Consider the following 68399-nt stretch of genomic DNA (forward strand, 5'->3'; position numbering starts at 1 on the left):
GATATCCTGGCTAGGTATATGCAAAACCCCGTTCTTTCCAGTCAACCAGTGTCGCAGCTATTTTCGTTACTACAAAAGAAAAGATATGTCTTGTCTGGCACTATCCAAGTCAATAAATCTTCTTTGATAACTGGGTTTCCATTTCAGAGATTTTCAAGGAATCTGTTGTGTTGAAAGTTGTTTTTGATTGTTTATTTATTTTGTTTTGTTTTTCCCCTTGAAATTCATGAAGATTTAATTTGTCTCGAGAACTAACCAAATGTCAAAAGATATGCTGGAATCCAAAATAAATGTCAGAGCAGTTCAATTAACAAAGCCACTGATTTATTTGTTTGTTTTTTTAAACATCTTCTCTCTGGTCTTGTAAACCAAGAACATAAAGTATGTACTTAGACTTTTGTTCTCAGAATCTCTCTGTACGTACTAATCTCAATTCTGTACTATCTGCAGCTTTTCATATGGTCTTTTACTTGACGGAAGCTTACACAGCTTACAATTTTGTGATGCAGAATGTTTTTTTTTTCCTGAATGTAGGTGTTTCAGTCACATCTTAACTGTGCATATCTGAAACTAGCATGCGATGTACATTTGTTCTTGTACTAAGTGTTCTGAATTGCATGCTCAGCAAAGAAATTTAGAGAGATTTATTTACTAAGATTCTGCAGGATGATTATTTTATCAAAGTTGCAAGTTATTCACATGATTGTAAGATTATATCTTGCATTTTTTTTTCTGAAAATTTATCCAATTGATTATACTATTTCCTCATGGAAATGTTAAAACACGATAGTTTAGTGTGTGGAGGGTGGACTTTTTTTTCCGGTTATGTCCTTGATTTGTGTCTCTGTGTTAAAATTTTCTTTATTTTCTCAGCTTAACATCCTGTCATTGTTCAGAGTGGAGTGCAGAGGAGAAAAGGAACTGTCATTTTGTAAATTTTTACTCCAATCTAAATTTCAAAATTATCACAGGGCATCATGAAAAGGTTGCTTTGCCCTACCATACTTTTGGACTTTAAGAAATACCTTCTTCATATTTTGTGCTTAATCATTGCAGCAGTCACAGCTAAACCTTCTGTATGGCTGAGCATTCCAAAGGTCTTACCATTAAGCCAGCCACACGTGTCTCCATTTCATTTGCAGATATTTAATGATCTGTATCAGGACAACAACATTGCTACCTAAAGTACAGTGGCTACACTGGAAAATTACCACAGTCAGATACAACATCAGAATATGAAAAACTGCTTTGGGAAATCTTGCATAAGAAGAACCAGTGATGAGAAAACTGCTTTGTTATCAGTGCCAAGCATTACTGAGATTATGTTTTTAAACAAAATGTGAAGCAATAGAAAATTCTGTGCAACCATCTCAGATCACATCTTTAATGTCAGTAGCCAGAAGTTTGAACCTGCAGTAAAAAGACAGAAAAAAATCTGCTTGAAATAGAAATTGATTAACCTGCTTTAATCAAAGGCTTTTCTTAAAATGTGGAATACAAGGGAAAAACAACAAAAATGGATCCCTGTGCTTTGAGATTTGTCTTCTTTTATCCTAGTCCCCTTTCAGGCCAGGCAATTTTCACAAAGCATGCAAATCTCACTTTAAAAATGTCTGTTTCTTACTGCTTCCTCATTCCAATCTTGATGAAGAGTATGCTAGTTCTTTATAGCCTAATACCATTTGCTTTCTAGATTATATTTATTTATAGCTCCACTTGTTCTGTTCCTAAATTTTAGCTGAAATGGTCTTTTTCTTTTCTAGCATTTACCCTATGGTATATTTGTAGAGAGCAATTTTATCCATGCTCAGCTGTGTTTTCCTAGGCTAACCAAGGCAAGCCCCTTTAATAACTCTCCATAATATGGGTTTTCTTTTTCTCTGGTTGTCTTGATATGCTCTCTGCACATATCACATGCTAAGTTCCTAGGGTTTGGAGGGCAGGTAGAGTTTTTCAAGGCTTTACCAGTGCTTTGATTGCCCAGTTAATCCTGTATCACATGAGGGGTCCCCTCCATCCTGACAATGCCTTACACCCAGTACCAACCATACATAGCCACAAGTTACATCATCTTTAAATAAAGCTAGGTTGCTTCTTTAAGTCATCTGTTAGCTCCCTGTACCAAAGCTCCTATTTTCAGCACAACTGAACTTTTTAAAAGTTCTTGCCTTTTTATACTAGTCTCTGCTTTCTCTATCCTAAGCAATAATTTCCCTGGTTGGATCATAATTAAAGTTTTATTGCTTTACAGGACACCAACTAGAGGAATCGTATCAATTTGTTATAAAAATATAGAATTAGTCAGGTTTTCCTTATTTATGGCAAAGCTTTTCTCTTCTGCTGGTACTAACTCAAACAGTCCAGGTTCCCTGCCATATTTCTGTAAGACTTGCAGTTCAGAGATTTAGTTTTCAAACGGTTGTCTTTTCTTCTTATTTCCAGTAAATTATTTTTCTATTTTTTTCAAGTATTGTTGTTAACTTAATTAGTTCAAAATGCAGAACTTCATTTAATGTTCGTCTATCTCTGCAATTGATAGACAAAGAATCCTGGAGCTTTTAACACAGTCTTATTTTGGGCATCTTTCTTACATTTGACTGACAAAGGATATCTGTGCAAGTCTCTCATCATATCTGTAAATTGGCAAAGAATATATATATATATTTATAAATAATTCAATGTCGTTCATTTATCTTACTCAAAACAAAATTAACCCTGCTTTCAGACCATGATGTGAATTCATGGTATTCCTACTAATTTTTATCATCTTCTAAGCACCCTCTGCCCTCTTGTTCCTAAAAAGATTATGTATAATACTGAGGAATCATCATTTAGCAGTAAAGTTTGGAAGTGTTTTGTTTAGAAAAATTGTCCGAGAAAAATCCACAATCTTAGAAATGTTCATTATTTGTTTCCCGCAGAATTTAATTGACAAGAAGTTGGGTAAACAATCCTATGACTCACGTATTTTTCCAGTGTTTTTAAATCTTAATATATTGTGAAGCTTGATAGCATGTAAGAAAACATCTGCACGTATGTGTGCATGTGTACATGCATTCACTTCTCACATGTCAGCATATGTGAGAGGGTAGTGCTTGTTCTTGGCAGAGAAGACATCTCCTTTTTTGCTAGAAACTGATGTTTCTTTCATTGTAGTAACGTGTGAGCTCCTTTTAATGCAGAGTATATTTACTTTGGCATGACCTGCTGAATGACAGAAAACAGCATCACCCCGTGCCACAGCCAGTGACCAAGTGGTGACAAAGTGACCTCTCCCCACCACCTCTAATCTCCCTGAGGTCCTGCAGCGAGGCCAGAGAAGGGAGAGCTGAACCCACGGCCCCCAAAGACTGAACTAATGCCCTAACCTCTAGATTCTCTTCCTCTTTAGAATAACTGGTCTCAGTTTGTTTTGCTGTTGATTACTGATTAATTCAATTTACAAAAATGTTGAAAGAATCGTGCTTTTACAAGTGATCCACATATGGCTTTGATCTGGCTCTACCACAGCTAATTCCCAGATTGAATATCCAAAAGAAACTTATGTATCATTGCAAGAGGCAGCTGTTTCACAAAAACATTGCTGTGGTAAAATTAAATTGTTTACCATCTTAAAAGCAGTGATTCGGTGGAGACTTCCTATAACAATATGCAACAACAACTTAAAAAATACACAGTATTACTGTTACTATTTACCAAGGAAATGGGGTTTCTTATTAAAGTAATTCTCAATGACATTGAGACAGGTCAATTGCTGGACCATGAAGAAGAGGATTGACAGGATTTAGTTCTCATTGTTGGCTGCACAAGAGGGCCTGTTTTATGCTTTGCACCAGGATCCATGCCAAAAATGGTAGGCTGCTAGTAATTCCTCAGGAGGAGCTTGAGTCGGGCTCCCCGTCCAGCAAGTCTGGCAGTGGATCTGTTCCCTCACACAGGGAAAACCTTCAAGGACGTGCAGGCACTGTGTTTTTATTTTCTTTCATTTTGCTTTGTTTTTTGCAGGTATAGTCAGCTTAGATTGGGACAAGCAATGAGAGCTATATCCTGTGACAGTCAGGATTGAAAATTAGTAGCTTCCTCAGTTAAAACAGTCAGGATCTGGTCTGTTTGCATAATTCTAGTGCATGGAACATTTCCTGACTTTCCCATTCCATTAACTTTCACAATATTTCCTACGCAAAAAGTTAAAGCCTAAGTTTTAAGATATAATCAGATCATTTGCCTGCAGTGATTTATCAAAAGCTTTGAAAGAATCCAGAAAGTTTCTATTAGGAATGACACAAATCTTCTCTTGAATCCATTCATTTTTACCATATTTACTAAAAGGAATGTTTCTGCTTTTCTGCCTCTTTCTTTTTTTGTTTTTCTTTTTCTTTTTTTTCCCCCTCCCCTCATTTCAAAGAGTGGTCTCTGATTTGGATTTTGGAAATCTTCCATTTCCAGTGTGAACAATTAGCTACAAACACAAGTATACTCTGTGGAAACTAAACAAGACCTAGCTCTTGTAAATCTTTTAAGCCTACGTCAGAGCATCAACAGTTTTAAGTAATTGAGAAGAGACAACTCTTTCAGACAACTCTGAAAACATTTTCTACTGGCTTGATCTCTATAGAGAGCATAGAGTTTAGGACAGATGAGCTGCCATTCACAAAAAAAAAAATAGGAAATGAGACCAGTTGTTCAGAAAAAAAAAAAAAAAAAGGTTCCTGTGATCCTGAGTCGTTCACCTGGCAAAGTTTGGCTGCTAGGAAGGTAATACTACTCCTTTGAAACTCAGTAACTTGAAGGTGACCAGAGGGAACTAACAGTCTCAGAGACTGTGACCTTTTCACAATGTGCAAAAAAAAAATCTTTCGTTATGTACTGCCTGTCAAAATCCACCAGACCACTTAGAAATGACTCATGGATTGTACTTAATACTTTTAAGCATGGAATGTAGAATAACAGGACAAAGTAATACAAATTCCAAAAGAAAACTATAGTAATTATTGACAGTGTAATAATATCATAAGCAAGAAAAAAAAAGTTTGTAAGAGCTTGTATAATTATATACCATATATAGGATTATTTTTAATGATCCAAAGAAGATAGGCATCTAGCTTTCATTAACATTTAGGGAAAAGGCCCTGTAGTAACTTAAATCATTATTCATTTATGTCGTGAAAAATCGAGCATTCAAAAGAGAATTGGCAGTTACCTGTAATTGTTTTGTGCAGGGCAGGGGGAAGGGGTGTATCTGCTGCTGGACACAGGAGACCCAAAGCTGATTGAATCTGTTCATCTGGACCTGGAAACTACCTGTTCTTAGGTAAGAGGCTAGAAGAGGCCTTTGGGCCTCACATTAAAAAGATGGCAGAAGACAAGCATTGCCTAGCTGGAGAGGAACCTCTTGAATTGGATTGCAGAAATTGTTTGAAAAGTACAGGTTTGAAGATTGGAATAGCAGCTGTAACTAAGGGAGGAACTGCAGACTCATGAATCCACTTTAGGTAGTAAAATGCAGCACTCATGGCATCATGCTTTGTGTTATCAAAGATCACATAATGAACCTGCTCCTGTTATATACCAGGTGATGGTGCTTTATTTAAGCAAAAATGTCCAGATTAGTCATCTAAAGGCATATGTATGTAATCCCATTTAAAGAATAAAAATCCTGCTCAAAGCACTGAGTAATTAGTATTCGATCCTTTATGGGGTTTAACTGCAGCATGTTTTTTATCCATGTTTGCACTAAGCCTGTAGCACCAGATTTTTTAACTTCTAGTCATAAAGCTAGACCATGTGACCTTGGCTATACTCTATGAATAATGCCCTGTGTGTCTGGAATAAATTTCATTTCTAACACAAGGCAGATACTTCAGATATTTTTAAGATTTTTTTTTTCTCCCTGTAAGCAATTTATCAGCATTCTTCCCAGGGAATTAATAGACTCAAGGGAATTCCAGATGTCTTGGAATAGTCATGCTGTTTTTCCACTGAACTATTCTGCCCATGGTTAGAGAACTACCATGACAACCTGGTATCCAGACATTGACCGTCTGGCACTTTAGATGGCTCCTGGACTTATATGGTCCTCACAATTTTTCATATTAAGTATCATGGGAGGAGGTGTTCGAAAATTTGCTCTAAGTCATCTTAATTGAGTATATGATCACTTACATTCCTACGTCATCAGTTTTTGTTTCCCTGTGTCATGGCATCAGCAAAGTTTCCTTTGGAAGGACAGTTTAACATGGGGAGCAATCATTTGAATCTGTCTGATCTTAACTCCACTAGCCTGTTTTTTTTTTTTTTTTTTTTTTTTTGCTTTTGCTTTTGTTTTTCACCTGGAATAATTTTTCTTCTCAGCAAAATAAGTGAAGTGTAAAATCTAGACTAAGATCTAGTGCAAGAACATATCAGAATAGAAAGAAGAAGAATATCAGAATGGAAAGAAGAATACAATATTTTTATCTGATTTTGCTAATGGAGGTCTAAAGTCTGTAGTTGGAACTGAGGAGTGGTGATGAGTGAGTTCTAGTCTGTAGCTGGAAGTGAACCATTACTTTTGGAGGATAGAAAGACCTTTGAAAATGACTGTGAGTATTTACTCTTTTAAGAAGCGTAAGTGTCCTTCAAGAGCAAGGCAGGCTTTCATATTACCTAATTTAGATGACTACTTTTGTCATCAAAACATCTAAAATGAGTGTGTCAGTGTTACCAGGATGAGTCAGAATACTTGCATTCCCTGTGCAGTCAATAGAGAGATGAACAGTTGTTTCTTAAGTATTGCCTGCACGTGATGAGTGGGAAGCTGAATCAAGACAGCCTTAAGAAACGTTAATTGCAAGCAGGACACTGAATTCCGTCTTGTAAGCAGTCCAGATCTGAATAGTCCACAGTGCTGTGAGGGTGACAGAGCACTGGAACAAATTGCCCAGAGGGGCTGGGGCATCTCCTTTCTTGCAGATATTTGAGAGCTGTCTGGACAGGACCCTGGGCAATGTGCTAGAATTGGACTAGAATATCTCCAATGGTTCCTTCTAACCTCAGCCATTCTGTGATTCGGTGAACAGAAGGAATATTTCCATAAAAGTGGATGGGTCTTTGTGTGAGTTAGGCAAGAGCTTATGGACTATTCCAGCACCATATCAGAGTGACAGTGACTGTAACTGGATCATACAAGACTATTGTTGCATGAGCACTGCACCATCTCGAGCCATCTCGAGCACTGCAATCTCAGGTTTCTATAGGTGCTTCCAAATTCAAGAAGCAAAGATTCAATACAGGATATCACCGTTTTTATGATAAAAAATAATTCCTGTAAACATCAGAATTCCCCAGATTTTTGACAATTATCAGAGAGAAGTATTGAGCTACATGATCTTTGACATCACACAGTGTGGCTGCTTTTCAGTTCTGTAGGTAGAAGGTAGCTAGAATAAAAAAAAAGCGTTGTTGTAGCAAAACAAGGATGGATATGTAATCTAATTTGCATTTTCAGTACTTCAGCATTCTTCCTAGAATTTTTTCTTACATATGTAGTTGAATTAACTGAAGGTATTTTGTTAGTTCTTGGAATACTATATTAAAATACAAATAGCAGTGTTTTATAGTTTTAGATTTGCCAAAAGTAAATCAGTTATGGTTCTGTATAGCATATGATGATTAATATCAGAATTTCAAATTGCATCTAAGAATGAACAGTTTTAGAGGACTTAACGCACAACCTCCATGATCTCTTCCCTGAGTTTAAGATCTCTTTAAAATTAATATTCAGCTTCTCTATATCCCTGTCTAGGGAGACAGCAGATTGTATAAATTGCAGTAATTGAAACCAGTGCAGATTTCTTGAGTTTGATAACCATTACCTTTTTTTTCCCTAAAAATTCACTGACTTACAGCCAAAATTTTATTAGTTTTAATATGAAAACATCCACACCTATCATTTCTCCCCTGAGGTCTTCCTAGGCTGCTGCAGAAATGGAATCTGACTTCTTTTTCTTTGGCTGGAATTGAGGATGTAAATTCCTCTGTCTAATTGATTTTTGGATAACCTACAAAATAGCAAGGGTCAGATTCTTGGCCTTGTAAAGTTGCTTTACACTGGCTTTGGCTTTGTGTCTCAGCTCCCATCCTGGGGAATTCGCGGAGGAGACTGGTGCAAGGTCAGGATAGTCCTGACTTTGGAGAACCTCATTTTCTCCACTGCCACTGCAGGTAGCAAAGAAATGGAGCAGCCTTAAAACTGCTCAGACTTGGGTCAGGGGTAGAACTATCCCTCAACAGCACAGTTTTGCCCAGCTAAAACCTTGTTCTCAGTTGATTAACCACAAGTATAAGATACTTGGTACATTTTCTATGAGGCAGGCTGGTTATTTTCTCCCCTGTGAAACAGCTTTGAAATTCTTGCTAATTTTGTGCAATCTGAGGCATTTTAAAGACAAAAACAACCCTTAGCAGCTAAGGGAAACCAAATGGCCCAGCCACAGTCACCTTGTCTAACACAAAAGCTAAAGTACCACAATGTCTGGTATTTCCCTCCAAAAACCTTGACATTCTACAGATCAAAACTCTAAGGTTTATCTTGGATAATCTTTGTGATGTATGAGATAGGAATTCATTCAGCTGTATCGAGGAGGTTGGAGAGGAACAGATTTAACTGAGTCTCATGTGAGTTAGTAATTCATCTGCCTTCCTTGTATGATGCTCTTACTTCAGCACAGAGGAACATTTGCCTCCATCTGCAAAGTAAACAGACTATCTCTAAAACATGCATACTGCCCCTTCAGTTCAACAGGCTAATCCTGAAACTGCTTGTTCTGATAATCATTGGGCCAGGGAACCTCTTGGTAAGTGGAAAGCTTTTCTTCATTACATGAAGGTGACCTTGACAAAGAAGGTGGGCAGGCATGGAGATCTCCATTTGTGCAACCAGAAAATAAATCTCTTTTGTTCTGTGCTGGGTTCCCAGGCCCTGCACACACACAGGAGGAGACACCATGCACAGAAGAAGGACATGGTGTCCCCAGAAAGAGGAGTACTACTGTCAGCTGGTTTGGGTGATCTTCTGACTAGCACCATCAAAAACAACAGGCTTATGGGAGAAGGGTAGAACCAAAGTGTTAAGGAGCCATTAAGGCACCCTCAGCACCTCGTCCACACTATCCTTTCCTAGCTCATGTCAACTCAGCACAACCTGGTTCACTGTGGATTCCCAGCAGCCTCACAGTGTTCAGGACCTTTTGGAGCCAGCAGGGCTCAAAGCTGGAGACTGGAATGAAAACAGAAGGACTTTCATGTAAACATTGCATGATCTGCTTCAAAACCAAATCTGCTTTGTGAACCAAGGTATTTTTAAATGGGTAACATGGTGTCTCACCCATTAAAAGAAAAAAAAAAAACAATTTTAGTCCATAGGCGAGAGAAAGAAAGAGAGGAAGAGAGGAAGGAAGGAAGAGAGGAAGGGAGGAAGGAAGGAAGGGAGGAAGAGAGGAAGGAAGGGAGGAAGAGAGGAAGAGAGGGAGGATGGGAGAAGAGAGGAAGAGAGGAAGAGAGGAGGGAAGGAAGAGAGGAGGGAAGGAAGAGAGGAGGGAAGGAAAGAAGGAAAGAAGGAAAGAAGGAAGGAAGGAAGGAAGGAAGGAAGGAAGAAAGGAAGGAAGGAAGGAAGGAAGGAAGGAAGGAAGGAAGGAAGGAAGGAAGGAAGGAAGGAAGGAAGGAAGGAAGGAAGGAAGGAAGGAAAAGAGGAAGAGAGAGAAAGAGAGAGAAAGAGAAAGAAAGAGAAAGAAAGAGAAAGAAAGAGAGAAAGAGAGAGAAAGAAAGAGAGAAAGAGAGAAAGAGAGAAAGAAGAGAAAGAAGGAAAGAAGGAAGGAAAGAAGGAAAGAAGGAAAGAAGGAAGGAAGGAAGGAAGGAAGGAAGGAAGGAAGGAAGGAAGGAAGGAAGGAAAGAAGAAAGAAAGAAAGAAAGAAAGAAAAGGAAAGAAAGGAAAGAGAAAGAAAGAAAAGAAAGAAAGAGAAAGAAAGAAAGAAAGAAGAAAGAAGAAGAAAGAAAGAAAGAAAGAAAGAAAGAGAAAGAAAGAAAGAAAGAAAGAAAGAAAGAAAGAAAGAAAGAAAGAAAGAAAAGAAAGAAAAAGGAAGGAAGGAAGGAAGGAAGGAAGGAAGGAAGGAAGGAAGGAAGGAAGGAAGGAAGGAAGGAAGGAAGGAAGGAAGGAAGGAAGGAAGGAAGGAAGGAAGGAAGGAAGGAAGGAAGGAAGGAAGGAAGGAGAAAGAAGAAAGAAAGAAAAGAAAACGAAAGAGAGAAAGAAAAGAAAGCGAAAGAGAGAAAGAAGGGAGCCTTTTCCCCACCTGATATAAAATGTATCATTTGCCTAGCGTGGGATGAGCGCCACACATCAGCACTCTGCTTTGTCCAGTCCAGCAAGGAAAAAGGAACATCTTGCTGCACTTGAGTGTCCTCTCCAGTCCCTGCAGACTTAGGCTGATGTGCTCTAGGGGGAGCCACATCTGTCCTTGTTTGATGAAATGGAGGTCATCAGGCTGCCAAGATTTTCAGGAAAGAGGGAGTGGCTGGAGAGCCTTGGGTTCCCGAGTGTGGACCACCTGCAAAATAGCATGCAGCCATCACCTATCCTACCTCTAGATTCTCCACAATAAGGGATGCTGAAGTGACTTTGGACTCTCATCTAAGCTCTTTTGAAGAAATGGAAGAGCAGGCAAGTAACATGCATGCTCTGCTATGCAATAAAAATAAAAAAGAAAAAGAAAAAAAGAAAAAAAAAAGAAAAAGGAAAAAAGAAAAAGTCTATAGCACTTGTGCCTTGTAGCCCATAATAGGCACGGATTCAGATTACAATATATTACAATATATGGATCTTGATTTGAAACACCTTGATTTGAAAGGTTTGAATATATTTGGGGATAGATGTTTGCAAGGCCCAGATCCTGATGCAGATTCTGACCAAGAGTATTTTGCAATTTTGATGGATCTAGCTATAATCTTCTCTGTGCATTAGAAAGAAAGCATACTAACAATTCTGGCATTGTATGAAGATTGGAGGGGAAAAAAAAAGTCTGTTGAAAGGCAAAGTTGGGAAATAACTGCCATTTATAAAAGTGATTGCTATAAAGCACACGTATCAGACTGAGAGCTCTTGTATTTTATGCCTTCTTATCTATTTCCAGTCTACATTTGCTTAATTGCTACTCAGAGGCTGGCAGAGATTTTCCCTGCAGCGCTCAGCTCTGCTGACTGCAGAGACCCTACCTGGCACGCTAAGTTAGTGCGTCAGCATTCTATGTAGAAATGAATGAAAAATCAGTCAGGGCAGCTGCAGTGGTAGCAGATACAACCATAACCTACTTTGTGCATGGTTTCCAACATTTAACTGTATACTCAGGCATCCTTTAAAATGGTAAGTGGATCTGAAATAAAATAGACCTTTCTGATCAGCCTGAGAAATGTTTTGTCATCTTTACTGCTTAGATCAAGCAAACTTACCACTCTGACTGCTAGGTTAACTTTTAGTCTTTATTAAAATGTCAAGATTGTTTTAATCTTAGAAATCTGTCTTAATCACACTGCATCATACAGTAAATATATTCATAGATATAGCTTTAGATCATTTTAACTGTCTTAACAAACAGAGCTGATTTACAGTACCCTTGGAAAAGCAAAAGTACAACTGAACAGTCTCCTGAAACATCAGAATTACTTACATACGGTCTTGCAAGGCATTTGGTTTGTGCATACTTGTGTCTGCTTTTATTCTTTCATGTTGTATTTCTGCATAGACAGAGTTAAATATTGATTCCCATTTTTCTTTAATGAAAGTCCATGGTAAAAAGGTCCAGTCTAACAAATATAACTTTTGCAGCTGAGGGGGTTAAACAAGCTGTAGATTCCTTAAAGATCACTAGTTGTAACAAGTGGTGCAGTACAACATTGTTAAGGTTTCCAAAATTTCACAAGGCTCTTCATATCTGATGCCTTCACAGTGAAGAAGATCCCTTTGACTGTAAAGATGAGGAGTCTACTCTTTCTGGTGCTGATTTCTATCTGCTGGGCTGAACCTCACCCTGACAACTCAAGCCTGGAGCATGAAAGAATTATTCACGTTCAAGGTAAGGAAATACAGCAATATCCATAAGAAAACAGCAGTATAATCAGACTGCTGAGGGAGACAAAAGTATGTGCTTAATGATCCTTAACTTTTTATTCTGCTGCACTATATTTTTAATGCTATCATTGGTGACTGAACATTTTGTTTTCTGGTTGCATTGCTGTTAATTGTAAGAAATGCAAAAACGTGCAAGTTACATTGTCTAACAGCACTTAGCACAACCTTGCTGAGCTTAGTGAGTAAAAGACAGCATGTCTTAAGGTAAAGGAAAATGCATGCATCCTAAAGTAATAATCAACTACAATGCATTGAAATACCTTTAGTTCTGTGTAGAATACATTTGTTTTAAGACAGTTGCATATAAATCTTCATATCACAGATAAAAAACTGCTGCTTATTATTTAGCTCCAGGACATCTGAGATCTGTTTAAACTGGGCAATTAAACATGAGGGCGGAAAAAAAGTAGCTTACCCTGAAGAAATGTGTCTGCCCTCATATCTTTTTTCATGCTAAGTATTATAGTGCCCTTCTGCATAATCCTGTTTGATTCATTTGAATCCTACAGCTTATAGCTGTAGCAGGGTTGGAGTCTGCAGTACAATGCAGCTGTTTTTTCAGTCCCAGCTCCAGTCATTGAGGGTCATTCCGTATAAGAAAAAAACAGAGGATTTATGCAGTAAGGCACGGCAGAACAAACAGAGATTTTCTCCCTTCAGTTATACATTTACCGAGTCTGATTAAAATTAATACTGCAGAATTATGCAGCACAGCATTATTTTCCCCCTCTCTCTGTCTCTCTCTAAAGTTTCACTCCTTTCTCTTAACAGCTACCAAACCATGTTATTTGAGCTTCCTTATAAAAAGGAATTATAGAGGTTAGTCTACAGGATACTAAGACTGCCTGAGCACTTAACAGTCCCAGGAAAGGCACAGAAGTTAAAGGTGCTCTGCACCTATTCAAACAGACACACCAGCTTTCAAGGTCAGATAAAAAAATAAGAGATAGTTAGTTTCATTCTAAGGAAACTCACAGTATGAAGGTCAAACAAATGTGTAAATCAAAATGAAGATATGTCACTTCTGTGAGATAAAGAATGTTCATTTCCCAGAGTAAATTGCAAAACTAACACCTGCATCTAATGAGTGTATAGTTTGGCTTTTTCAGTATAAGGCTGTTTCTTAACTCCAAATTTTTGTTTATATTTTGGAAGAGGAACTTAATTAAACCAAATAAATAATAATTAATAAATAATGATAATAATAATAATTAAACCAAAACAATTATTTTCTTTAACCTGTATGTCTCAGATTTGCCTAAGCAGCACTTTCTTTTCAAGTTATGCAGTTCACTTATCATTATTCGTTCAGCATATGTGCAGCACAGTCTTCAAGTAACTATACTGCTATATAGTTCAAACTGATAAAAGTTTCAAGGTGGGTCATTCTTTCTATCCATAAAACCTCAACCCTGAATCTCAGGAGTTTATCCCTTGAAGGAAAGCTGGATAGTGCTTAATATTGAGCTCTAACATGAGCTTTGAAGATAGCTGATTCAGGCTCTGAGACACACAGCCCATAAATCAAAAGAATAAAATGGTTCAGAAATTGGCACTTTTTATTATTAATTTTGTACTCTTTGCTCTATTGAATCACACCCGGTTTGGGACTGCATTCTTCTCAATGCTGCATAAACACATAAATTTGTTACACCTGGAAAAGAGCTGGAAAACAGGAAAGTCTGTGAAGCACATGTGTTACACAGACCCATACAAAAGTATTTTACATTACATTAAGAAAGGTAGTACCCTCCCCATGTGCTGTAAGCTTGGGAAAGCATCGAATGCTTTCTTGTTTTTATGTATATGCAATCTGGTTTCAAATCCCATTACTGAAAGGCAATTCTAGCTGCTGTTCTTCTGATTTAAGGAACAACTCTAGTTTTACATATATATATGTGGCTGATGTATGGCCTAGTGCTTGTTCTATTATTGTCTGGCTTCAGATAGATCCTTTTCCTTTTAGATATTTACTTTAAAACACCATGTCTCCGCACAGCACTCATTTCAAAATCTTCTTTAACAGCATAACCTCCAGCTGCCTCATGATTTTAGCAGTTCATCTATACACTTGTTCTTGTGTGAGTTTGCACTTCTTGAACATGAACAGTCAAAATCGCAGTTGAGATAAGCTCTTAGCCTGGTATTAAAATTTCTGCCTTTCAAAGACATGTATTAAGCAATACTTTTCAATGTATTAAGCAATACTTTGCTTAATAGACCTTGGGATCAGATCTACCCTTTTCCTGGCTCCCTGGCCACTCTGCAGTGGTGATGGATAATCTACAGTGACAGACAACATTTAGAAGTCATTCTTCTCTGCTATCACTTGCATTTAAGAAGTACAAGATTTAGAGCTAGATCTTGCATTCTCTGTTAGGTGATATTATACTTTTTCATTCAACTTCTGTCTCCAAATATGCTAAATATATATTCTCCTCTCATCAATGATGCTTAATGATGATGGTGATGACATGCAAAAATTTAATAATTCAGTATTCCCGTTTTTTTTAAGGTTAAGTTAATGGAAATATTAAAGCATATCAGTCTCAATACTGATATCAAAGAGAGTCTGCTGGCCTTTTTCTAGGCCAATCACTCTGGCCTTTTGCTGGCCTTTTTCAGCCCAAGCAATTGCAGTCTCACCTATATCTAGTCCTTACCCACTTAAACAAACAACTTCCTATCAAATTTCCCATGTTGCCCATATCAGTAGCTTCCCTGAGCTCCAAGAATATCAAGTACCTCACATTTTCCTGTCCTATTATCTTTTTTTCCCCATATAGATGATATCCATTAGTCTGACATACTTTTGTAAATGTGTATGGTATTTATCCCACTTTCTAGTGACCTACTCTAATTATTTCTCTCCTTCAAAAATTTTTCTTCAAAAGTCTTTCTGAAGCCTTGTATGCTCTTGAGGTTAGACTAATCAGTTTGTTAATGGCTAAATTACTTTCCTTATATATACATGATTTTACTTTTGTCAAGAAACTTATGGTAACATTCTCAATGTGGTATATCAGTTAATATCTCTGCTGTCAGGTTTAGCAGATAGTAATGTCAGTATTTAAGATTGTATTTTTCACCCTTTTCCATCCATCAAACAGACTTTATTTCCAAAATTATGTCTTTACTCCCTATCAGTGCTATCCAACACCACACCATCAGACCCAATCTTATTAAAACCGAATGTGCAATTTCTGTATTGTGCTTCACCTTAATCTGTATAGTGATTGCACACATGGAAATGAACCTGTGCCTACTGAAAAGACTTGTCTAACCTCTGCAGATCTTTTACAGTCCTTCCTGACATTCTTTTGATCTTTTGATCCTTATCCTATTTTATCCTTACCTTCTTCACAACAACTGATGAACAGTGGTAGCTCTTACTTTTTTTTTTTTTTTTTTTTTTTTTTTTACCTAATTCAGCTTTCCTGAAGAGCAGACACCTATTAATACTATATTCCATCCATGACTGCTATTTTAGCATGTCTCTGTTGGCAGTTCTGTGTCAGGAGCCAGAAGATCTGATTCCCCAGGTTTGCTGCCCTTCCATTAGTATACAAATTTCTGCAGTCTCTCCCAGACTCAACACTTGCTAACTAGAATGAACAGCATTTCATAGATTAAATCATTTTCTGGCTATATTGCCAAATCATTCCTTCTATTAAAAGAGAACTCTATATCTTTCAGCTGTCCACTCCCTATCGGTTTTATTCACTGTTAGGTCTCCATAGGAAAAAAAAAAAAAAAAAAAAAGCCTTTGATTAATAATACCCCTTTAGCAATTTCCCCAGTGTACTACTCAACATAAGTAGTTGGACTCAGGGAAGAGTGTTTACCTCAGTCTTGTCATCTCTGTGTTTGAGAAAGAGAGAAAGCTTTCTCCTATGCCACTGGTAAAGCAGCTATTTTTAGCGGTACTAGACAGTTTGGAACTGTTTATTTGAATTCTTAATTAAGATTTATCAGTATCTCTATTGCCAATACATCAAAACTCAAAAATAATGCACAGATTTTTTTTTCCTGACAAATTGGAGGTGGGAACACAGAACTTTGATGTTTATATTTTCTTTCTCATGACATAAACAAAATGAAATTCATGCTTGGGCCAAATAAGAACAGACAGCTTTCCTTAGCCATGTAACCAATGCTTGTTTTTAGACCAAGCACAGGTTTTTAGAATTTTTCCAAGAGCAAATTAGAAATATAGTTAGTTATAAAGTAGTTAGAAAACAAGTATTGGAGAAGTAGGTGGAAAAAAAAGTGTTTTCATGTGTAATTCTACCTGATGCTCATCCTTTCAGATTCTGACATTAATACACATGCCTATACATGCATATCAATATGTTACACTTGCATACATATTATAGCTAGTGGAAGCTATTGTTATCAGATAATAATTATCACTGTTACCAGATTTTTTAATTCTTAAATAAATACAGCAGGGTAAGAAAACACACCACTTTTACAGATACACTGAGAGTATTTTAGAATGAAGATTACATCCAGATCCCAGATAACACCGGCAAGAAGCAACTCTGTTTATTTAAAGTAGGGTGGTAGACAGTGCTACTCAACTAATCTTTTGCTAACTGTGCAGAACATCTACAGCAATATATGAATTTTATCTTATAAAAAGAGATCTATAAAGACTTTCAAAGAGAAAAAAGAAATCCGTGGATTTGATTTTTTTTCCCTAAAATGTACATTTTTTCTATATGCTATAATTCTCTCTAGAGCTTTTCCTCTGTAGTTAAGATATGGAAATAATCAAGTTACATGGCAGGGTCAATATGTACTCTGGGTAGTTCCCATGAATTAAGTCACTAAATCTGTTTGCCAAAGGGACAAAGTCGACTACCTGCCCCTGCTCCTCAATTCCACACCTTTGGAAGGTGTTCCTAGCCTTCCAAAATGGACTTGCTATTACTCTTGAGCACTGAAGTCAGCTAAAAACAAAACATAAATAAATAAATAAAAATCATATTGAATGTGTCCAGGAGCAGAATTTGGAACAACATCAATAACACAGCAGGTGAAACTAAACTGATAGCTCGAAGAGTATGAGAAAAATTCCATCACTGTCCTTCCTGAAGTGGGAATCACACTAGAGCCAATGCAAGGTGTGTACAGAGTAATGGTAACAAGACCAGTGCTAATTTCCTAGCAGCCAGCCAAGGCAGAAAGGGAGGGCAGGTGGAAAGTAAACCAAGCCTGTGATGTGCTACTTTATGTGCCTTCCTATTTATGGCAGCAAGATACCCTCTGCTTAACGGCAAAACAAACTACAAAGCCAAACATTTCCACCCAGTTCTGACTTCAGATAGAGCTAGTAACCAGGGCGTTACCATCTTAATTCTACATCAGAAGAAACAGCTGCAGGTTGCCTGGCATATTCTTTGCCATCCTCCATATCTGGGACTCTTTTGTGGCCATGTTCATGGGTTTTTTCATCTACAAAAGACTTGTGAACAGTCTTGTTGCAGTCAGTTGTTTAGCGAGGGATTATCTGATGTTTGCAGAGTTTATAGCTGCTCAGCAGCCAGTTACCTTACAAATTCTTTGATGGTGCTTTTGAAGAAAGCAGTTTTTGGAAAAAATAAGTGTTCTCTTCTTTGAGTGATATGCAATAACACATACCTTTTTTATCTTGGATTCATCGTTTAGATAATCCTGCCCTGTAAACACAAAGATTTTATTCAGAAGAAGCAGCCTACCAGAAACACGATGAGGGAAACAACCAGAAAGCCTTTATAAACACTGTTTACCTGGGATCAAAGCACTGCTTTACAACATATCATTTCTTTTTGTATGAAACAAAGGGAGATTCATTTCCTCATATATGCATTTTACTGCAGTGAGCTCAAATGCTGGTTCCAAGAGCTAAAGTTGTTGGCAGAATGGGCTTCTGAGAGGGGTGGCTGCACTCTCACTCCTCCCAGAGTGCCAAATGAGCAGCCTGGGTGGCAGGCAGAAGTGCTCGCACCTGGGACATCCCAGGGGTGATTCCAACTGTCAAGGTGCCAAACTTGAACTGTCCACCTGTTTCATAATTGCTAACAGGACAAGGAAGAAAATATCATTTGATTTATCTCAGCACTTGACACATTGGCACAGGAGCAGACTTTGGTGATAAGGAATATGGTTTGCAATTCATTCAATGTTTCTCATGCAGAACCTGGCCAGCATACTAGAAGCTCTACAAGTAAACTAAGGAGAATAAACATCATAAACATATATGTAGTTGCTGTCACCTTGGGGAAAGAATGGAGTTTGTTAAAGGACTACTAGGGCTAAAAATATAAATATATATATATTTTAAAAAGAGCTAGGAATACAGATCAGAAAGAAAAAAATGAACTTAAAAGTAGTTGCATGCACATGTTTCCCAGTATTTTACATAGTATATTCAAACCTCCCATGTAAAAACAAACAAACAGATGAACAAACCCAGTTTAGAATCAGTCCCCCAGTTCTGACGTCTTTATTAATGAATAACACTGTGTTTCATTTTGTTTTGTTCTTAGCTCTCTGTTCACTTCTGAAAGTCGAAGACCATTCATTTTACCATGCTTCCAAAAATATGCAAGTAGATAAATTTGGCCCTGGCTCTCACTGGCTGATGGATAATAGAGACATTATTCCTTCTTGCCAAACTCCTGGGTTCTCATTTTTAATCCCAAATTCTTCCTGTCTGCATGTCTCCTAGCATAACAGCAAACCATGCAGCATACCTCAGTCTGACATCTGCTTTTCTCCATCCTTTTCTGCCAGGCCTGAGAGCATCGGCAGTGTTATTTGTGGTTCCACTGCCTCACTAGAGAGGGGCACATTATCTCTCACCTGTTTAAAAAAAAAAATCTGGTTGTTTTTTAAAAGAAAGTGGAGTTGGGGAGGAAGGTGTTATTTCCCACTGAATCTCCTGCAATATAAAGTGATGTCCCAGGGCAATGCAGAACTGTGCTGTTTCCACCGCAGCTGTCCCTTCCCAGCCTCCCATCCCCTCTGTTTCTCACATTTAAGGAGATATAACCACAAGTAATGGCAGCTGCAGCAGGGCAGAGTGGGTGAGAAGAGCCGCAGGAGAGGCCAACGGCAGCACCAGGATGCTCGAGCTAGCCTCAGTGGTGACAGCACTCTGGGCAATGCTCCAGACCTCGCTGGCACCAACTAGTTGTTAGAAAGAGCTAGTGCTAGCAGCCTGAGTCACACTCTCCCTCCTCCTTCTCTTATGTTTTCCCTTAGTATTTATTAGCGTGCCTCTTTCAGTATTAAAGACACAACATAGTTAAGCTCTGATTCAGATTTCTTGGTAATAACCACCCAAAAGCATAATATTTCCCCTCCCAAGACAGACAGAAGTCTCTGAAACCTCTTTGTCCCCACAGGAGACAGGAAAAGCTGCATACAAGACACCCTGGCTGCTCTTTCCTCCTTCTCTGCTTTGCATGAAACAGCTGCCCTTCCCCAGAGCATCTCCTTCCCGAGATACTTCCCTGTGGGGATGAAAAGCTGTGCTGCTCTTGGAGAACCCCAGCCCCTGCCCAAGGAGGGCTGATGAAGAAGAAAAACAGTTTTCTGGCATTACATATGGTCTATTCGGCAGTGACAGTTTTTCTCTAAGTAGGGAGGTTTCTCTCCCACTAAAATAACTTCTAGTGCTTAGAGTTCTTCATTTTCAAGGAAAATGGCTTTCTGGCTATCTATCCCATGCAGATAATAGCAACGTTTTTCACTTTTCCTGAGAAAGCACTGCACAGTTTGGAGTACCTTTTATTCTTAAGCCAAAACGTATTTGAATTCAGTGAACTTGTCTTTGAAATTTTGACTCCTGAAAGTTTTTGCAGGGGACACAATCATAAAACACTATATAGTCTGAGGTTTCTTCTGCTGCTTTGTGTAACCAGCATCAACAGAGAATCAAGACAGGCATGAACTACCCACTACAGGGAAATATTTTTGTTTAACCAATAGATCAGTCAACAATCAGAAGCCTAGGACTTTCTGGAGATGTATACAAACTACACTACAAATATTAACATCTCCCTCCACTCCCCATGGCTGCAGATACACTGTACCTTTTTGCCATGCTATCAGTCAACAGCTGGCTGGGCCAAATAGTGTGTGATGGGATCATCATGGAAAGATTGTCTGTCTGCTTATCTCTCTCTTCACTGCTTCTGTAACTCAGTCCTTATCCATCATTCAAGCCTCTCTGGATGGTGAAATTTTTGTACGCATTTCTAGATTTTTACCCTTTAAATGCAGATTCAAATCTACTGCAGCAGCCAGAAAAATGCCATTAGCCTTGGAGATATCAAACTGGCTTCTATAGCAGCCCCCCTCCACATACCGCTCTCTGTTCAGGAAGTTTTCTTTGGCTTTTGCTGAAGTCAGTGGGAGCCAGCTGAGCCTCAAACTTGAGAATCATATATCCAGGCAATTATTGCCATATAGAACACATGTACTTACATCCTTTCTTGGTCATCTGTTACCTACAGTGAGGTCAGTAGTTCTTCTCTAGTAAGTAAAGCACTAATGAGTCATTGCCAGTTTTAGGCAGTATCCTGAATGATAAAAGACAGCAAAATCTATCTTAGTGCTGAGCTTGCTAAATCAATTTTGCAAACCATGCATAACAGGAGAGGCAAGAGATGCTAAAAGAAAGAAGTACTCCAGGTTTTGGATCCATCAACTCAGTGCCATCATCAAACCTGTGCTTTGAAAGGTTTTCCTAAGACAGCACAGCATAGCAAAGAAACTCCAAAGAACTGAACACCTATGCTATTTGACTATCAATCACAGACACAATGATTTGGTAGAGTAACATCAGTGACACAGACCTGCTAGAGAGAAAAACAAGCAGAGAAGCTGGAGTAAGGGTAAGGGAAAAAGGAGTAGATCATTTAAATATGTATTCATGTGAAAAGTCAGAGAAAAATCTCAAAGACAAAATAATGAGAGACTTAAGACCTGGGGGGAAAAGGGTGGGGAGGAAAATGAGGAGGAGGACAGGATTTTACTGATTTGAAGATGTTGTGGTGAACATGACATGAAAGACAATTTGGGGAAACTGGCCTCCCTTTCTTTGGTATATTTATGTCAGAACTCAAAGTCAAAGTTGAGAATAAAATGCAAGTAGAAAATGAGACATTGTAAAACTATGCTGTCACTTTTGATGTCAGTATAAATAACACTATTTGTACAGTTACATTTTTCCTACCTTGTGAGAATGATCCACTGTCTCCTGCATCATAGTGAAGTTTGTATGCTGCAGTACAAGCTCAGTCCATATCCAAATGTTGAATTATGAAAACCAGCAGCAGAGGTAGGTAGCCCTCTAAGAGTCTACAGGAAAATACAGAATATTTGTGTGGAGACTTTTTTTGGATGACCATATTCACCTGGATGGTAGAGAAAATTGAGGCAGGGAAGCTGATGTAACATGCAAGGGAAGTTCCCAGTGTACAGTTAATATCATACCTGCATGTGAAGTCCTGCTATCAGAGTAAGTAGTCAGGAGGGAAAGAAGGGGACAGAAGGGATCAACCCTTAACATCATGACTAATCCAGTCATTACAACCATGACCATGGATGATGTAGAATGGCCTCTACCTACTCAGTGGGCAATGCTGGGAACCACTTGCCCATTTTCTCTCCCTGGAAATCTACACACAGCACTTTCCTACATAGAGAGCATAAGAAATAAAACTGCATCATGTTATTTAATCTCACTCCAGTGTGTGTTACCAGTCTCTATGTGTACAATCAAGAAAATAGTTATGTACTGCTAGCTTACATACCCTACTGCTGCATAGGTACAAAATGATTACAAGGAACTAATCTTGCAGACTTATGATACAATATAGCTAATGCGCTGGTCATACATCCTTGCTGTAAAAGACTAAGCCTTGTTTTTATTTTTTTCCTCAAATCCTAGAAGAAAATGGACCCCGTCTACTTGTGGTAGCAGAACAAGTTAAAGTCTTCACACACAGGGGTGGCAATGTCACACTGCCATGTAAATTCTACCATGAACACACATCAACAGCTGGCTCAGGAACCCACAAAATTCGGGTGAAGTGGACCAAACTCACCTCAGATTACCTCAAAGAAGTGGACGTCTTCGTTGCAATGGGACATCACAAAAAGAGCTATGGAAACTACCACGGCAGAGTGTTTCTGAAGGAAAGCAGCGAGAACGACGCCTCTCTTGTAATCACAGATATAATGCTGGAGGATTATGGACGATATAAGTGCGAGGTGATTGAAGGTTTAGAGGATGATACAGCAGTGGTGACTCTGGACTTAGAAGGTAGGCGGCACCTCAATTCTCTTACATTTAGACATGTGCAGTGCTAACAGATGCCTACATTTCATAATACCACCAGCACTCTATTATAAGTGACAGCAACAAGGTGAGAAGTGGGATGCATTGTGCTCTGGGGATCTTGGCCTGGCAGTCTGTAGCCAACATAAATTAGAAAAACATTAGGACTTTTGTAACTTCTTATTCTAGCCTATGGCATTTTCAGGCCCCCAATGAGTCTCTGTGTGAGGGAATCCATAAATAAATAAATAAATAAAGACCAAGTGTAGCATGAAGAACTACATATGTTTTTAATTTCGTCTTAGGACTTTACAGAAAGCGCTATATGTTTTATAGTAGATCTAGATAAAATTATATTAAATACTCCCATAATAGCTATTTCACAGAACTTTGGGATATGCTCTATTATCAAGCAGATATAAATCTTCCCACAAAAAAGAACAATTTTAAAGCAATTTTCCAAAGACAATGTTCTTTTTTTTACAGCCTTATAATTTTATACAAATAAATACTTATTGCCTGCCATATGTAGGATAATTCCTACCTCCAGTTTGTAGTCATCTTCCTCAGCAAAGTTATTGTAAGCAGTATAGTAAACAAACATCAGAAAAATGAGTGAAATGGCCTTAGAGAGGACCAAAATTCAGCCTTTCTTTACTATTGCATAGTTCAGACAAACTTCATGAGATTCAATGCATCTCAATAATTATTTGGCCTTTTTCCCCAGAGCACCGTATTCAGCAATAAACTAAGCTGCACGAGAATGATTTGCTTACATTTATACTTACCAGGAAGTATATGTCTATGAAAAAAATAAAAGAAACCTAGACTGTTGCATACACTGGCAAGAGGGCAAGGTATATGATTCTTCAGCTTTCACTGACACATTACCTACTTCACATTACAGTGTTTACTTAGTTTGCATAATGAATAAGACTAGCCCACTGCTTCCTGAAGCCAAATAGATGACTTCTTTACAATCATTTGTTTCCTTTCCTGGTAAGAGGTTGCTAATGTATTATATTTCTGAGGGCAGAGAAGTCCCTCACAGTTTCCTTGGTGGTGGAACAGTTGATTTAGACACTTTCACAACCCTCACATAATAAACGTAGGCTGTTATTCAAAATTGAAGAGATAAGTTAACTTGTATACATGTCCAATTTTCTTTATTTAAAACTCATTTCCAAGTGAATAGAAAGATGAGTAGCAGGAAAAGGCAAATTACTTCATTCTCCTCCATTAGTCAATGGCAGTTATGTGCTACAGTCCTTATTCACTGTGGTTGCTCTCTATGGGTCAAGCCATCAGCACAAGAGCAATTTCCATTTATCATGCTCTGGTTTATGCAAGTAAAAGTAAGGCTTTGGAGGTCTACCCAGGCTGCAGTCCTGGGACCCACATTGGGGTGATGCATTACAAGGTCAAGAGCCCCAGGGGAGTCACCTCATAGGCTGGTTTTAAGATCAAATCTTTGCTCTTTCTGAACTATTTTCTAGGCACTGCTGGAGTCCATTCCCGTGATGCTGGGGGGAATATGTCTGTGCTTAGTAATTTGGCACAACAGCATGCTATAATACTCTCCTGTCAGTCTACTTGCACCCTAAACACATATATCCGTTAGGCTTCAAAAATATTTTAGAGAAATAGTCGTATTGTTCCCAGTTGCCTGCTGGGATTTTTGAGTGTTTTATGACATTATGATGTTTCTGCCAATATGAAAGGCTCAGAGCCTGCATAAAGTCTTTGAAGGATTCATCATACCTCAAGGTGAAGCACAGGTACTCAGCTGGTGCCACTTAGCATTGTGCCCTGGGAGTAAAGTGCATTAGCTCTTTAGGCCTCCACTATTGGAAATGAGCAGAATACAGCACAGATGCAGACTAATTTCCTGGAAGTCTTTGGGAAAGAGGAGAAAAACTGACAGCTACAGTGACAGAATGTGAAATTCACCTTGAAACTTTGTATAAATAATTTTGTACATGGCAGCGTAGTTATATCAATACTTGAAAGACCCTATGGTAGAAAAATATAATGAGAAATACATATATATTTTATTGAGTGTAGTTACCAGTTACATGTTTTTTGACACTGTCCAGAATTAAGTGTGAAGCTCACCACTGGATTTTAACATGATAGTGTGCTCATATAGGCACCTGTATTTCTTAAGTAGCACATGAACAGAGCAAGGTAGCTGGATCCTAACATTCCCCAGAGCAATTAGACTGGGGCAAACCACCTAAGTTAGTGAGCATAAGAAGAAATTGTGTCTTAAATTTAAGGCTGCAGTGGAAAGACAGAGGAGTAGAAAAAAATTTATTCTTCTTCAGAAAGATTGGATCAGTCCAGAGCCTGAGGCCTCTGGGATGTCTTCCACACAGACAGAAACATGTCAGCTGATACTTTGCAACTCCTAAACCATTTTTTCTCTTGCTGGGAAACCTAAAGGCTCTAGCTGGGAGCAAGGACTCACCTCAGCTTCCAGGTGGAGTAATTTCCTACAAGAAGGTGAGGGGATCTCCAATAAAAAATAATTAAAAAGAAAAGAGATAAAAGATATTACACTGTTTAAATCCTATCTCTCTTCTTCAAGCAAATATGTTCCAATCTCTAGTCAAAGGAAAGTTTATACTTTCTAATTTGGATCTGTTAAACATATGGAACAATGTCACCTTTCCTTTGATGATTGTGGTTGGAAATGGCAGGGGAGGTCAAAATGTTTGTTTCTGACATTATAGTCATGTTTCATAAGTACTATCAGGGAAACATCATGGTAAAACTTAACCTTTCCAGAACTCATATGAGACTATTGAGTGCAACAGTTTGGAATAAGACAGTTTAGTCTGGCTTAAGGTAAGTATGATTCTGGGTTTAAGTTTCATTTCACTTGTCTTATAAAATGATAATGATTAAAATACCCTTACCTTTACAATAGATATACATTATTCAGGGGATGCATTCCTCTCTTCTCATGCCTCTGCACTCATTTATTTTCATCTCATCTGCAGCTTCATGCAGTGCTGCCTTTCATTGCTGTTTCATGCATTTGGCAAGGCAGTATAGATTAAGGGGCAAAAAAATACTGTCTTCGGGCAAAATAAACTACATTAGCCCATCCTAACACTCTACGTCTGTTATAAATAACAAGGTTAATCTCACAGTAGGAAGGATTTGCGTGAATAGCCTGATGTACTGAGCTTCTGTCCCTAAGGATGTTAATTGGCAGCGAGAAAAACTATTTATACCCAGGAATGCCCCACAGCAGTACAAAACAGCTGATCACTCCAATGCAAGTTCACTGTACAAATTATAAAGCATATTAATATATCAGTGAGAATACCTGACCCCTACCTCAAAAGGTCTTTTTTTCCTTTCTGAACACAGTAGACATCTGTTCATATTAGACAGACAGACTTCTTGGAATCTTTAAATAAACTAATCCGTGAATTACAATCACTAAATTGGGTAATTTTAGCTTTGAAAAAAGCAGTAAAATTAGCTTCATCACATAACTGTTACATATACTATACATCTTTTTATGTCCTTTTCTGGTACTATTTAAGAGAAGTAGATCCATGCCATTTTCCCCCTCCATTAGCAAGGCAGTGCTGGCTGGGAGCTAAATCTCAGGACTAGGTTTTGGTACTACGTTTAACAAACTGCCAGCTTTACCAGTGAAGCCAGGTGAAAGCCAACAGGCCTCTGCACCCCTTGTTTTCTGTTTCTACCCCACCTACTCTGCCCTCTTCAGTGAGCCAAGACAACTGTTCATGAGGTTATACTCTAAATAGATAATGAAAATGATGCAACTTAGAAATTGCCTTCAAAAAAAGAAAAAAAAAAAGCTCCTTCTTTTATCATTTGTTCATTATCATCATCTTGTTTAGTCATGTAGCTCACCCTTACAAGTACTGATCTGAGGGCAGTAATATTAAGCTGGGAATGGTGGTTGGAAAAATGGCTAAAATAATGACCAGAATGACGCAGTTTTTCTGTTGGCCTTATTGCCAAAGCCATTTTCCCACTACACTGGAAATGCAATGCTCCTTCCATGTAAAATAAGCATAATAACTTTTACATTCTTTGTTAAATGTCTTGGGAGTTAAAACCTTAAACAAATTAAAAGGTTTCCCGTATCAGGCAGATATGGTTACATTAGTCATAAGCAAAGAAAGAGTTCTCAGTTTATGTTAAAGCTTCTTTCTTTTTGTGTTTTATTCTTGTTTTTGTGAATACTTTTATCAATGTTCTTATGAATACTTTTGAATAAGTTTTGAATAAGTTCAGATACTTTTGAATCTCACCCTCTTAGATTTGTACGCTGAACTTCTCAGGTACATGAAGGTTCCAGCACTGGCTTTCTGTCCTACTTACCAAGAAAAAATTTTGTTCACAACGCCTTTAGGGAACTAAGACTCACAGCCCAGGTTACCAAGAATGTGGAAAAATGCTGAACTCTCAGCAGAGCTTTAATCTATTTGGAAATCTTTTCTATAATTTCTACATATATAGAAGGTAGCTCTGAAATAATTTCTTTGTACGTTCAACAGTATCAGAAATATGCAGATCTAAAAAAAAAAACTATTAAAAATCTCTATGAACTGCTTCTTCTAGATGGAAAATAACTCTTTGGGCTTGGGTTTGAATAGAAAATCATCAGGTTTTATGATCCTTGTTGGAGGGTACATTAGCCTTTATGTCCAAGACAGAATTAGAAAAAGATCAGCCATCTCTTTCAGAAAAACACTTTATAGTTCAAAACTGATCAAACAAATTCATGTACTTAATATAAACAAATACATCCAAATTGTTACTGTACACATTTCCTAATATAATCATTTTCTTTTAAGAAGCAACAAGGAATTCATAATTGAAACCAATATATGGACTCTAAAGCTTATCAATCACATGCACTTAGCATCTGAGGATAACAGGTTTTGCCTAATGTGTGTCATATTTGTAAATTTTGTAAAAACTACAGGAGTTTGCCAAGAGCAAATCATATCAGATTAATCTTGGTCCTTATGCAACAGCATAACAGCAGACATGGCTCTACTGTGTCTAGTGTGAGCAATGGTACTGTAAAAAGACAGATACATAGAAAGTGGAAAGTCCGAGAGCAACATAAAATTATATAGAAAACATAACCTGCAAGTAAAAACTAAAAGCTCTGAGTCTGATTAGCCTGAGGAGAGCAAGGAGACTGGATAAGTCTAGCATCTATTTATCATCAGTGCATTAACATCCCGACGGGTTTGGTGCAGGGACGTGGTCAGATAGTCACCGCCACAAGCTTCAAGCTACAGGCGACAGAGCAGTCATCGCTGCCAGCAGCCAGTGGCCACCCATGAAGTCTGTGCTACATAATCATGTCCCTAACTAGATCATTTTGACAGGCAGAGAAATGGAGATAAATTCTCAAGGAAAGCGAAGGACCTCCCTTTCTTTTTGAGGAATTACAGAAACCAATATGGAAAATTTTGCTTTCAAGGCTATGAACCTGCCAGTATAAAACTGTACCCCTACAGTATAGCATATAGCAAGCTTTACTGTACTCCATGTTTATACTGGCTACAAAAAAAAAAAAAAAAAAAAAACTTTTTGTTTAGACTAGAGCTGAAGGAAGCGATTTCTTTACTCTGGCTGTGAAGAGGCTTTTTTTTTTTTCATATGAGTTAACAGAAATTTGCTTTATTTTGTTCTATCTGTAAACAGTCTTAAAACTGCCAATTGCATGCAGTGCTGTCTTAATAGGCAACCATAAATTCTTACAGGAGCTGTGCTTGCTAAAACTGTTACAGGAGCCGAGCTCTCTAAGGTCCCTTCCTCATCTTTTCACCTTGGGGAACCAATACACTTCCTGGCACTGAGAATGTGTCTATAACAACCAAGCAATTGCCAGGGACTCTAGTCTCAGTGACTACTTACATATAAGTGCAGCACAAATAGCATACAAAGGACATGCCAATATCATGTCTTTTCCATTCCTTAAGTGAGCAAGGTTGAACTCTATTTTAAATGATATACTTGGGCATTTAATTCTCATTGACTTGTTCCAAATTCTCCCTCTCGAGACAAATAGAGAAAAAAAAAATCCCAGACAGAATAAAAAAGCAGCATTCAATCCTTCTGCCAGCTTACTTGTCCCCTCTCTATCTCCTCCTGGGTTCCCCTAAAAAATGCAATTGAAAACCACCTCAACAGAAGCAGAATTGTACATTAGTGGGTTTGAAAGTAAGGCATACACAGAAATAGGGGAGGACTGAGAGTAAGGGTTTGAAAGTAAGGCATTGAAAACAAGGCATCCATAGAAATATAGGCACACATATAGGGTGTGTGTTATACTTTCAGTACTTATGTTCTAATTTCCAGTACAGCAACATTTTGCAGGACAGTGACTGCAGTGTCATAGGCACATAGAGTAAGCCTCATCAGACTCTCTTCTTTCACTAACAGATTATTTCACCACCAGATTAATATATTTCAGTTTCTTTCCTCCTTTGGAGGAAGGCAGAAGAGGAGTTATTAACAGGAGTAGTTCAGCGAACTGATTGTCTGTGAGAGAAGCTACCGTCTAAACCTAAGTTCTAATTAACCTTCCTTACTCAAGCTCTGATTGCTTAAAGCAAGGAACTGAATCCCTGAGGTCAAGCTGAGGCTCTTCAGGCCCAGGGTCCCACAAGATAACAGGGTGAGAAGCACCATTCCCTCGTTTAAAACAGGGGTCTACCAACTCACCCTCTGCAAAGAACCGCATCCCAGTAGGTCAGTGGATGCACTTGACTGCCTTCAGCTAATACCGTTGCCGACAGGTCACTCCTGGAAGGGTAACACAGAAAATAGGGAGGAAGAATTTAGAATTTTTGTTAAGCTTGAACCAGAGAGCAGGCCATAACTAAACAGCTAAAAACAGTTAATGTAAGAAAAATACCATCCTTTTCCAACAGAAGAGTTTCAGGAGACTTTCTCATTAAGAATAAAATATGTATTCAAATGTAATTGAAAAATGCAACAATAGCAGCCCTTCAAGGCTGGAAGATTTTCCTCTTCCTTCATTTCCCAAGTCGAATTTGTTAGCATTTGGAAGTGGGTGTTTTGTCTTGGAGTAAAACAGAAGATGGGAGTCAGGTGTTTAAATTCTGTTTTGAGAAGAGAACAAGCCCCTAGACAGCTTTGTCCACTCAGGTCCAGATGGTGTGTATTATCTTTTGATGGATTGTAGGAGCCAAGAATGAAGATGTTGATGCTCAATTAACTAAGGTTTAAAACTGCTAAACTGTAGCCAAAAGAAGATGCGTAGCATATGCATTGCATACGATAGATCTAGATTGATCTATCTATCAATTCAGTGCTGGGCTTGATAGGGAAATGAGAAAGAAACAACCAGTAACGAGAGAAGATGCGAGATAACACAAAGCCACAAAAAAACTGCATGAGGTCAATTTGGCTGTATAAAATCACCAATGGCTACTCTGTCTGTATCTGCAGGGTGAAATTAATGCTAATCAGTTGCAGATTGTACTGCAGATGAACTCAAAAAAAAAAAGAAAAAAAAAAAGGCTTCTAGCCTGTCTCTCCAAATATAGCCCAAAGCTAATATTACAGTTCTGTGCATATTTATGTTATTAAAATGCTATGACCCAAACTGTTAAAACTAAGTAGATTTGAAACAAATTTACATTCATATTTAACCATCAAAAAAAAAAAGTGACCGGGAAACCATAAGAAATCAAATCTGTTTGAACAGCTTCTGATGAATTCTCGATCTTTAGAAGTATATGAATTTAGACCATTATTATTAAGTATCTTTCTCAAGATTTTAGGGTTTTTTGACTTGTATATGCAGATCAAACACATATATTGGACCAGGAGTCTACGGAGGTATAGTTCTGGAAAATAATAAAGCATTAGATTTCTAATAAAGCCTCTGGCGTTTGCTACATTTTTACTGTAGCAATTGATGTTTCTAACCATTAACACTGGGGGAGAACAAGTGATTTATATATATATATATATATGTATATATAGGAGATCCAGAATGAACATGAAACTTTTATGGCTGCTTGTTTATGAAGCTGTAGTTAACAGCACACAATGTGTTGCATATCATTCATCTTTTACAGCGCAGAACAGCTAATAACTGAAAAGCCTTTTAACAAAAGATTTACAAGAGGAAAGAAAGTCAGATTTTCTAGTTAATTACTGAAGGAGAACAAAATTGTGTTTATTATTATCCTGCCAAGTTTATGCTTGCATGATTTATTTTCTTGGCCCAAGTCACTTGGGTTTAGTAATAGCAAAGTTATTATTTAACAAAAATAACACTACCAGAACAATAGATGGGTGAGGAAGAGAAGGGAAAGCAAGGAGACATTAAGATACCAGTGGAATAGACAACAAAGTGGATTTGAATGTTCAAAAAGAAGAAAGACTTCATGGCATCGTGACAGTCAAGCATGACCATAATGTAATTTCTCTATCCTATGGTACATTGCCTTGGAGACAAGGAACTTTCACCAAAAGGGAAACAGTAAAAAGAAAGATAGATATGTCTACCAATTTAAAGTTCTTGGCTCATGTCCTAATACATTGTCTTTTCTTCTCTCTTTCTCTGTCCTGCACCTCTTAGTTTTACAGAGATGTTTGAGAATAAACATTCTGAGGTGGATCTGCCCTGATGCCATATTGTTTATTACAAAGCTTATTATAGAGATTGGGCTAAAGTCAACAGTAAAATTTAGAGTCTGGTTGAGGTTCTAAACCTTGCCAAAGATTAGGGCGGTCTGATCCAAACTTTTGTTTCAAATCTCTCTTTTCTCTGAACTGCCTTTTGTCAGAGCCACATGGGGAGATGGTTCTTCAACATTTTCTGAAGCATCTTTCCAGCTTCAAGAATTCATTTTAAGTACAGATTTTTTTTTTGTATAAAACAAACAGAAAATATATAGTTGTCAAATCTAGAAGAAATCCATAAGAACAAAAAAGTTAATTAAATGTCAGTATTGAAACAACTCTGGGGGCATCCTCATGTTTCCCATACCCGTTTGGGTGCTCTCCAACACAGGAAGGTCTCTGCCATGCCTTCCACAACAGTTCACAGCTGACAGTGAACATCATATCCACCTGTGGGTGATGCAATGCTGGCCCATATCCCACATGGGGAATAAAGAAGCATCAGCAGATCTGTGACAGCACACCAGGGCTCACCAGTCCCCCAGACTCTCCAGCACATGCTCTCCTTTTACCCCAGTGATTCTCTTGGTGCCCATAGGGTTAGCAGGAGAGACATCATCTCATGCACTTCCTCCTAGGACTACCTGACTATGCTGCATCCCATGTGGCTAGGATTGGGGAGAGCTATCGTCTGATGAAGGGCCCATAGTCACTGGCACGCTCTGCAAGGAGCTCCCCTTCCACCTTGAGGGACTGCGTTGACAAACTACCACACGGCACTTTAGAAGTGTCCACAAAGTCTCCTTTGCTAAAAGCACACACATCTTCACTGATTTATTTCTATATAGATTTTCTGCTTTAATACAGAACTCAGAACTATCATTCTGCCTCCTATCAATCTATCCTTGCACAGTTGTTGCCACGTCTGACATGAAATTCCTGGGATAATCTCAAATTTTTAAAGAAAAGGGGGATGGAGAAGAAGAGAACTGTTTTGAATCAGGAGCAAAAGATCATGAAAAATTCACGGACTGGCAAGATTCCATGAAAAGAAAATAACACTTTTATGTCAAGCAAAACATTTCATTTTAATGTCTGCATCTGAAAAAAGAACCTCATACAACTATATAATACTATCTCTATACTACTTTCAAAATGAGTGCCCTAACTGTTCCCTAGGAAAAAAAAAAGAAAAAGAAAAAAGAATTAGCCTTTTCCTACATAGCTGTTTTTTCAGTCAAAATAAGAAATTTATCTTGCAGTCAATAAACAGGTATTTCTTGATGAAAAACATTTATCTGCAAACCTTCCACCAACCCCACTCACCTCCAAGCATGCTCAGAGAGCAAGGGCATGAGCTGGGATGCAAGATGACATTGTGGGGCAAGGAGACCAGCAGGTACCCAAATCCCCCTCTCCGGCAGAAGGGCTGATTTTGGAAGGAGTGTTTCCACCCAGAAGTCCAGCAGCACCATATCCTCCTGCAGAAGGGGTCCTTTGGCAGCCACAGGTGCTGCCTCCTGCTGTGCCTAGTACCCCCATAACGTGCCCTCTCTCTGCCCTGCAGGTGTTGTGTTCCCGTACTCCCCACGCCTGGGGCGGTACAACCTGAACTTCCACGAGGCCCAGCAGGCATGCCGGGACCAGGACGCCGTCATCGCCGCCTTCGACCAGCTCTACGATGCCTGGCGAGGGGGGCTGGACTGGTGCAACGCTGGCTGGCTCAGCGATGGCTCCGTGCAGTACCCCATCACCAAGCCCCGCGAGCCCTGTGGTGGCAGGAACACCGTGCCAGGGGTCCGGAATTATGGTTTCTGGGATAAGGATAAAAGCAGATACGATGTCTTCTGTTTTACTTCAAACTTCAATGGTAAGTGTTTTAGTTGCTTCTTCAAAAGGGCATCACTGAGCTTAAAAAAAAAAGAAAATAATTCCAATAGCAGCAAATGGCCACAAGTGCTATTTGGTTTATCAAAGTTTATGTTACTTTGAAAAATATTATTGTTGAATTTACAAAGAAAGACATGTGTGCAGAGTAAAGCTGTCTTTGCCATATGTTCACATAAATCATTTCTAAAATTCAGAACTTATATTTGCAACAGATTAAAATATCTCTATTTTTTCCCTTTAAAAATTTGTGTGTATATTTTTAATGCTGATACATGCCCAGTTTATTTCAGTTAAAGTTATGAAGAAAGCATAATTTCTTTAACTGAGCTTTCATTTTAAATTCACTTTAGTGATGAGGTTTTACAATTTTTATACATCACCAAAACAAAATTCTGATTGCAACTTTATGTCTCTGCTATTTTGTCAAACAAACAACTCTATATTGCTCATATGCCTAATACTTCCTTATCAGCAGAGCTATTTTTAGTTTTTATGCATAATAGTTTAAATTCCTGATCTTAGTATACTATCAAAAGCTAACCTGTCCACTTTCATTGTGTTTTTAAAGTGCTCCAAACCTTACTTTAGTGACTGTGAGCTTTTTTAGTTATTAGTAGGTGTTACTTTACATTGGAAATGGATTAATGTCAGCTTGCTACATTTAATGTTTAATCTAATAGCTGAAAAGGATTTAAAACCATGCTTGTGAATAAGAGGAACACTGCAGGGGAACACGTGCAAAAGCAGTCTACAATCTTCTACAACATTGTTCTTGCGGGCAATTTTTGACCAACATATTCACACATGGTTGGCTTGCAGCCCAACCAGAGAGCATGGCCCTTTTTGTTCATGCTCAGACTACTAATCCACAATGAAGCATATTTGTCCTTGAGCACACACACACAAAAATAAACATAAGTCTGGCTCTCTCTCAAAAGATGTGTTCTAACGTTAAGTCTGCTCCACCCTCTCAAAAACTCCCAAACCCTCAAACCAACAATATCAAAGGTTAGGTTGTATGAGGTCTGAAATAAATAGTTATCTGATTTTTGTCATGCCACAACTTTGGTATATAAAAAGCTGGCTCATTTTTCTTGTGTAATTTATGTAAGGCCAAATCCCATACAAACTCATCTCTTACATACAGATTTAACCCTACTAAAAATGAAAAAAAAAAAAAGAGGAATAAAATACTCAAGAAAAAAAAATAAAAGCAAAATAGCTGCAATACTTAAAGTGCTTACAGAATAAATGTTTTTGACTATTGGTTACTAACCATCTTTTTTTCTTCAGACAAAACTGTCAGACAAAGAGAGACTGGACAGTCCCTTAAGGACAGAGAAAAGTCATATCTGAAAAAATATAGCAAAAGATAAACAAAGTTTGTACACTAAGACAGTAAGAGAGAGGGAGAAAGAGGCAGGCAGAGGCAGAGGCATACAGGTGGTTGGGAATTCAAAGGGAGGAAGACACCCCTAGAAATCTCATATTGGTGAGTTTGTTAAAATCACCTGCCATCCAGAATACTGCATGACAATAGGGTGGTATCAAGAGTTGGGCACCATCTTATTCAGACCCCATCAGCTAGATTAGTCTCCCAAGGCATTAGCATGAAATTTGGCCTTCTCTCACCTCCCAACTCTTTTCCAGCTTCTACCCAGTTGATATTATTACCCTTCCACATCCTTCCTATTCACCTGCCAAGGATACCTGAATATCCACAGCAACCCCAGCAACTGTCCCAAAATCCCACCTTCCTACTTTCACTTCAACTCTACATAGGTTATGTCTGTTTAACAGTTTCATCAACTTTCTCACTTTCAAGGAAAAAAAGCATATGATAGCCCATTTTGCAACGAGGTTGCAATTGTCAAGAACAGTGGGTTTGGGCAAAGACGTGTTCCTGCAGTGGTCAAGAGTCATCATACACCCAATATTGATTCTCTCAGCTCAGCAACAGCCAAGGAAAATGAGATGTGGTTAGGATGCCATGCATTTGCAGCAGTGGGAATGACTGCTGTAATCTGTTGACATTTTAAAACAGAAAAGCTTTCAGCTTTATATAAGAGAGCTGGAGAAATGCCAAGAGCCCTAGGATCACATGATTGTAGTGCTTGTTTTTTTTTTAAAAAAAAACAAAAACAAACAAACAAAAAAAAACCACAGCATTAGTTGTGTGAGCTGCTGGGAAGAATGAGGGTGTGTAGGGCTTAAGATTTGTACTCACTAGGTTCTTTTTAAAGAAAGGAATCCCCAAAGCACATTATAATCTCGGGGGAAGTTTCAAAAATGACTCATTTTCAAATAGTTCAACAGCAAACATCAAAAAGTCTTTGACTAAAATATATACAAAATTTGTTCTTTTTGCCTGAAAGAGAAGGGTCCAAAACAGCAAAATTACACTCAGCTGCTAAGGTGAAAAATGAAAACATAATTGACAACACAGTTGAGTTCAAATGCAAATTCAGTATTTTCATTTTGGAGCTATTGGACCCCCACTACGGTCAATAGATTACGCCAAATAATAAGTGTAAGACTTTGTTTTAATATCCTTAGTAAAGAATTCTGCAAATATTCCTGTTATCTGCATGAGGAAACTGTTTCAGCAAAATTTTGTCTGCAACACAATATAAAATAATATTAGTGCTTTATGAAATTACCCTTGATAGTGTGTTTCATAGACTACTGTAAGCACACAGCCTAAGCATTTGGTTTAGCCTGTCTAACCATTTCATACCCAAATCATTGCTGCTTTGTGGAAGAACTTCTGGTGATTTGTGACTGTACAGGCAGAGAAAAAAATCCCTAAAGTGTCTCACATACTGTGTAAATACTGGTAGTAGCAATTAACCAGCTTATCAGAAAAGCTAGTGATGTATTTCATAAAACCATATAAAGAATAACATAAAGTTACGCATATACTTACCACTCAGAGCTCAAGAAATAACATGTTATGGCTGCACAGGAAAGATGCGGTTTGGTCCCTTTTTGTGAAAGAATTAAAGTAGGATTTCAAGTGTCAGCAGAAAGAGTGACCAACCCTTAAAACATTGTGAAGGAACATACAATCTTTCTTCCTCCATAGAAGTAACTATCAGCTGGCAACACAGTCCTCATCTTGCTTTTAGATTCATCCAGCTGACAAAGACTATGGAAGCTGGAAATCCCACAAGTATGCAAGATGGGTTTGCCATGTTGGCATTTCCTGATATCTAGTTAAGCGAGTTAAGGGGTTAAGGGAGCTAAATAAAAAATGTAACTGGCAGTTCTCATATAATGAAAAGTTTTGAAAGAAAACTCTCTACAGATTCTGCTCATTAATGTGAATTTTCTATAGGCGTTGCACATCGAATTGCAGTGTGTAAATGAATTTTTTTATCAAGAAAAAATCTCTTATGTTGAGAAAGATAAAATAAAAAGAATGATTTTTATGAGATCAGCTGTGCAGCTGTAAACCAGCTATTTATTACAGTAATATATTTGACAAGTTAACCACCATCTCCATTTTGGGGGGACAAGAATGCCTAAAGCCTTTTCTGGATAGTGTATACTGATTGCTCATTTGACCATTGCAGAAAAAAATTGTGTTATTCAGACAATGTGAATAGGTGGCCATTGTTTTAAAAAGAAAAGCAAAAATACCAAAATAAAACGTATTCTCCACTCTCAAAAATTGATTTTTAAAATTCAGTGTTTCTGTATCACTGCACTCACTGCAGTTGAAGGGAAAGATACAAGAGGATGTTTCAAACTGTTCCTATATATTCTCATGTGGCAATTTAAAGTCAGATATCTTAAACCATCACTGTATTTTAAAATAATTATTAGGATCTTCTCATTAAAGGAAACCATTTCATTTTTCCCATTTTGCTTGTGAATTTTGAAGAAATGGTCCTGCTCATCTGTATACTATTAAGATGCAACTAGAGGCTGTTGAGCAGATGACAAGCTCTATACAACATGCAAGTTGCAGAAATATTCTACCGGCTCCTGAGAACACCTTTTATTGCCATATGAAACCACAAATGGAAAAGAGTTTACTTTTGATATGGGAAAACAATTTAGCTCGTGTCCGTCCGTGATTTCAGGCACCTTGACCTATGCATAGCCTGCCTCAGTGATTACCTTATGGACACAGCCAACATGTCACAGCTGGATGGACTGTCCCAATGGAGGCCTCCCTGTCAAGTGCATACCAAGAGCCTTATTTCTGAGGCCCTGCATTAACTCCTACCACTGAAAGAGCAGGCAGGCCAGCATTGTCTTTTGTTGCCTCTAAGTACGATGGCTTGCTGCTGAGAGGCCAGGGCTGCAATATAAAAACTTAAGTCCCACATCTCTGCTTTCTTGATTTGGAGCTGAGGTTGGGCAAATCTCTCAAGCTCCTGCCGTCCCAGTGGTGTAGGTAGTTAGATAAAATGCTCAAGTTTTCCTCTTTATACTATGCTACCTAAAAAAAAAAAAAAAAAAAAAAAAAAAAAAGGTTAAAACACCCATTATGGCTGGAGTTTGATTAGGAGCAAGGAGATGCTCTACTCCATGATTTAAAGTGAGGAGTCAGATGAGGCATGCTTGTCTTCTCTAGTACAAGCATGAATACCCTAATGCCAGGTATTAATGAGACAGAAAATTAATTCTTCCATCTCCTGCCACATAAAATAATAACTGTCAAGACTGAGAAGTCAGCACATTAGGAACCTTTCTTGGCAGGAACCTGTTGGCAGACAAACACAGCAAATCTGTACTGCATTTATTGATTGTATTTTATTTAATCGTTCTGGTTACACATTTTCTTTTCCCCCCATGAGATTTACTATTAAAGTTTTCCTACTCAAAAAGAAGGGGCAGAGGAGTTATTATTATTGATGTCATATGTCAAAAACCTGACCTTATGGTAAATCCCTAGGAAATTACATTCCACTGACATATGGTTTGAAGAATAACTAATAAGCTAGGTGAAGTTTACAGACTATCAGTCCAAATCCCTGTTCGCCTAAGTATAAAATCCTATTTGCTTTGGAGGAAACCTTTTAATATTATAGCAGGAACAAGTTTCCTCTTAATAAACATTCTATTTAGCAATGCTATGTAAATGCTGTCAAGTTGCTGAAATGGGATTAGGCAAGCATTTTGCAAAGGAAGTAAATTACTTCGAAAGTAATATTTTTTGTTGAAAAACTGTGGAGACCATCTCTGACAATAATGAAATTATTTAAAAGTTTATTCACCACCACAGCTACAAAGTAAATACTTTTTTCATGTTTTTTTAGAAAAGTGATTCCTGTTATATGCAAAATTTCAAACCTTATCATAAAGTTATTTCAATTATTGCTATATTCTCATCTGACTTGACATTTTTATACTTCAAAAACCTATGCATTTTGCAGTGATGTAGGACTCAAGTAAGTCATCATCTTTTTCACAGTTTTTTTTCACCAAGAAAATAATCTGAAACAAAGCAGAACTTGTTTTTTTTATGAGGAAGAAAAATAATGTTATTTTGGAGTATATTTTTAATCAAGAAGAAAAGGGTATGCCCTGGAATTAGATGAAGAGACCTACATGGATAAACTGTTTTGTTTTTCAGTTGAGTTGCCCTCAAAAAACAGGTTTAAACTGTCACAGGCTTATTTGAAAGCTATTACTTCTTCAGCTAAGTGCCGTTCCTCTGTAATCCATTTCTACCTAGAACTTGTTAACTGTCAATCTAATTATGACAACTAACCTTGAATATAATGAACGAAAGAGATACAATTAATTTAATATTGCCTTGATAGATTAAATTAATGTTTGTATTATTATTACTTATGGATTGCTACAGGAGACCTCCTATATGAACTTTACTTTCTGACAAATGTTTTCATTACCTTGCAACTGGGGCACATTTTTTTTTAATAGCACTATTGGTTCAATGTCATCTTATGGTGAGAATATGCCCTTTGATGCCTAAAAAGAAACAGAGTTGCAGAACTGCTGTGAATGCTTTTGACTGTGGTAACGAAGGCTTATGACAGGCATGTTTTTGATCTACTGAAGGTTCAAACTCCGCTTTTGAGAAGCTGCAAAATATCTCAGCTTTCTTACTGAAAAACTTTAAATTGTTAAAAAACTTAATCAGAAACAAGGTCAGTGCCTTGCCAAAGAGTAAAACCGCACATGTTACCTCTAGCTACATTCAGCCAAATACTATCAAAGGTCAGCTATTACTGTGCCACGCTTCTGAGAAGAAAACTCATAAAGGTTTTAATTTAATGCTGAGAGCATAGTGCTGCTTTAGACATCTAACTAATTTCCCTTCTCTATCAATAAGCTACTGTTGCATGAGACTTGTTTTTCCTGAAGTCTACAGGGCTCTTCAAATGTTTTTTGTGAGGCGTTGCTGGTAAATGCATCTTTGGCCTTAAAGCTTAATGAAGAACTGAAGCTATCCTCTAAATCCTGGAGTATCTTCCATTATCTCTCTTCTTAATCTTTTTCTTCTTATTTTTCTGTCTCTGCAAGTAAAGGAAAAATGCATAGCAACAATTCAATTACAGCTAAATGAAGTGAGGGCAGAAATTTGCTAAGCTAACCCTTTATATAAAATTAACATATTTTAACAGTACGAAGTATAAATTGCATGGTTCCAAACAGGTCAAATTGTTTAATGTGATTCTGCAATACCTTCCCCATTTCTCCTCAAAAGACATCTTTATCATATCGTAGCATCTTATTTATGTCACTAATGGCTCTTTTTTTTTTCCCCTCTTCTTTCTCTTGTTAGGTCGATTTTACTACCTAATACACCCAACCAAGTTGACCTACGATGAAGCTGTTCAGGCTTGCTTGAAAGACGGGGCACAGATTGCCAAAGTTGGCCAGATATTTGCTGCCTGGAAACTGCTCGGATATGACCGCTGCGATGCTGGCTGGCTGGCTGATGGCAGCGTCCGCTACCCAATCTCTAGGCCAAGAAAACGCTGCAGTCCTAATGAAGCAGCAGTTCGCTTTGTAGGCTTCCCTGATAAAAAGCACAAGCTATATGGTGTCTACTGTTTCAGAGCATACAACTGAAAATACCTAGAGCACAACAGTTTTAAATTCATTAAGAACATGTGAAAGATTTCTTTTCAATAAGAACTCATGCAAGTTACCAAAACTGTGATAAACCTTTTTTACTTACTGTAAAGAGTTGTTTTCATAAATCCAACCCATTAATTTTTTTTCTTAATATTTTTGTAAAAGTATCATTCCATAGATATTTTAAATTAATATAATTTAATGGAAGCTCTAGATAAGGAAGCCTTAGAGTCAAATTCTTTAAGCTACATCATCCCAACAAAATATACTTTCCATGAATGGGGCATGCAATAGAGCTTGGGGATTGCTAGGACTCACTTACAGAAGGTAAGGCTACTCAAAGCAGAAACTTTTACAAGCACAAATTTTATGCATTTGTACCATTTTGAGAGACACTGCAGATTAATTATATCTGCAGTTTTGAAATAAGGTAACCTTTTGCTAACAAGTGTTCAGAGGTTTTTCAAAACAAATAGAAAAGAAATGTTTTCAAATGGAACCATGTACAATTTAATAAAAGTGGCATTTAAAGCAGTCCACAAAAATAGGACTCATTTTACCGTTTAAAACTTACCTTTCTGAAATATAAGCTCATGATCCCATTCATATCAACAAGCACAACTACTTCTGCAGAACATTTCAATTGTGTTTTTATTGTCTATAAAAGTTGAAGAGGTTATGAATAATTAACTAATGTGTAAACTCTATTTTCTTCTCAACTCAAATTAAAGATGCCTAAGAAGTGCAGTATTACCTTTGAGTAGCTTTACTAAGTTATTTTTAAGCTCTTAAAGGCTGTTCGCTAAGCAGCATATAGCATCTACTCAGGGCAGTTGTATAAATGAACTGCTGGACAGAAAAACTGCGAACTTTAGCAGCTTGATTTTATGTTAGCCTTTGAAATGTTATTCTCTTAAAGAAAGAACATTTCTTTCACATTTACATATCACAATAGTAAACATTGGGAAAAAGCATTAAAATGGTGAAATATTAAAACAAGATAATTAAATAAGAACTTGAAACCAGCTATTAATGTGCAGAGGAGAAAAAGCACTTTCTTTCCTCACTTACATATCATTTGTATCTAGAAGAATTTTATTTAGTTAAACACTTTCACAGAAAAACTATTGAAATTCTTCATTTCATTAATTCCACAATGGTCTAGGTGGAATATGTTTACCTGTATCTGCCAGTGTCAGAGATAAACATGCACTGTGCACAGTGCCTAGGATTTCCAGAGCTGCCTAAAGCACTAAGTCCTCCCTGAAGGCCAAATTGAGGGAATTTGGATTTCTGATGCAAACTTATTTTGGATGCAGCAGTTCTCGGTGCTCATCTTCAGATACCTTAATGCAACCAGTTTTAAAAGAGTAGGTGCTCAAGGCTTTCTGAAAATCTATTCCACTTATGGTGTCTCAAGCTGGATATCCAAAATATAAATAAAGAGAGGCCACTGACTAAAAGCACTTTGGCCTTGAGTAATCTTCTAGGCAGTTTTAAAATTCCCTCTTCAGTATTGGTTCTACTAAAAAACACATAACTTTTCCTACTCTATGCTTACTGACTTCAAAGACTTTGGAGGACCAATGTTTGTATGATACAAAGTTTTATAACTTCCCATTGTTTCCATATCTAAATGAAATATAGCAGTACTATTCAAGTAGGGCACAACTAGCATGCTTACATAAATAGTTTTGTGTAGTTACTTTCCGATGGACATGAGTAAATCAATCTCTGTCCCAAAATGGTTGCAGTCCCATTGTAACATCTCTGTGGATAAATCATGGGGAATACATGAGGGGATTATAGTAGAAAGCTACTCCAGCAGGAGTGGTATTGCACTGGAGTTCATTCCCATGAGCTTTGAAGCAAACCTCTATCCTCCTGATCTGTTTTCAGTATGTACATTTGCTTATAATAGACAGATGAAGCAGTCCCAGTACCAAAACCCCCTTGTAAAAATGACTAGGACTTACATTTTCTTGAAAATCTTTCACTGAGTTATAAAAAGAGACATATGATAACTTAAACCTTCAAAACCATATAAGTTCTCTCTTAAACCTTAAACTTAAGCTTAAACCAATTTTCATTACACACATTTTAATGAACCACTCAGAATCTTTTCCAAACATTTTGAAGAAAAAAGGGGAAAAAAAAAAAAAGCAGAAAGAGGAAGATTGGAGAATATTTGTACTTGAAAAGGAATGGTATATAAAAGACTGTACTGAAAACCAAGAGGAATACAAATTGTTTCCCCATCCAATCCTTGGAAAAAAAAAATTGAAAAAGTATTTCCTAGTATCTCCTCTGGTGCATGGACACAGAGTCAGCAATATAGAAAAAGCCATAAGGATTATCTCAGGGTGGTTGCCACCCCTCCAGAGATCCCAACTTGCTGTGAAGTGGGAAGCCCTTTATGTAGCTGGCTTTCTCCTCGCCTCAATCTGCCACATCTGTAGGATAATGCACCATTTTCCTATTGCACAGTGGTAGACAGACATGCAAGGAGATTTCTCCATGCCCCTTTCAAGAAAATTTCACAGGGTTTCACCTAGACACTTCTCTTGCAGGAGGGACAACTCCACTGTGCCGGAAGAATAGACATCTGACCCATTCTCATGGCTGGCTTATGTGCCCTTGCTGCTAGACCGTAGGTGCTGCCAGAAGAGGTAAATTTGGCCACTCACAAACCTTACAGCATGCAGAGATGGCTGATCCATGGATCATGATCCATCGGACCACTGCAATATCAGGTTTGCTCTAGCTTAGACAGACATCCCACGATGGGCCCCACCAGCCCCTCCCAGGGCTGGGCCTGAGCAGGCTTCTCACTCCTCAGCCCTGAGGAAACCTCAGCCAGGCCTTGTCACTTGGCTGCACAAGGAGGCCATGGTACAGTGCAGAATCAGGTCTCTAGAGCCATCCTGAGCTTTAACGGCATCACAAGTGGCCAAATTTATCTCTTGCTTACACCTGCAAAATCACATAGAAGATATTGCTTACTCACAATCAAACACTCCTGTAACAGCGTCTCAGGATGTGAATTTCTATTGGTCATGTTACTTATGAAAAATTCAGTAGTCCAAGCTGGGAACACAGTAGTTTTAGATCATTATATAGATATACAATATTATCTATTATTATAACAGATAAAGCTAACGGGATAGTTTGATGAAAATATGTTTGTATGAAAAAAATAGCTCTAATGGAAGCAGGTTTAAAATATTAAGTGTATGATTACTTGAGAAATGGGCACAAATATACAAAAAGACATGAATTTTATTTATTTTTACAGCTACTGACTCCACTTCCTTTTATAATGTCAAAGGTCAAGAGGTTTCCTAATTTTTGAATAAGCTAGCTAGGTGCTTGGATAAAAAAAAAAAAAGCCTTTAAAAGCAGCTTAAGAACTGGACAAAAGTCTGTGCTGTTTTCTGTTCTTTGGAGAAAACTCTATTATTAGAATCAATGTGCTCTGTCATAATCTTGTATTTCACAATGTATCTGAATTTTAATGCCCATGAATGACAATTAAATCATGTTGTTCTTTTCAATATGATGATTTCTTCTTATTGACTGACCACTCTTTTGTTTCTGGGGACAGGGGAGAATCTATTCTATGGATATGATTTACAGTAAAGAAAAACATATTCCCAAGCATTTAGTTTATGCTTCTTAAAAGAATTTTGAAAATAGAGTTACAAATGCCATTTTTTATTTTGCTTTCTCTCCCACCTTCCAAAATAAAAGGGAGACTTTTTTTTCTCCCCTGGTTGGTGCTACACTCTGCACAAGCATCATGAGAAATTAAATGAAGAACAATATTAATGTGTGCGAAAAAAAAATACAGAAGTATTTTTATAATCTTATGGTCTTAAAAACTAAAAGCATACAAAGACTCCTCTTTGTAATGTACAGCAAGAAAGATTTCCATTGTGTAGAAAAGAATTAGCAATTCAAAAACTGGTCAAGATTTTCAGCCTCTGTAATCACAGTGTTTCTGCAGCTTTTATCAAACTGCTGGAAATCGAACCCTGAAAGTTATACAGAGAGCACCACTTTGGTGGGAAATACTAAGCCTCTAGAAACTTCCAGTATATCATCTGTGTGATTAAACAAACGAAAAACTCTCCATTCAGAGTAAGAGAAATCTACACAATAATTAATACCTGAATGAGATGAACCTCCCTTATTTTCTAACAAATCAGTAAAAACAGTTTTCCTATGGGAAATATTGATTTCACAGCATTAAGCCGATAATTAAAATGGTCTTCCATCATAACAGACCCTCAGTAAGCTGAATTTCCATTTGTAGTTAACTGTTTCCATTGAACTCAAAGAAGAGATCCTGTCTTCTTGCCTGGAAGCGACTGGATTAAGCAACTGGACACTGAGTTAGCCCTCCTTCTGTTGTGCCCAATAATAATTAAGCCACAAGTTTAATTTAAAAACAAATTAAAAATAGATAAAGAGCTTGGAAGAGATTTCTTATTCTTTTTCTTTCATCAAACCTCAAACTGGAAGTAGGAAATTCTCATTAGAGGCTCTTGAAGTCTAATATTTTTCCTCCTTTCTGTCTGAGAAAGAATGCCTCAATCTGTAAAGCCATTATAGAGTAAAATGTTTAAGTCCATCCATTTCATCCATATTGTGCTGGAGGCATGCAATTGTTTTACTTAAAACCATAGTCTTTTAACAACAGTATTTATAACAACATGGGACTAAGCTAATGAATTATGTACTAGTTTATTTTCCAGTATGTCCAGGGGGTGTTTCATAGTTTATTTTTGTTTTAAATTCAAACAAACTAAACAAACTAGACCCTCATACTAATCAAATAAGAACAGCTTGCTTTTTTATCCTGTACCAAAACAGCTATATTGTCAGGGATTTCAGTTAATTACTTCCTGTGCTGCTGTTCACTGTACTTGACAGCCTTCACTTTCCAGTTAATTTCATTCAGATTCTCTTGATATTTGGAAGAAAATAAAAGGTATGTTTTTTTTAATGGAGAAACATATCATATTTCAAATTTGTTAAGTTCCAACTCAAATGCAAAGCAGAGAAAAGAACCAGCCTCATTCTAACAATGAATCTGTCTCTTGAATCAATCAATGGCTGTCTCTGATGATACCCGACTTCAAAATTCTAATTAAAAAGAGTTTATATTTCATGCTGCCAAATGAGAGAAGTGGCTACTTTTTTTTTTTTTTTTTTTTTGACCTTCCAGTATGTGTTTGGGGGTTCTTTGTTGGTTCTCCTGATTTGGATAATTTTCATCAGCAACTGAAGCACTAAAATTGAGAAAACTACCCAGAAAAAGCAGGCAAAGTAAGTAGAAAGTAAGAAGGACGCGAACTAGGAGTAGTGGATGTAGTCATAGTAATGATACTGAGCTATGAAAAGCAAAGGAATAATAGCAGACAACTTCACATTTCCTGGTCCGAGGGTAATTTTGTTTCATTTTTCTGAAGGATCCAGGTCCTCACAGCAGCATCACCAGAGCCTCATGCAGGTAGTCTTGGCTTTGCTTTCCTTCCTGCCAGCAGTACAGCTGGACGGACAGCTGGGAGCACAACTTGTATGGGAAAGTGGAAGTCACAAACAGCAGAGCACAAGGAGCATTAAGACATTGCAACTTCACTGGTGCTTTCAGAGCAGTCTGCTTCAATTGTTTGTAGGCAGAAGAACAAAGCTGACAGGAGTGCTCCTTTTGCTGACAGATTATGCTTATATCACCGAGGTCTACAACTTTTGTTCTGAGGGGACTTCAGTGTGGAAAGCCCAGCCTTTGATACCACAACATACCCCAAAGCATGCAGTCCTGAATGAAAGATAGAGTCAGTTTTGTATAAAACCTGAGCGTCACAGCAAAAGGGCTCCCAAAGTAAATCTTCGAGCTAAGCAGTCTCCTGGGTATCTTTTAAAACCACTTGTACAAAATCTCCAAAAGGACACTAGTTAAAATAAGCTTACAGAGAAGCCTTGCCACCACAAACTGTGTCCAAATTATCTATCAAGTGATTCTACCCTAACCAGCTCCTTAAGATCCAGGTAACCCAATTTCTGTCCATTCATTGTAGAAAATAATAATTTTCTTCAGTTAGTCACCAATGAAACATAATGTTATTAGTATGGATCAACCGCTGTTTGCCTGGAAAGACAGGTAAAATAAGACTTTGTGCTGTTGCTGACTACAACCAAGTGTAGCCAATCTTTATTGCTTCAGCTCCTCTCCAGGGAGTTTCCTAGGATCTTATGTTCTGAAAAAAACTTAACATTCATCATATGCTTTAACCTCTCTTTTCTTTTTCTGCTCCTTCACTCTACAATCCTTCATTACAACAAGAGGTGACGTCCTGATGTGTAAGAATGGTCTCAACTGAAAAACACAGCTGTAAAAAGGATTTCTATTTCCACAGCTTTCACAAATAACAACTTATCTAATGGATAATTATAAAAGGAATGCATCTAGGCTTGCACCAGGAAAGACAGTCTTTCTGATTTTTAAAACATGACATTCAAAGCATTCAAGACATTATTCCAGAAAAAGATGTATTCAGATTTAAGAATTTTTAAAGATAGAATACAATTGTTTAACTTAGAGATGATCATTTGTTCATACATCCTATAAAAGAAACACCCTACAAAAGAAACAAGTTTATTTGATATTTTTTACTTAGATATATTATAAAACTAGCAATCATTCTTAATTAAAATAAATACATATTTTAAGCTATTTTTCCTGTATATCTTTAAACATTTGAGTTTCTGCAGCATCCAGTTTTGAACATTGTCAGTTAACTTCATACTGTAGTCTTAAAAGGACGGTTTTTTTTTCCCTAGGTAGGTGTGGGTTGCAACAGTAATGCAGTAATTGGCTGTACAAGATCAATTGCAGGTGGAATTCAATTAAGCATTTCCAGAAGGAATTTGATATTTTTCCCAGACTAGCGTATTCTAAAATAACATATTATGAATTTCAAAACATGAAAGATCAATGGCATTAACAATGCAAATTTGTTTTTAGATTATCTTCACTCCTAAAATGCTCTTAAATCCTACAAGTCTATGTGTATAAAAGAAAAAATAACCCGTCTAATGTTAAACCAACACCTCAGAAACTAAGGCCAAAGATTCACATGGGGATTTGGGCACTTTCACAGCAAATGCTGCAGTCCTGGGAAGGTAGGTGCCCAGCTCTGGATAGGACTGACCATAGCTCCCTACAAGGAGTAGCTCCCTACAAGGAGTCCCTAGACTGGGACTCACAGCAACTCCTTGACCTAACCGAGAAACATCTCAACTAGCAAAAGTTCACAAAAAGAACTCTTTGACAGCTTGACTGTAGAAGAAAATCCATAATTCACAGCCTGAAAGTCACTCACTGACTTAGGTTTATGCACCAAGGGATGGATGTGCTCTGTGGCATAAACACAAGTCTCAGTCTCCTGTTTATTCAAATTAGGGACCAAGCCATGGTATTCCACAAGATCCTTTGAGCCCAGATGTTCCTCCGTGGAGAAACCAAGGCATGCATGTGGGCAACTGCCTCTCCAGGAGATGGGCTCACCTATGCACAGGGGCAGGAACCCAGATCCAAAAACTGGGAACCATGCCAGGGCTGCCAGTAAAGCCTAAATGAAAGATGAAAGCAAGAAGGATGAATCCCTGCTTTTCCTTAAACTATGGATAAAGGAAGAAGAGTCACAAGAGCAGGGGCACAGAATGGGTCCATTCTAATCTCTACTCAAGCCCAGTGATGGCGGGATGCTGAATTGCTGCATCTGCACAAGGGCTATCAAGGCATTCAGCCCTGCCCATGCCAACCCTGTGCAGCAGTAGACACATGAGCACCTTTGTGGGCTCCACCACAAGCTGCTTAAATGTAATCATTTTTGAACATATGCTTGTCTTTTGCTGTCCTTTAATATAAAGATGTAGTTTAATAGTGTATCCTGAGAGCCACTGTGTTAATTCTAATGAATTAGCTCACTAATACAGGTCATGATGGCAGGATTCCAATCTGGGGACATCTGTGCCCCTGCTTTTCATGAATGAATATTATTGGCCATTACCACAACCAGCAACTCCTGGAAGAAATGACACCTCACTGTGAAATGTATTGTAATATATAAACTAAACCATGAATATGCCAACCCTGACACCCCTTTCCATTGCTTTATGCCATGCCTGGGTGACAGTGCAGTCCACATCATCAGCCTGTCTCTGTGAGACGAACAGGTTTATCGGAACCAGGTTTACAGCAAAAGCAGACTTTGCACTGCTGAGTTTTGGCATGCATCTTAGAGGCACTCGGTTCCTAAGAAAATTCCTTGGCTCTGAGCTAAGCTGTTCCTTATCCCCCTTGTATTGCCTGGAGGAGGAACTGCTGAATAACAAGCACCAGAAAAGGCAGCACACTGAATAGGGAGCTGCTGAAGAGCCAGAGTTCCTGGGGAAAAGAAGTGATGTTTAATCCAAACCGAAGGAAGCCAATAAGCCACTGCAGCAGTCATTCCATAAATAAATAAATAAAATAACCAGAGGCACTCATCCAAAAAATCTTGTTATACAAGAGGTCTCTTTTCAGATTCCTCTCTCACCTGATTTGGTGCTACAATTTACACTTACCTAGCTTAAATTTTCCATTTTTCCTAAAAATACCTTATCAGGCACACACATACAAGTAGGCACGCACCGTATTCACAATCCAGACATTTCATTCCAGCTACTGTATACAAAAAAGGGCCTAGTTTAAAACTCTTCAAAAGTTTTGGCATAAGCCATGCCCTACGTGACTTGAAGACATCAGAAAAAAAAAAAAAAAAAACATGTTTTGTACATGCTCAGCAGCAAAAGTGTGTCAACACTCAGGTACATACTACAGGTAAGGTGTACTTTATAGTATGCCCTGTGGTCCTAGTTCCTCACAGACCAATAGTAGACACATGGCCTGGCAAATCTCCCCTCCTTGACCACATGCAGGCTCTCTTTGGGAGCCAGGGCTGACAAACAGGGAATGGAGCCATGGGAGGTTGAGAGCAGAGAAGGCTGAGCCCCAGCACGCTGCATGATCAGGAATTCAGTGTCCCAAAAATAACCGCACTAGATGCCCAGAAACATTAGGTACGCATATGTTCTCTAAACATCAACTGGTGCTATTGAGCCACTGATCCTTACTAAGAGGTTTGACAATGATTTAGAGGTGCACTGTATCAAAATCCTAAATTACTCTTTATGCCTCCAGGACAGACGTGTTCTTCCACAGGAGCATGTTCAAATTGTTCTAAAAAGAAAGTCCCTTCTCTCCCTTCATTACTTTGGATGTTTTAAGACACTGACACCTACAAGACTGAGCTTCAGCTACCTTGACAGGTTTTTCCAGAGACGAACTCAATCTCTCTTCCAGTTTCCCAGCTAGAAATAGACTTAAAGAGGCCAAGTGTTTGGGAGACTAAGGTTGGCCTTCCCCAAGCTCATCTAAATAACTTTCACCGAATAAGAAAGTTAAAGACAAAACCTTAGGTAGAGCAGCAGTATCAAATGTAAGCTCTGAATACACATCCAACAATTATTCTGATAAAACCTGAAGGCAGTTTGCCCAGGGAGAAACACTGGCAACTCTTAATTAGATCTCCACCTTCCTCAGAGTTATACCTACCAAACAACACCCAGGTCTAGCCTACAGGGCCAGCTTTACTGCTTTCTAAAGACACCAAGTATTACAGCAATGAAATTGTGGCAGATATTGACCCTGCCTGTCATCAGAAAGACGTCTAGTATGGCTTAATTTCCAGCTTGTTCTTTTCCTAAAGAAAGCCACCACTGCAAGACCACTCTACAATGGAAATACAAGAAAAAAAAATGTACTATTGATAGTAACCCCAGAAAACATTACAGGCTATTCCCAGGAGAAAAACAAAAGAGCAAAGCAAAAATAAATGGAGATCCTAGTTTCACACACCTGGACTTGTGAAGCCTCAACCACTGCATGTGCAAAGCATCCAGAATTTTCCTTGTGCATTGCTGATGTTGGGGTACCCTCTTCCTTACCTGCACAGTCACACACAACTTAGCCTCACACCTGTACACAAGCTTAAAAGATCTCTGCTCAAAGATCTGGGTATATGACCCACATCAATGCATTTCACCCCTCGTATGATCCAACATGGCCTTGCCTCATGCTTAAAAGAAACTGGAAAAGATTGTTATCCCGAAATCTGCTATTTACATGCATGTGATAATGTGATAATGGTCTCCCTTGTGACTGCACTGGGGACAGAATATACGTGTCAGCAGGACATGTGGACAAGGCCACGAACAATAACTAAATTTATTTATACTCTTGCATAATTTTTCAAATTTCATTTGTATTACAAATCAGGCAGCCATTTCAGCCTAAGTTTGAAGTGGGAGTCTGTTTAAGCCATGTCCTACTACATAAACACTTTTGTAAAACTCTTTGCCTAAACTGTATTTAACAAAAACTAAAAATTATATCTGGGAAATGTGACTTAGATTTATGAATGAGAAGCCTAAGATCAAGCAACTGAGCAATACTGCTAAATATTTCCATAATGGCAGGGATTAAAAGTCTACATTAATAAACCCACCACATTTCCCATGTGCAAAGTAATGGTTTATTAATGAGAAGTCTTTAACAAAGACTCACTGCAACAATTTGTTATAATGCTAATAGCATTTATTCTGCTGTTTAAAGATCCCCTGTCTATTTTCTAAGTGCCTATTTATAAGTATTAAAAATGCAAAGCAGTATGGATGTTTTGTTGTTTCTTTCTTTGAAGCTGATCAATCTTACTGAGAGGATAAACCAAACTCAGCATTTCAGTAACACAAGAAGCAGAACTCTGAAGTACCTCTGCCTCATTAAGTTACCTAATATTTTTGCACAAATTACCCTTACTCTCAGCCCTGAAGTATCAGGAAAGGCTGGTGACCTTACTCTTTTGAAAGTGCGAAACATGGTTATAGTTTCCAATCCCACTTTAACAAGGCCCAGATTTTACCCACTTACTCTTCAGCCACACCTTTGCATTAAACAATTATTTTCCTTATTCCATATTCCTCCTTCTCCAGTGTTTATCATCCTGTATGCATAGGAAGGCATAATGTTCCCCTTCCCACCTAGCCACCATCCTACCACGCCAAACAAGTGCTTATTACTCTACTGTCCTAGCAGAGCTAAGCACAGCAGGAGACAATTCCCTGAAGAAATAGCTGCCCCACTGCAGACAAGCTGACCTAAGAGAACTCTGCTAGTGTGTGGCCTACACTTGTCATCCTAATTAGATGGGACTGAAAACAGGTGCTTGAGCCTAAACATCTCTCATTTAGCCCAACAAGCTTGAGTTTCTCACAAAAGCCACTACCAGGCTGGACAAGCTGCTGCTGATGCCACTCCACAAGTGAGAAATAGAAGGAAGGTAAATTCAGGCCAGGGAGGTCAGCTAAGAACAGTGTCTGATGCCAGCTCTGTGTGTTAAAGCCTCTGACCGAGGCATTTTGGAAGAGGCCACTCCAGAATTGAGGCTTAAAGTAACCCAGCAAGGGAAAAAAACAGGAACAGGTCTAAATGTAGAACTCAGTTCAGTACCTCTTCCCCATTACTGAATTTAGACTGATTCTTTTGACTGCTTTTTCCCTTTGCTGGGTTAGGAGTGGAAAGCATCAACAGATTTGGTTCAGCTGCAACAAACTAAGGAAACCCAAAGCTTTAATCCTCTTACAAAAGACTTCTTTATGCTTGCTTTATGTGTCCCATTATACATTCCCTTTGTGTCTATGAATTTATGGATTTTTGCTTAGATACACTATCCTTTCACTATTCTCCTGCCTTTCAGTGAGGAGGTAGAAAGGGACAGCAAGCTTATTTAATGTAGCCTCATAGGGCAGTAAAGAATTTCCTCCTTTCCTTTTCCTGAGGTTCTTGAGCAACAGAGACACTTTGTGAAGACAGAGCACAGGACTTTGGGGTTTTCTGTATGGCTGTTTGTTCCACTCAAAACCCACAATATATGCCAAGCCCACGACATCGTGTTCAGAGCCAGCAATTTAATGGAAATCATTTTCAGTTTTTATTTCCTACCACAGGCTTTCTGAAGCACTCTCAGAATTTTCCTTTCAGGTTGAAGTAAAGCAGTTCTGTGCAAATATTTATGTAAGGGTGTGAAGGGGGAATCACCTTCTGCACCCAACCCGACAAAAATATTGGAAAAAATGAAACATTTTTGGTAGTCCATTTTAAACATCTGGACAAGGACAGTCTTTGACTGTATTTTACTTACTCATTGGCTGGGATTCACTTCAGTCTATGTCAAACCCCAGAAATACAGAAAATAGTATATTTTTTAGAGGGTAGAGGATTAAATATTTTCCCCAACTCATTTTTTTTCTGAGTTTAAATGTATGGCCCTCTATAAAAGTTAGATTTCTGCTCAGGAAGTCAGTACCAGACATTAGTAAAACACTGCTACAGTCAATTACAAGAAAAATGCCTTTTAATGGTATTTCCAAATAAGAGAAATAAAATAACCTAGCTCTCTAAGTAGCTAGAATGGGAAACGTTTCCTTGCTGCCCAGGTCCTCATCTTCGCAGAATGCCCTGAAGCAAGAGCAAGAGAAGCATCCAGAGGGATGTCCAACCTGGTTCAGTCTGAGTCCCTACCAGGCATCAAGGCTCCCACCTGCTACTACACCACTGCAAAGGCCAGGTCATCTTTTCCAGCCTGGGAAGAGAAGCTTAAGGGAAGCTCAGGGCGCTTTCTGCTTAGGGAGCAGCAAGTTCAGAAGCCTGATGAAAAAATATTGTCACTGACTGCCTTACTTATTTTCCTTCTCCCTACCTAAAATAGTCTTATTCCATATTTTCTCTACTGCTATGTAGAGTAAAGACTTCTTGTTCCTACACACTAGAAGTGAGGGCTCCTTGTGGTTTTGCCCAGCTGAGCTGCTGGGACAGCACTCGGGTCAGCCGACATGAGCTACCTGTATCTGCAGCATCTGTATGAGAGGCTGCTTGGCACATCCTGCTTCATGAATACCATTTGGCAGCCCCAACCCTCTTAGTTATTCACAAACTAAAGTCATGACATGCTGTCATGTCAAAGTAAAAGACATACCCTTTACACATGATGGAAGAAAATTAGAAACCAGTCACTCTCTTCACTTTTTCTACGTTTACACAATCACAATAAATCAACTTCAGCTGAGGCTTGCCCTGGTGCACACCTCCGAAAACAAAAAAGAGACTTAAAGTTCAGAAGGCCAAGCAAAATAAAATGGAGTCCTACAAAGTAAGGCCACTATGAAGTTCTGCACTTTGACATGTGCCAGTGTTGAATCAATATTGTTTGTGTTGCTTTTCTGTTGTTTATTGGAGAGGCAATTTGGAAAGAAAAATCTGATAACTGTGTCCACCAAGTAGTGCTACATAACTCCAAATGATGCTGCAAATATCAATGCCTACTTTCACCTCCCAAAATAATTTTGAAATGCTGCATTTGCATTTAGCCCTTCTGCCACGGTCATCATATTTTACAGAATAGCTTCTGAATTACTAGTGTGTGGAATCTGTCATCGAAATGTAAATTTGCTTGGACACATTTCTCATTAGACTCTGACAGTCCATTTGACAGAGCCATAATATGACCTTCTTAGAGGACAACAGATGTTTACATGCTGCCCTGATCTTTGTGTGCTGCTAGATCTATGGTACACACTACATGCAGTGAGAGGGGTATATGCACCAAAGCTAATGAATAAAACAGTGAATAAAAACTGACTCAGGATGTGCTATTTAATTCACACACTTCATTTATTGACTTAATTTATTCTTTTACTCGCATAGCTATTACGCTGTGTCAGTTTGTGCTCATAATGAACTTAGTCGTATTTAAGAACTTCTCTTTGAATATACTTGAAACTGCAGTAACATTAAGTCTATATTGAATTAGTGACTAACTTCTAATATAAAAAGTAATTATAATGAAAACTTGGCAGTACTAAGTCATAATTTCAAGGCAAAGTTTCAAAAAAAGAATATGTTAGTTCTTCTCTTATTCCCCAAAAGAATAAATATAATGTCAAAGAAATTCTAAAGTATTGTTCTAATCAGATTGAAGCTAATCTATTTGATGGAACTTGTCATATGTGGAAATTCTCCATCAGTTTCAATTAAGTTTCTAGTCTTTAAATTAGGACCAGGTGGCTTTGTAATAAATAACTCTATATTTTAGTTATTGGGCTAGGACTGGAATTCAATGGGTAAATTTCATGGTTTTGTGGAGTTCAAATTCTACAGGAAAGGTAATGAAAATGGTCCCTTCTGGAATAAAAAAGTAAAACACATAGGCCTAATTGCATTTTTGAAGGCAATAGGTATTTCCCTGTTGACATCTTTCTGAAAGTCGTTGGGACCTTCTAGCCAAGTTGGGAATCCACGAGCACCTAGGGATAGGGTTCAGTGGAAAGCTGCTGAGATTGGGCCAGAAGAAAGAGCCCTGATGAAAAGCAAACCTGCAACAGAATATGTGGTAGGGAAATTGCCTTACCAGAAAATACAACTCCATTACAGCCACAAAAGTGTCAAAATACAAGCCTAACTAACCTACAGTGATTTCCATGCTGCTGTTGACCAGTAGAGGTAATCTGGGAGTCTGTGTTTCATTGCAATGACTGTTCTACCTATAGCATTTCACAGGAAAAAATAATCAGCTAGAGCAGGCTGAAAAAAGAGACAAGGCTGGGATGTGGCAGAAAGCTCAGCTGTCACCAGTTTAAGTAGTAATTTATCTTTTTAAGCAACACTGTTAACCATTTCAAACTCAAAATGTTCCTTCCATTCTCACTCTTCCCATTCTGGGAAGTTGTCCAGGCGGGGAAGCAGGGTAAGTCAGGAAAGGGGTGCACGATAACTTCCCATAACTTCAGTAGTCCATTTAGAAATTATGCATTTAATACAAGGTCATTTATTTGAGGGCATCTCCAGGTTTGTGGTCCCAACTCATACATACTCTCAAGACAACTTAAAAGAGAGTGTAACCATTTTTGTCTCTCCTGGCTGTGTGGCTTATTACCACACTAGAGAGCACTTGTGTAGAAATCTATGTTCCAGCCTGCAGGGAGTCTGGACAATTCCCAGCAAAAGAAAGGAGGGAGGAAGAATCGGGATAGCAGAGCTCATTTCATATAGTGCAGAGAACGACATGGATATACTTAGCGGCCACTTTTTTACCTTTTTCTAGAGAAAGGGCACTTTTTCCTGGGATATCTTTGCAAGGAGACCACAAGCAGGGGAGCTGTGCCCAGCACAACACAAGGGAACCAAGAGTCCAAGGGAACAAGTCCTGCTGAAAGGCAGGGCTAATCAGCTTTGATGCTGCACCATTTTAGTAGAGGAAATCCCAGGGTGTGGGGGAATTGATCTGTATATTCACAAAGTGCTGTATCATCCAGGTCTGGGGATTCTGTGCTCAGTGCTGTCTCAGAGATGTTGCACAATGTCTTCCAGTCTGGGGTAGGCAGGTTTTGGCATTGCTTTTGGCATGAATCTGCCCAGCCCAGCTGCTCCTAATTGCAACAGAGTACATAAAATTTAAAATAAAAGAAAAGAAAATAAAAGAAAATAAAAAGAGCTAAGCAAGTTGGGATAACTTGTAGGCAGTATTCCCAGAAATCGTAACCTTAAAGACAAATACAGCACAGTAAAGCACAGTTTTCCTGTCTGGATGCACACAGCTAGAAAAATTTTGTTCCCAGGATACTGGGTACAAGTTCTTACAAGTTTGTGGGCCTTGGCTTGTGCTTTTGGTTCTTTCCATAGTTTGGGGATAGACCCAATGCCTCCCAGCACCCTCCCAGAATTGCTGGATTCTCAAACTCAAGTGCCTAAAGAAAAAGCTCTTGGTCCAGTGCTGGCTCCAGTGGCTTAGTTGTCCCCTTTCCAATTTCCCAAAACATCACAGGCAGTATATTCTTGCAACTTAACCTATTCAGACTCCAGCACAGACTAGTGAATACTCCATATAAACACAGCAGATCCAGGCCACTAAGACAGCATCAAAACTTGTATCTTCTAACTACTGTTGTTCTAACACAGGGTGTAAGTATCCTCAAAAACAGACCATAAAAAAACATGTTTCTGTGCTGGAGAATCACATATGTCAGTTGTAAGCACTAAGAGCGAGGTCACAGCTGAACATCAAATGATTCATTGAACTCTGTACGTGACTCAGTTTTCATTGGCACCTATCTTTGGCTGAACAATGCTTTGACTCAGTAGATTAGTTAATGAAAATGGGCAGTGGCAAGTTGTCCCAGAGACTGATCATAACAAAATGAAGGAGAAAGCACAGAAATGTAACATTATTTCATATCTTCTCTTCTGGTTCAAAGCCACAGAACACTTAATTCTGAAGTGCTTGTGGCTGACGTAACACCTTCAAAAATGCACCAGCATTCAGAAGCTGGACATATATCACAGAAAGATAGCAAATATCTTCCATTTGTGAAAGGAAACAAAGCCTTGGAAAGTCCTTGAAAACTTCTATTTCTCATACTGTCAGAACAAGCGCCTGCAGGTATCTTATCTTGTATCAAATACACTTCACAAAAGAAAGTAAAGAAATTATTGTTCTTCGCTTGATCAGCACAGCATTAAGACTTTAGGACAAAAAGTAACTGCGGTGTTCAAAGTACCAGAATCTCTTCTTTTAAAAAAATGCAATTGCCTCCTGTTCTATTAGCAGTATTGTTGACAGGACCCACAAGATGCTGAATAAAATCAACAAACAAACAAAAACCCACACACATCCCCCCCAATTTAATATGTTCAGTGTTGGACATTATGCTTTTCTTAAACCAAACTAACACCAGTGACTCAGTTATTTTTTCATACTCACAAACAGCAAAATGGATGCATGCAATTAGTCCAGCCAGGAAAATTAATAAGTGGCAAAAAGGACATGGACAAGATATAAACTTCTCGCATCTCCTACGTTATTCTAGATGGACAAAAAACTGGCTTTTGGTTTAGTCTTAAGCTCTTCAGGATGTACCTTACTCGGAGTGTTAAACAATGTCGCTGCCTACCATTTTTTCACTTGGGACATCTTTATCCCACCAGACCATTTTCCTCTAAAGACAGCAGGAGGAAGGACAGCAAAGCAAGTGTGGTGCAATACTGCTGCAGATCCTCTGATTTCTCTTGGATTTTCTCCTGATGAGTCATCAGTGCTGTAGACTTCCTGATGCTCTGGTCTCCCGGTCCTGATGTAAACAATGTTTTCCTCAGTGTTGACCAGTTTTATTGCTGTTAGCCATGTTCTATATTAACAATACTTGCCATTCTTTTAACCCCCATTCCACTGTCTCTTCTAGAGCTGTCACACACTTATTTCTGTTTGCATCTGTGTTACGGAACTCCACAATAAGGATCCATCCTCCTCTGAGGGAAAGCAATCCCAATCACAGTTTAGATCAATTCAAAGGTAACTCTTATTTTTATTTCTTTATGAGTAACCATTGTATAAAACTGAACCTTGAATACTGTTTTCTTTTTGCTTATAGAGATACTTTCACTGAATGAAACATGTGACCAAAAAAAAAAAAAAAAAGGCTCTGAACATCCAAGACATTCAAGCAGGCATTTTCTCAATATTTGATCAGAAATGGCTAAATGCTTCCTGTAATGCTTACAGCCCCAAGAGCCTCTAGTGTTTTAAGGCCGTGGATTTGAAGTAGACTCCATCTGCTTTCTCAGCCAGTCAGTTCACCTCTTTAAAAAGAGAAAGAGATTCAAAAAGGCAAATTTTCCAAGAATCACATACATTTTACTAAAAAGGACAATTTCTTTGTTGTACCTAATGCTAGGACCTGAAGCATTGTTTTCAAAACCCAGAAGAAGACTCCTTGGCACATTGAGCCATGTCACAGGCACAGCATACATCCTAGGACTACTGCTATCTCCATGCTTCTTGTGCCAAAAATGACAAGGTGCTTCAAAAAGCTATGGCAAAGTAGCAAAGATTTCCAGGTTCAGTCACAACAGTAGACTTCAATCATCATCAAGTTTATGGAAGAAATAATAAGAAAATCCCAAACAAGGCACGTGCAACTATACTTCCTGCTTCAAAATTTAATACACCATTGATTTCTTTCAAGCTCTCAGCACTCTCTTACCGTCTGCCAGACCTGTCAGAAACATATCAAGAAATAAACTGTGTTAAAATCTATCCAAAACTTCATTTTGGATTGACTTTTTGTGACCGCTCATTGCTATTACAGTGGCTCTTCCTCACTCTTGCAATGACTTCTCTTAAAGTGAACAAAGAGGTGGTCAGTGTAAGTGGTGAGGACACTTCACGTGTACAGACTGGACTCATGTATTTTCTTTAGCAGTGTCTGCATGACCACACATAATTCCTTTTGGGTCTTAAGGCGCTTCTCATGTAAAACGAATAATTTTTCCCAAACTCATGCAGACTGTTATCAGGCACAGTTACTACGGTAGTAGGAGTCACACAGTACCCACAATAGGTTAAGTATAAACTCAATCATATGAGCGAAGAGCAGAAGTACAGGTTATCCTCAATTACATCTACCAGAGGAGACTGCTAATAGACAACAATCCATAGACTCTTTCCTCTGCTAAAATTTACAGTAAAAGAATAGAACGATAATATGCACAAAGCATTAGTCAGAAATGTGTGCCTCCCCTCCCACCTCAAGTGTAAAGGAGAAACTTCAAGAGGATCCTCCGGGTCTCAGATTTCAGAGAGAACCAAAAGCCATTTGGCAATCAGCAGGAATTCGTAAATCAGATGGGGTGGGTGCTTCAGACCCACTGAAGAGGGAAAAGAGAGATCACTAACCCCTTCATCTTGCATGTTGACTTAGCCGCATTGACTGGACATCTCAAGATAAACTGCCAGACATCGTTTGAAGAGAAGATCCTGCTGCTTACTGCCTCTAGCCAAAGAAATCAGCAAGTTTTGTCTGCATCTCAGCTGGATTTCACAGCTGTGGTCACAGAAGTCATAGAATTATCTTATCCACATTCCTGTCTCACAGTTTTTTCCTTTATATAACACACAGACTAAACGCTGCTCCTTTCAGATTCCGTTTGTTATGGGGCCTGTGTTACGGAGCTATCTGTCTCTGCTTCCTGATTTTCCAGTACAATAACGTGCAGTATCTTCTGTCAGCTGGTCTGCTCCTTTATCCCTTTTGAACAGGCAGTGGATTTCAAATTGTACTTCCTTTTCTGTTAAAAGGAACTTAAAATCCTGAGGCCAGCTGCATTTCCATGATGGTCATGCCATGGCTCTGACCTTACCTCCTCATTAAGATCTTGGGAAGGCAAGTGATTAAACACTTCAAGAAGATACCTCTTCTGGAGAGACTTGCCAAATTAAGTGCTGCTGCTCAAGGAATAAGGTATAAATAACTACGTAATGGTGTCAGGGGCTAGCTCTGGACCCAGGACCATATTTTTGCCCCTGAGGGAAAAGCTCAGGAGACGTCTGTCCCTAGACTTAAGTGACTAGCTGACCTTGGAGGGAATCAGGTGACATGCGGAAGAATTATAACCAATTGAAATGTCCCAGCAACGGCAAACTTGCATCAAAGGACTACATTTTTTTCTTTCAGAAACATCTAGATTTTCCCAAGGATAGCCTGAGTGGTCTTGGAAAGGCAAGTCCTGGAGGCATAGCCACCTCTCCTCTGGCTGCCAATGAGAGATGACTAGTTTTGATATGGATCCCAGAAGCCAGCTCCATTAGGTTGCTGGACTGTCATCAAGGAAAGGTATCAAGAGCAGTTAGGATTTTGTGTACTACTCGTGTGTACTGGAGCAACAAAGGGCTATTGCACAAGTCCCAGTATTAAGAGAAAAGTGCTGATTCCACTTACCTTCCTCGGATCCCAATCTCCAGGTTAGCCTAGTAATCTGGATTTCTAGCTCTAACCACACTGCAAGGTCTCACTGGCCTGTGCCCCTCAGAGTATACTGGCTCCCAAAAGAATACCATGCACTCTGAAAGCTTCCACGGATCTTATAAGTTGCTCAAAGGAGACAGGGAGAACTGAGCTAAAGCATATTTAACATAATAAATATTCTTTTGCATGTAAAGCTGCTCTAATCATTATAAGTATATATTACACACACTTTTTATATGTTAAAACCAGACCCACATTTACTTCTTACGCTTTTTCCTTAGGTGGGAGATATTGTGGTTATCCATTCAGTGCATGCTTCAGGCTGGCCTCTAGGTCTCTATCATTTCCTGCTACAAAAGTACAAGGGAGCTAAAACATGATCTTGGATGGAAACACTTTAAGTTATATACGAAAGTTAGTTTTGTTTTGCAATGTTATTCTCAAAACATGTCTTTGGAAACATACAAACCCAATACAGAATTTGCAAAAGTCTGTACCACTGACAGAAAAATACATGCAGATCCCAGGAGCATTACCGGGGATAATTTTTGCAGCATATTGCCTTCCTGTCACTTCATTGCCATGGGAATTGCACTGTTTCTGAAGTTGGCACTTGTTTCTACATTGTCCAGTTTACTTCTATACAAACAAAAATGGAAGCACAGGTCAATATCAAGTTTTTTAGGAACGGCTGGGATGGAGCGGAAGGGGAGAAGAAAGGAATACAACAAGAAAATAAGTGTCTTTTATATAACAAAGTATAATAGGGAAAACTAAATAAATCAAAATCAAGAAAAAAAAAGTGATATAACTCCAGAGGAGAAGGAATAAAAAATAATTACTTCATTTCTAGTGTTGGATATATATATATGTATACATATATATATTTTAATTTTAACTAGACTAATTTCTGTAGTATCAGAGTTCTACTGGGGGTTGCAGTTGCAGTTGTATGAATAGACAGCTAATGGACCTAATCTGTCCTTTAAGCGCTTTTAAAAAAAAAAATCTATATCCAAATTCTATTCCAAAATTCCATATCCCTCTATATAAAGAGGGAAAAAGAAAAGCTGAGCAAGGGGAAGACTAAATGCATTTTATCTTCAGAATGAATAAGATAGAAAAAAACCCCTAACTGTGACCAAGCCATTATATTTGCTAATTTGACATTTGTTGCATGAAAAAGTTAATAAATCATCTCCAACCAATTGCTTATGAATACAACCAATTGGGCATAAATAACACACAGGACAAGTCAAAGCACTGAATAGTCCTCAAAAGCTTACCAGAAACCTGCCTGTCTCTTAACTGAGCCATGCATAGTCCATCACACTGGAAACTCCACTAAATAACCCCTAGCCTCTGCTTGGCAGCTGCCCTTGTAACAGCAGTGCAAGCAACCCTCATCAAGGTTTCTCTGCATGCTGACGACAACTGTGCAGAAAGATCCATGCCAACAGTGAGGAAGCCCACCTGCACTTCCCCCAAGGCTGGGAAGATGATCTAGCATTATTTCTGGGGTTAACCCTCTTGGACAAAGGGCTAAAGCTAGTACCTTTGGCAGCTTGTTCAAAATGTCTCAAGTCTTGATGGGTCATGGAAGAAAGCTGTCACTGAAGTCTAGTTTTACAAAATTGGAGCTTCCATCAAACATGTATGAGGCTTAAAAAGAATGGAAATAAATTTCTATCTCTAGGCATGCTGCCTGGATTCAAACACTGCTCCTTTAAAATTAACAGCCTTATTCCACTCCTTACAGTGTCCAATTCCCAAGCCCTAATATCATTATGCACAAGCTGTAAATTATTTATTTTATAAAAAGGCTATTTAATAATATTACTTGACAGATAAACAGTTTCACAGAGCACTCAGGCAAAAGGCTTTATTGCCTGTCTCTTTCCTATAACATCATTACTTCCAAATAACCCTTGTAAGGTTTGGTCACACAGCCTTGTGCTTTCAGGCATTGCTGCTAGCAATAGAGTTTGCCTGCTTTTTCTCTGGTGCTTTAGCTCTTGCACTGATTTGAGTATCTGAGACAGAGAAAGTTTGTTTTTTGAAGGTGTGTCCTCATATTAAGTATTTTAGAATCCCATTCTTGCTGATTCAGGAGTAAGTACTCTTTCTAATCCTACCAGTCTGCATTTGACCTTTACTACTGCACCATAACATATTTCAAGTCTAAGTACACTCCAGCACAAACTCATTTCTCCTTATGGCAAGTATACACTGTACATTAGGTATTTATTATATGTACAACATTGACTCCCTGGGACTCCTATGAAGAACATACTCACTATGAAGGGAGAAACTAATTACTCAAACATAACCTCAAAATATAATTGTAGGATATCACTTGTAACAAACATTTGGTGTTAATAATACAAACAAACACAAACATGATTTACATATAGAATCATAGAATCACAGCATCATTAGGGTTGGAAGGGACCTCTAGAGGTCATCTAGTCCAACCCCCCTGCACACGCAGGGTCACCTAGAGCACGTGGCACAGGACTGCGTCCAAGTGGGTTTTGAAGATCTCCAGAGAAGGAGACTCCACAACCTCTCTGGGCAGCCTGTTCCAGTGCTCTGTCACCCTCACTGTTAAGAAATTTTTCCTTAAGTTCGTGTGGAACTTTTGATGCTTCAGTTTGTGGCCATTTCCACTAGTCCTATCAGTGGCCACCAGGGAAAAGAGCCCCGTACCATCCTCCTCACTGCCTCCCTTGAGGTACTTATAGACACTGATCAGATCCCCTCTCAGCCTTCTCTTCTCCAGACTGAACAGGCCCAGCTCCCTCAGCCTCTCCTCATAGGGCAGATGTTCCAGGCCCCTGATCATCCTTGTAGCCCTGCGCTGGACTCTCTCCAGCAGCCCCACATCCCTCTTGTACTGTGGAGCCCAGAACTGGACACAATACTCCATATGAGGCCTCACCAGGGCTGAGTAGAGGGGCAGGATCACCTCCCTCGACCTGCTGGAGACGCTCTTCTTAACGCATCCCAGGATCCCATTGGCCTTCTTGGCCATGAGGGCACACTGCTGCCTCATGGTCAACTTGTCATCTACCATGACATTCAGGTCCCTCTCTGCAGAGCTGCCCTGGTCAGTCCCCAGCCTGTACTGGTGTCTAGGGTTATTCCTCCTCAGGTGCAGAACCTTGCACTTGACCTTGTTGAATTTCATGAGGTTTTTCACCACCCAGTTGTCCAGTCTGTCCAGGTCCCTCTGGATGGCAGTGTAGCCCTCTGGGGTATCGGCTACTTCTCCCAGTTTTGTATCATCAGCAAACTCGCTGAGGTGGCACTCCCTCTCTTCATCCACGTCACTGATGAAAAAATTAAACAGGACTGGACCAAGGACTGACCCCTGGGGGACACCGCTAACCACAGGCCTCCAACTAGACTCTGCACCGCTGATCACCACTCTCTGAGCTCTGCCATCCAGCCAGTTCCTAATCCACCTCACTGTGCACTCATCTATCCCACACTTCCGGAGCTTGCCCAGGAGGATGTTGTGACGGACAGTGTCAAAAGCCTTGGTGAAGTCAAGATAGATGACATCCACCGCTCTCCCCTCATCTATCCAGCCAGTCATTCCATCATAGAAGGCTATCAGGTTAGTCAAGCATGATTTCCCCTTGGTGAATCCATGCTGACTACTCCTGAGCACCTTCTTATCCTCTACAATTATCCTCTACATGCTTGGAGACAACATCCAGGATGAGCTGCTCCATGACTTTACCAGGGATGGAGGTGAGGCTGACTGGCCTGTAGTTGCCTGGGTCCTCCTTCTTGCCTTTTTTGAAGGCTGGCATGACACTGGCTTTCTTCCAGTCTTCTGGCACCTCCCCCATTCTCCAGGACCTTTTGAAGATGATGGAGAGTGGCTTAGCTATAACATCTGCCAGCTCTTGCAGCGCTCTTGGGTGCAGCCCATCAGGGCCCAAGGATCTGTGTATGTCAAGTTTCCCTAACAGCTCTCTGACCCAATCTTCCTCTACCCAGGGCAAGTCTTCCTCTCTCCAGGCACCTTTTCTGGTTTCTAGGGTCTCTGATTCCAGAGGGCTGCCCTTGGTAAACACTGAAGCAAAGAAGGCATTCAGTAAATTTGCTTTTTCTGTGTCTTTTGCAATCAGGGCACCCACCCTGTTCACCAGCGGACCCATGTTTTGCCTAATCTTCCTTTCACCATTGGTATATTTGAAAAAGCTCTTATTATTTTTAACATCTCTTGCCAGATTTAATTCCAATTGTGCCTTGGCTTTCCTCGTCACATCCCTGTATTCCCTGACAACATTCCTATATTCCTCCCAAGGAGCCTGTCCTTTTTCCACTTTCTGTATAGTGCCCTCTTCTGTTTGAGATTTGGCCAGCAGCTCTTTGCTCATCCAAGCAGGCCTCCTGCCCCTTCTGCCTGACTTCTAACTCATAGAGATGCACTGCTCCTGAGCATGGAGGAAATGCTGCTTGAACTGACCAGCTCTCTTGGGCCACCCTTCCTTCTAGAACCCTAGCCCATGGGATTCTTCCAAGGTGGTTTCTGAAGAGACCAAAGTTGGCCCTCCTGAAGTCCGTGGTTGCGAGGCTACTTACAGCCCTGCCTCCTCCTCGCTGGATCCTGAACTCCACCAACTCATGGTCACTGCAGCTGAGGCTACCCACCACCTTCACATCTCCAACAAGTACCTCTCTATTTGTTAGTATGAGGTCCAGTAGCCCACCTCTCCTTGTCGGCTCCTCCACAATCTATGTTAAAAAGTTATCATCAATGCTCTGCAGAAACCTCCAGGACAGTTTGTGCCTAGCTGTGTTGTCTTTCCTGTTGCAGATAGTTAGGGAACGGCGGCCGGAAGATATCGTGCTGTACGGAAAGATAGGGCCCCTAGTAGCCAATAGTGTTTAGTCTATGGTGTAAGCAGACGGATGTGACGTTGTAAACCTAGATATATAACACCTTGTTTCCCATCAATAAAGGCCATTTGCCGTCCACCACATTGCTGTCAACTAGCTGATAGCCCGAGTGGCTTGGGGGTGGTCGCCGTGCCGTCCCTGAACCAGGTCGCTGCAGCCATTTGAACTGCAACAAGTGGTGCCGAAGCCCGGGAACGTCATCACCTGGATGAGCGAGCAGCGTGAGCAGCAGCCAGAGCAAGTGGACCACCCCGGCGAAGGGGACACTACCGAATCAACAAGGAGGATGGAAGCCCTCATAAAGGTCGTATCGCAATTACATAAGCACTGGGGGATTGATTGTAAGCCAAAAGATTTTACTCTTGCAGTTACAAGGCTTTTGAAAATTAAGGCTATAGACCAGCCGGTGGATATTCTCCACCCTGAACTGTGGGACAAACGTACTAAGGCATTAGCTGAGGAGACAATGTTCTCAGGTTGTGGGAAAAACCTTAAGGCTTGGGGAAAAGTTGTACAAGCCTTACAGAAACTGCAAGATTTTACTCTTGCAGTTACAAGGCTTTTGAAAATTAAGGCTATAGACCAGCCGGTGGATATTCTCCACCCTGAACTGTGGGACAAATGTACTATGGCATTAGCTGAGGAGACAATGTTCTCAGGTTGTGGGAAAAACCTTAAGGCCTGGGGAAAAGTTGTACAAGCCTTACAGAAAGCTATGAAAGAGCAGGAGACTTGGGTAGCAGTAAAAGACTGTTTATTGGCCACGTACAAAGTGGGAATCGGGACAACTGCGCAGACTTTGGACCCCCCAGATGATGGCAATTCTGCTGAGCCTAAAGGTCAGCAAGAGGGGGAAACATCCCCTCCATCCCCGAGCCCCGCCCCGCTTACAGAGGAGCAGAAACAGCCGAAATCTGTTTGGAGCGAGCTAGCCGAGGAAGCCAGGAACATTGAAAAGAAGTCAGAGCATAATGACGTCTGGGCCAGGCCACCACCCTATGCCCCTCAAGATGGCGCCGAGCCACAAGGGGAAGGGCGGGGCGAGGGTGCCCCCGGCGCGAGTGAGGCGCCGGGACCGGAAACCAATGGGAGTGACCGGACACCTGAGGGCGGCCCGAGGGAGGGGCCGAGAGGAAGTCCGAGGGAGAGGCGGAGAGAAGACCCGAGTGAGGGGTCGAGAGCAAGTCCGAGTGAGGGACAAAGAGAAGACCCGAGTCAGGGGTCGAGAGCAAGTCCGAGTGAGGGACAAAGAGAAGACCCGAGTGAGGGGTCGAGAGCAAGTCCGAGTGAGGGACAAAGAGAAGACCCGAGTGAGGGGTCGAGAGCAAGTCCGAGTGAGGGACAAAGAGAAGACCCGAGTGAGGGGTCGAGAGCAAGTCCGAGTGAGGGACAAAGAGAAGACCCGAGTGAGGGGTCGAGAGCAAGTCCGAGTGAGGGACAAAGAGAAGACCCGAGTCAGGGGTCGAGAGCAAGTCCGAGTGAGGGACAAAGAGAAGACCCGAGTGAGGGGTCGAGAGCAAGTCCGAGTGAGGGACAAAGAGAAGACCCGAGTCAGGGGTCGAGAGCAAGTCCGAGTGAGGGACAAAGAGAAGACCCGAGTCAGGGGTCGAGAGCAAGTCCGACTGAGGGACAAAGAGAAGACCCGAGTGAGGGGTCGAGAGCAAGTCCGAGTGAGGGACAAAGAGAAGACCCGAGTCAGGGGTCGAGAGCAAGTCCGAGTGAGGGACAAAGAGAAGACCCGAGTGAGGGGTCGAGAGCAAGTCCGAGTGAGGGACAAAGAGAAGACCCGAGTCAGGGGTCGAGAGCAAGTCCGAGTGAGGGACAAAGAGAAGACCCGAGTCAGGGGTCGAGAGCAAGTCCGAGTGAGGGACAAAGAGAAGACCCGAGTCAGGGGTCGAGAGCAAGTCCGAGTGAGGGGCAAAGAGAAGACCCGAGTCAGGGGTCGAGAGCAAGTCCGAGTGAGGGACAAAGAGAAGACCCGAGTGAGGGGTCGAGAGCAAGTCCGAGTGAGGGGCAAAGAGAAGACCCGAGTGAGGGGTCGAGAGCAAGTCCGAGTGAGGGGCAAAGAGAAGACCCGAGTGAGGGGTCGAGAGCAAGTCCGAGTGAGGGGCAAAGAGAAGACCCGAGTGAGGGGTCGAGAGCAAGTCCGAGTGAGGGACAAAGAGAAGACCCGAGTGAGGGGTCGAGAGCAAGTCCGAGTGAGGGACAAAGAGAAGACCCGAGTGAGGGGTCGAGAGCAAGTCCGAGTGAGGGACAAAGAGAAGACCCGAGTCAGGGGTCGAGAGCAAGTCCGAGTGAGGGACAAAGAGAAGACCCGAGTCAGGGGTCGAGAGCAAGTCCGAGTGAGGGACAAAGAGAAGACCCGAGTCAGGGGTCGAGAGCAAGTCCGAGTGAGGGGCAAAGAGAAGACCCGAGTGAGGGGTCGAGAGCAAGTCCGAGTGAGGGACAAAGAGAAGACCCGAGTCAGGGGTCGAGAGCAAGTCCGAGTGAGGGGCAAAGAGAAGACCCGAGTCAGGGGTCGAGAGCAAGTCCGAGTGAGGGACCTGGAGCGAGCCCGAGGGAGGGGCCGAGAACCGATCAGAGCAGACATTTCAAAAAACACCGAAGCCCAACGAAAAAGTACCGGAGCCCGGAAGTGACCAGTCAGTCGAGTTCCGACTCCGGATCAGCCACTAGTCAGGACGAGTGGCTCACAACCGATTCAAACTTAAGGAAGGAGAAAAAGAAGGTAAACATCCGAATTAAAGAAAAACCGGCGGGAGCGTTCATGATTAAGCATGTTGCAAAGGAAGAGCATCTGACCCCAATTCAGGTGGCTGTTACCTTCAAAATAAAACTAATGAATATTGTGAGTTTCTGTTCACAGGACCGGATCATCGGACACCCCTGTAACCCGTACACCCCGGTGACAAGCATCCCGCCCGAGCCTGCGAGTTCCACGCTGACCGAATCCAGAAAACAACAAAACAGCCTCCGCAAGAGGGGGCCGCGATGCCTTTGCGTTATCTTAATTTTGCAGCTTGTCACTATAGGACAGGTAGAGTCACACCAGCCCTTTAAATGGGGTACTTGAACAGATCGAACAATCTCAAGCAATTAGTACAAAAATAACTACAGGGCTGATCACAATGATCATGATGACGCTAATCTTTGGACCCTGTATATTGAATAAGCTCATGCCGTTTGTCAAGAATCAGCTAGAGAAGGTTAACATCATGTTAGTAGAACACCAACAACTGCTTTAAGAATATATCCACTCAGTATTACCCCCAAGTTATCCCAAGGTACACCCTATTCCTACACCCTGGTATTACCTGTCATCCCCTACCTTCTACGCGCCTTCTTCTTTGTGCCTTATGTTTTATGTCAAGTTTATGATATGTAATTTTAAGATTGGTATAACTATAA

General features: G+C 39.5%; 1 protein-coding gene across 2 annotated transcripts; it reads left to right on the forward strand.

Moving 5' to 3' along the window:
- Positions 1-11978: 11978 nt before the first annotated feature.
- Positions 11979-40512, forward strand: HAPLN1 (hyaluronan and proteoglycan link protein 1). 2 transcript variants are annotated; one of them, XM_010212476.2, is made up of 4 exons: positions 11979-12101; positions 22104-22478; positions 32731-33033; positions 39817-40512. In XM_010212476.2, the coding sequence occupies exons 1-4, from the start codon at positions 12002-12004 to the stop codon at positions 40104-40106; spliced, it is 1068 nt and encodes a 355-aa protein (XP_010210778.1). In that variant the 5' UTR covers positions 11979-12001; the 3' UTR covers positions 40107-40512. The 2 variants fall into 2 exon arrangements, with proteins under 2 accessions (XP_010210778.1, XP_010210779.1); XM_010212477.2 differs by having other exon boundaries at positions 22107-22478.
- The last annotated feature ends 27887 nt before the right edge of the window (positions 40513-68399 follow it).

Source organism: Tinamus guttatus, unplaced genomic scaffold, assembly GCF_059628265.1.
Source record: "Tinamus guttatus ecotype Peru unplaced genomic scaffold, ASM5962826v1 Tinamus_guttatus_pri_ptg000149l, whole genome shotgun sequence".
NCBI classification, from domain to species: domain Eukaryota; kingdom Metazoa; phylum Chordata; class Aves; order Tinamiformes; family Tinamidae; genus Tinamus; species Tinamus guttatus.

What these genes read in the sequence shown, in the direction of transcription:
- HAPLN1 (XM_010212476.2), top strand. Translation starts at nt 12,002, where the DNA reads ATGAGGAGTCTACTCTTTCTGGTGCTGATTTCTATCTGCTGGGCTGAA. An exon ending in GGTGACTCTGGACTTAGAAG is followed by an intron (nt 22,479 to 32,730) that starts GTAGGCGGCACC and finishes TCTGCCCTGCAG; the next exon opens with GTGTTGTGTTCCCGTACTCC. An exon ending in TTTTACTTCAAACTTCAATG is followed by an intron (nt 33,034 to 39,816) that starts GTAAGTGTTTTA and finishes TTCTCTTGTTAG; the next exon opens with GTCGATTTTACTACCTAATA.